This window comes from Tyto alba, unplaced genomic scaffold, assembly GCF_018691265.1.
Source record: "Tyto alba isolate M040663 unplaced genomic scaffold, T.alba_DEE_v4.0 Super-Scaffold_14, whole genome shotgun sequence".
In the NCBI taxonomy this organism is placed as follows: domain Eukaryota; kingdom Metazoa; phylum Chordata; class Aves; order Strigiformes; family Tytonidae; genus Tyto; species Tyto alba.
The window spans coordinates 24209962-24271446 of NW_024881276.1; the positions used below are offsets into that span (position 1 = coordinate 24209962).

General features: G+C 42.2%; 1 protein-coding gene across 1 annotated transcript; it reads left to right on the forward strand.

The window, feature by feature from the left end:
• The first annotated feature begins 33332 nt into the window (after window positions 1-33332).
• Window positions 33333-48373, forward strand: ICOSLG (inducible T cell costimulator ligand). The gene is made up of 7 exons (XM_032994473.2): window positions 33333-33532; window positions 36875-36915; window positions 38912-39274; window positions 39765-40049; window positions 41624-41800; window positions 42924-42959; window positions 45729-48373. Exons 1-7 carry the CDS (start codon window positions 33519-33521, stop codon window positions 45737-45739), a joined length of 927 nt encoding a protein of 308 aa, XP_032850364.2. The 5' UTR covers window positions 33333-33518; the 3' UTR covers window positions 45740-48373.
• Window positions 48374-61485: the final 13112 nt, after the last annotated feature.

The window sequence follows — 61485 nt, forward strand, 5'->3', positions numbered from 1 at the left end:
ATCCTGGCTACAGCATGCTCATGGGGAGACTCTTCTTCTCCCTTGCTCCCAGCCTGCAGACAAGCCTGTGCAGCTCCAGGCGGGAACACACTGAATGGTCTTGGCAACCCCTCCATCTCAAGTTGGCCACTTGGCACCAAGTGATCCAATACACCTCCCTGGTAATTTCACCAATCCTTTGTGAATGGGGCAGTTGGAAAACTGCTTTTTGTCTTAAATAGGAGACAGACTTTTGTGTCCATCTTATATCGATACGCAAAGTATAAGGGATGAATTACACTTGGAGATGAATATAGAGAAATTAAATGATAGTGAGCCAGCCTCACATCTACCTCTCAACCTGGCTTGGCTCCAAGGTAGTTTTTGTTTTAAATTCAACTAGTTCAAGTCAACCTAAGCCTCAGGACAATTAATCCAGCTCCCAAAGCTGGAAACCAATTTGTGTAGTAAGTCTCTTCTTTTGAAAGAGGTTTTCCAGAAAAGGTTCTTTAGTGTGGCATAAAGGATGTCCTTCAATCCTCCATTTTACTTTAAATGTATCTTTCCAATAACTCTCAAATCTGATACTTGATTTAAAAAGGAAAACACCTCAAAACGTTCCCTGGTGTAAAAACTCTGTTTGTGACAGTTTTGATCATTATTGTGTAAATATGTTTTCAAAATGCAAATTCACACATGGAAGATTTAGCAAAGCTTGCCACCACCTTGACGGTAAACAAACGTATTCACACAAAGAAAACATCTTTTCTGGAAGGAAAGCTAGGTAAGGAAGAGTTGCATTACTTGGGTAACATACATTGAAACCATAATCTCAAGACATATTATTTCCCAGCTAGCCTTTATACAAATGCATCAGTAAGAAGAAAGATGATGGGTCATTGTCAGCACTTGATAGAGATGAGTCACAATGTTCAAAACAAAGCTGGGGACAACAATGACTTTGCAGTAGGCGACTGTAAAATACAGATTACTAAAAAGAGGCCGAGGAGAGGGACTCATTGGTTAGAACTCATGTATATATTGCTATATACGAATTATAAACTAACTTTGCACATGATATCAAAAGTTGCAAAACCAAGGAAAGGGTATTTACCAGATAACAGGGTCTTTTTTACAGTTATCAGCTAACACACACTCTCAACAAGATCACATAAAGCATATTATAATAGTACACCTGTGTGCCTATCCTTATTGAAGCATATGGGACTGAACATTCTGATGAGAGTTCAGGACACAAAGCAAAGGTCTCAATAAATATCTTGTAGTTACAATCCAGACACTCTTGTCTATAAAGTTAGTCTGAAAAACTTTAATACGATTCTTACAGTTTCTCCTGTACATTCAATGGCTGATACGCTGAATCTTTTAAATATAGTTGCCACCAAGCTGTGCATTGATAACTGATTTCAGATGCAATTTTCCTTTGTTGATTACGGAGTAATTTTAAATGAGAACTCCTGCTTTGAGACTGTGTACTTTTCTGAACCTTAAATTTCATCATTTTTCATATAATTCTGAAAGCAGATAGAAAATAATGCACAAAATGGATGCCTCAGAACTAAACGTAAATTAAAGACAAGACTAACAGCAGTGCTATCCTAAGCCAATAGCCAATAAGTAGTTGGCAGGTGTTGTTTGAATTTGCCACCTACACACACAAAATTTGACAGCGAATGAAAGCCAAGTAATGTACTTGTATTTAACCTCAAGCCCTCCGAATTCACTGTTGGGACTGACATTTGGGAACAGATTTTCAAAAAAACACTTATTCTGGTGCCTAAATTGGAGCTCACTTCTTTTGCAAAACTGCAGTACAGTGAAGTATGCAAGAAGCTCAGCTGTACTTCACTCAGCTGAAGCGGCACATCAAACTTTCTGTACTAAGAGAAGAACATTATAGCAAAGGATTTAATGTGCAACTGGGATGTAGATGATGCCAATTCAATTTTCATCTACATCTTAGATATCCTACCTGATCATAAATAAGTACCTCTATCCTTGAAACAGAGAGATCCCATCCTTAAAATAATAACACCACCTCACAGCAACGTTGTGTGTAAATACACACAATCTAACATGCAGCTGCCGAAACTATGGAAACAGAGTCAATAAAAGTATTTTATATGGGTTCACAAGCTGACCTTCCATAGTCATCCTCCCAACAGATTCTCTGTTTCAGTCTACAAACTCCCTCTTCTTCTTTCTTGCTTTAGATGCTGCAGTTGATAAAGCTTCCTTGAGGTGCAAGTTCTCACATCCTGCTATCCAGGCTTAATGAATGAAGCATCTTAGGACACCTGGACTGCAAGAACAATCCAGTCCCACAGGATATCCCTGGAAGCCCAGACCAACCCGGCTCAGACGTCCGTATGAACATGCTGCAGTAAGTCCATACCCGCGGCTCAGTGCAATACAATGCAGTCACACAGCTGCCAGGTTGAGTTAGTGAAGGGGTGCCATGGGAAACAGGACCCCTCAGGTTTACCAGCCCCACGTGGGGCTGTTTGGGCAGGTAGTCAGAGGAACAAGCGTACCAGGGCATGGGGCTCCGATGTACCACTGGCTCGGAGACCCTGCTGGTTCAGACACCAGTAAGCAAAATTTTCTCCATCACCTTCTTTGGCAGAGAATTAACGTTTCTCCTACAATAACGGTTATTTCAGAAACCTAGTTCCACATAAGCCTACACTCTAATTGTACTTCATTTCCTTAATGCAGTGTTAAGCCTTCAGGCATATTTAATGGCTGGAAAGAACATTAACTGTTTTGTATATATTTTTAGGTGACATCTTGATGTCTTTGTATCTTAGATAGAGCTCAGTTAGACTTTTTTTTTCTAGAAACAACTAAGTTGCCAACAAGATTAAAATATGAGTACTAAATCCCTTAAAGCATTTAGATAAGTTTGTGGATAGGAATAGGAGAGTTGTTTGGTTTTTTGGAGACATAGGATATTCAAAACTTTGCTACAGTTTAAAAGCTAAAGATAACCTTTACTGAGAAAAGGTCACCAGACCTTCACACCCCATCTAGAGGTCCGAGGCTCTAATAAAATCATAAAAATATTCTTTGACACCCTCAACACAGTTCAGACCTAAAATTATCTGCTACATATACATTTAAAAATTTAATCAGTTATCACCGATTTCCCTCAAATGTGGCAAAATCATTCATGTTTGAGAAAGAAATTAATTGTATTTGAGCAGGGAAGAGATGCAATAAAACATTAAACAAAAGCCATAATTGAAAAGCTGAAAAGTTCAACACAAAACCTGTTTAACACATTTTGTTCAGATTTGGTAAAGCACAGTCTCTTTCTCTGCAGAGCCACAAAGCTATGGATGTGCTTACAAGAAACTTAAGGGACCAAGCCCACAAATCCTTAATCACGCATTAGTCCCCATAATGCAAACATCCCTGTTCTTTTTAATGGTTTTCATAATGTGAGTAAGAATTACTTCCAGAAAACAGACTCTGTCAGGATGTACAGATACTAAATAGAAGTTTAGCTAAAGAAACGCTATTACAGCTCCGTAACACAACCAAGGTGCAGTGAATACCATCAGATCTTTACACTTGTCTGAAAAAGGCAGAGGAGAACAGCTCTCCAGCAGCAGCCTACAGGACCCATGAAGTACCAGCAGATGGTGCTATGAAGGCAGCCAGGTTTAAAATAAAAATCAGCTTTTCTGAATCTAAATTTGACAAGCACCACCTAGAAAATATCTTCAGTAAAGATATTACAGTAATATAATAACATATTCCTTCCTTCCGAGAAGAATACAGCAAAATAAAAGGGCAATTTCCTTCCTGACTCATCTGCTTTCAGGTGATGCTGCTTTCATTATAATAGTATTTCTTTGTTTCAAGAGCACAGGTGCCAGTAATCATACAGCAATCTCCTCGTTATCCATCAATGCATCTTCAAGGCATCATTCCTTCCGGATATTTCACAGATTTGCCTTGAAGGCAAGAATAGTTCAAGTCATCCATCTATGAAACCAAAGACATTCTCAGTGTTGTCAGTAACTGTGAAAAGATTTGGATACATGATTCCAGTGGCTCCTCTTTTGCTTTGCAGCACAAAATAGTACTGACTGAATAAATCTTACGCTTGATTTTTTATGTTCTCTGAGAGTTTCCAGAACAGGTCTCCTCCTCACGGCAGGGTTTCAGCATGTACAGATGCAGTCACAGAGCTGCAGAAGCATAGAGCACAACCTAAAATGAGATTGCAGTGCTGGAAAGCAGGAGTGGGATCACTAGCAGAAGAAATTGGCAATCAACCAAATCAAGCTATTTAATTTCACTTACAGCAAGTAAGAGAATTAGTGGTATAATAATCTATAATAAATATAGCATGAGTTTTATGTGATCAGGTTTGCTATGAAAAATGACTGCGGATTAAAATGTGGGCCACAGGTCTAGACATTCCCCTCAGAATGAAAGCACTTCTACCTAATGTTAATAATAATTTATTTTAACTTCTGTCTTCACAAACTTCTACCTAAGAAACTTCATAAGTTCTTACATGAGCTTTTACCTTTCACTCTCACCTTGCACAGAAGAAATAATGAACATTTAACCATGCTATTCTCCTGGAGCAGAAGTGCTATTCCAGTAGCCTGAAAATCTGCTTTTTCTGTGTTTTGTCTAAACAAAAGCTTTTCTCTGGCTTTCTGGAACCAGGCAGAGAGGAACCAGGGCCACACACACTACCTCTGACCTGCCACCTACCAGCCCTGGGTCCTGAAGCCCCCAGCCAGGCAAGGTGATCTCTCTCCTCACTCAGAGTAGGAGAGGGATCCCCATCACGTGAGCTGCACCAGGATGCACAATAGGGACGTGGAAGGTCCAGAAGATGTGCTCTGGTCAGCCTGGGCAAGACTTACTGATCCAATGCAGGAAAAAAACCCAACACCTATAGCTAAAATATAGATATTTGGTATATGTTTCTACATTTACTTATTTACAGAAGTTTATTTCATAACAAGTTTGCTAAACCAGGAGCTGAATCTCCCTACAAGGTAAAATAAGGTATGCAGTATGTGCTTCTCTCTTTGAGTAACCATGTCAGCTTTATTAAATATTTAATCATTAGGAGGTGTCTCTCTGAGGACTCGGGAGACCTGAGTTTCCTGGCCCAGCTCAGGTTTCTGGTCCATGACGAGACATTCCAGCTGGCAGTGGGGAGATTTATCAGCAGCAGAGGGGAAGGAAGGAAGGAAGGGCAGCACAGAGCCCCACTGACCAGAGGCAGCATTGCTGGGCTGCAGCAGCTGGGACAGACGGGGCTGTGGTGAAAGAGAGGAGTGAGGAAGGTCTGAGCTGCAGGTACCCGAGGCAGAGCTGCTGAGAGGGTGCCTGAGAAGAGGGGTGGAGGAAGGGGAGAAGGATGGGAAAGAGAAGGGGCATACAGTGTCCTGGATGGGTGCAATCTGGGAACAACTGGAAACCGGTAACTCACGATACCACACCACTAACCCTAATTATAACACCCCTGGACATCAAAGACTTAATTAGCATGAAGTATGATCTTGTTTGGATAAGCTCAGACCATCACTATCTGTGCACAGGAGCTGGATTTCTCCTTGGCTGTCAACCCAGTAGATTTAATCAGCAGAAGATCTTTTTAAGCTAGTCTGAGTATATCTGTGAGGAAGTGGGCAATATTTTTCCCTCACTAATCGAAGAGCCCAACCTTTTCCTGTCCATTTTGCGACACGGGTTAGACCACCTTTCAGGACATACATTACAAAAATGTTCACCTGCATGTTCAGATTTCACCCTGCACATTTCAACATCAGCCGCTAGCCAGCTATTTTACATCAAGGTTTTTCTTAGGCAACTAGTTTCCCAAACAGAGAATCCAGGCCTAACTTCTCCTCTCGCCCCAGTGTTTAGCTCCAGGCAGAGAAAGAGCTGCGACGGCAGGTAGCAGCTGCAGAGCGGGCACCACTCGGCGGGGATGCAGACCTCGGGTGGCAGCAAGACTGACGCCCTCCGTGCCACGGACCCGGGTTAAGCCCACCACCTGCACCCCACACTGGGCCTCCGAGCAGGAAAGAGGCCACGGCAGATGGGTGGGATACAAGCAGGGAGGAGGATAGGGAGTGAAGACGTGGCTGGATGGGTGAGACAGCTGTGCAAGTGAAAGACCCGCTTATCATGAATTAGTAAGCGAGCCCATCCAACTTAGTGCGCAAATGCATTCCCCTGTTGCAATCGGATCTCCCGGCTGCAGAGCAAACGTGGTCTATTCATCATTCATTCGGTGGTGGGTCATATGCTGTCTCAACAACGCTTCTAAGTGGAGAATGGATCTCCACTTTCACTCCCAAAGATTTGGGGAAAGTTCTAATGTGGGCCTGAACTCTGCTGCTACCCTGACTGCATACGAGGTCAAACCAAAGCACTAGATGTATTTCAAGTTAGAATTAATTTCTTTTTTCTTTTTCATCTCTGGTTTTCACAGAAGAGTTTACTAGCACTGTTTCGGTTTCCTCTTACAATTTAGTTCCTATTCACATTAAACACGTGTAATTTCTCTCTTTATTGATTTATGATCAATATGAGAGCAACAGAGAACAACCATACAGTTCACTCACTCCAGTAGAACACACATTTGTTTGTTATATCAGTAAAACAGTTCGTTTGTTGGTTTATCACTCATTAGTTCCTATGATCTCTCCCTTGTCATTAAACTCTTCTCTGATGCCCTGCTTGATTTTAGTGGGAGTTTAAATCAAAAAAGGACTGTGAACTCAAAACCAGGTCTGTTTTCACTAAGATTTTTTTTGACTCTTCCCTGTAAAATATTTCTATCTAAGTGAAAGGTCCAAAATTATAATGAGGTTGTTTCTTCCTAGTGAAACACTAGTTCCGCAACAATTTCATTAAGATTTGCATGCAATCTGCAAGTTCACCTTGATAAATATCTCTGTCAATCTCAAACCTTTCATTATCTTGATGAAGAAAATACATGATACATCATTTGACACTGTTCCAGGATTAAAATTTCCATTATCTCCACTGCAGGTAATTATCTACATTTTTTTCTCTTGGAATAGTGGCTAGAGACAATAAGTCATCTTGTAACATTGTATATGTTAGATATTAACTGGAACTGATGCAATAAATTGACATTTACTTTCTGCCTGAGTTTCTTGGATGTGGGTGTTTGTTTGGATCACAGATCACCCTCAGGGTCTCAATATGCATATTTTCCCCCTAATGAATAATTTTTAATCTCCTCAGCTATATCAGGAAAGTATTCTCTCATTCCCCTAGAACATTCTACCTTTAGTCCTGTTTTCTTTTCAGTCCTCCACAACATCATTCCTAATGGTTTCTACCAGTATGACAGATCCCCCCCAGCACAAAAACTAACACTTTTCCTATGACATTATACAGAATATGATGGGTAATTCCTCTTCTTACCACACCAAAAAGAAAACCCCTGAAGTGCAAGCAGCAGGCAGCAGATTTAGAAAGTTTCCTCAATGAATTAGGGAAGCATTTTGCAGCTGCAGAGCACATTTCAGCTAAGGGTCTCAAAACATAAGATAAGTTTCACAAGAGCCTTGCTGAGATAGGATTATGTGAGGTTTATTTAATTAAGGTTTAGTTGATAAATGAGAGTAATATTTGGGGTTTGGAGAGGAAATCATGACAGTGACAAGCAACTGTGTTTCTCATTGGTTTTGTGAATTTTGTGATGTTTCTGAAGAAGAATTTCATAATCTGTGAAGACCAACATAGATAAACTTTTTAAAACCAGACAATGTCAAAAAACTTTCAATCATATTATATCAAACTATAAATGATTTAATATCAACTAGCGGTGTCACAAATTTGTATCAAGGGACTGAGAAGCAAAACACACCACAAAGGCAAAACAGAACAATTGTGTGGAAAATAAGTGACAGGATTGTTGAACCAACTTTATCTCATATCATATAGGAAGATGATTTGCCATTCAGGCAGAAAATATATGCCAAAAAATCCTTAAACTAGGAAAACAATTAATACACACAAGTTCACAGATGTTTTAATCAAATGCAGACTAAATGATTAAAACTGTAACTGTTTGCTGTCCTGAATAAAAGACATCAAAACAAAACTTGAGCATCAAATCCTGACATGAATATGGACCTTCTAATAAGGTCAAAAAATTGACAATAAAATTAGCATAGGCATTTCTTGATAACTCATTTAGCTCAAAGAAATATATGGTTTTCCATAGATCACCAACCATCTATCTCTTCTAGGAGCTAAAAACCCCTTCACATTTACTGCTAAAAACTTAAGCAGTGTATACAGCAGGCAATACACAAATTCCAATAGTTCTATTGCCATACATATTACCAGATGACTAATAAAATGCATGTTGCTTTTCATGTTTATGAGCATAAAAATAGATAAATGGATATCATCTTATTTTTTAAAAATATTTAGGGACATTTGAAAACATTTTTGACCATTTCATGTAATGACAAGGTGTGTAATCTTCATCTATACTTACACTACATGGTATGCCTGCTTGTACATCCTCTGTGTAAACTGGGAACATCTCCAATAGGGAAAACTTACCATGCAAATAAATAACAAACTTCTCTCCCCTCTCTAACATCTGTGTTGGTACTACCTGTGGAATGCCTGTGTCCACTAGGAACGAATCTACAAATCCACCTGGGAGCCCCTCTTTCCCTTCCAGCACATCTCCAGCATGGGGAGCTCGCACCCCTGCATCACAAGGCACTGTCTTGGTCCTGCAAACAGCATGGAGGAGCTGGAGGAGACAGAGCATCAACTCTCTAACTTGGGCCGGCAAAAGAAAATGGGGCTTTCCAAAGCCTTTTGGAAAGTGGGAAGTGGAAAGTCTTTGGGAGAGTGGAAACAGAAGGGAAGATTGGGTCCCACTATGTGGTGTAGGCAGAGTGGGTCTGCCTGAGGTCTTTCTTGGTAGCCTGAATAGTCCTGGGTGATTCATGTCACAACCCCTTAAAATGGAAGCATAGGTCCAGAGAGCGGCCCTGAAAATAGATTTAAACTGTTTGGATAAAGTTGCATGGTGGGGGAAATAAAGAGTTTCCTGTTTGAAGGACCCATGAATCTCAGTAGAATACAGTGGGGTTTAGAAACTGGGTTAATGAAGAAGGAAAAGTTAAATGTGTGTGTTTTGATCCTGCAGGGAGCACATAGAGCTGTGTTAGTGCTGTCGAGTCAGTCGAGGGCTCCCACTAGTGTTATTCTTTATTTCAGTTCCATCACCTGAAAAAGGAACTAAAAATAGGGGATTATTAAAAAGAAAAAAAAGTACAGTAAGAAAAAGCAGCTGTCATAACAGTTAGGCTCATGGATACTTTCACACTTGATTCATCAGTTTAAAACCTGTTCCATGCTGTCAGTTCCTCAAAGCTTATACAATCTGGAAATTTCCTGTTGAAAATAGCCAGATGCTATTGTCAGCACCTAATGAAGAAATGCAGTCCTTTATGAAAAACTATCAGCAATGTAGGTGTTAGCCAGCATCTTCAGAATAGGCACTCTGGTGAAGGACAGAGATTGAGGTGATCTGTCACCACTGTCTGTGGCATCCATGAGCATGTTACACCTGGTACTCAAAATACGTGGTGTTGGGATACAGAAAGGATCTGAAGCCAATGGGAAATCTGTCTGGCTAAAAACATTTAATGTGCAGGTGGGTGGTTATTTTATTTCAAATCAAGATGCAAGTTGAAGATCCTGCTCTTAAACTCAAATCATGCAGATTTGGATGTTGAACTGGCTAATAGCAAGGAACATTAGAAAATTAACGTCTTGCCAGCAGTGCTAAAGATGACGCATCTACAAGTAGATATTTTCATAACTGACTATTTAGACTGGTTTGTATTAGACAGTCAGCAATTTGTACTGCTTAATAATAACAAGTAATTTTTGCCAGACATTTTTGAGTAGCACTGAGCATTTCTAATGCTGGAGCCTTTCTAGTGTTCCAGCAAAGTCAACAGTTTTAGAAATATGACTTCTAGCACACTGAAGTACATCCCTGACTTGGATTCTCTTTTCTAGCAAACATGATGAGCATGCACTAATAAGAGCTACTAACTGGGGAACTATGAGCGTCAAAGGTTTTTGGTCTGTGTGTACAAAAATTGGTTATCTAAATAGGAAGTAACCACAGAAAGAAACAGAACTTTTTACATTTGGACTGGATATAGACATAAGGCACAATTAACTTCTTTGTATTTTCATTGAAATCTGCATCTAGTCTGGCAATTTCCAAGCTCACATCCTGCACCCCTTGTTGAATAAAGACTTTATATTTGTTCCCTGGGTATTATGAGTGGCTGGCACGGCTTGGGATAGCAACCAGACTGCTTTTTGCTACCAATCAGCAGACCACTGAGAAAATTGTAAAGCACCGACTGTTTTACATTTAAAAAAGCCTTGAAAAAAAACCCCGTGAAGTAACTCCACTAGAACATACAAGAGAGAGATTTCTGACTCTTCATATCTCTTGGCTTACCTAAGAAAAGCACAACCAAATGCACAGTTTGGAAAGAGAAAGCTACATAAGTCCAGATAAGAGACAAATATTTTGTGTGTAAACGTGCTGCAACAGCCTATCTAATACATGGTCAATTTTCTGGTTTTTATTATTAAACTTTTCATTCAGGCTCATGCACATTAGGTGTTAGGTAACACCACAGTTTGGTAAGAACTAGGGAAGAGGCCATGACTTTAAAATCCCAATTCTATTTCTCAGTAAAGGATGGAATTCTACAAAAAAGTGTCAGGCCAACATTTACAGCACTGACACTGTAGATGTTGCCTCATTCACTTTTATTTCAGGGACACTAATTTTCAGCTAGATATTAAAATAATGGAAATTATTTGAGGATGGTTAAAAGACAAGAAGAAAGAAGACTTCTGGGCCTCAGGAATTCCACCAGCTCTGCCTGGGGCAACCTCTGGACATGACAAAATCAGTGGCAAACCTGTTTCCTTACTAGTGGGGGGGCTGGCGCTGTGTACCATGCTGCCTTTTGTCAAGCACAGCAACACCCCAAGTTAAAAACCTTTCCTTATTACATGCTGTCCTTCTACAGGAGGGAAGATCCAACCCAGGGGAAGGTTGTGGGCATAAACATGAAGAACAACTTAAAGTCCCATGCATGTCCAGGGAAAACTGCTGAATGTTTTTTCCTTCTCCCCAGTAGGCAAACTGCCCAGTTTTGACGAACATTAATCCTCCTAGATACCCTACATGGGATGCAGACTTTACTGCCTTGGTGAAATTAGTTTCTTTTTTAAAAAAATGTTTCCTGCCTCCCGAACCCCAAAGAAATGGTGGGGTTTTTCTGTCAGAGCTCTTTTTCTTACTTTTCTGAAAGCTCTCTTAGGAAATAAGATGAACCTTCTAAGTAGATTTACAGACATACGTAGCATTGCTGCCACTAGTGAAAACACAAACTTCCTTGTGCCTCTAGGCCTACCATACACCAAGTTTTGCATAAACAAATAGTATTTTCTTTTTTAATCTTCCTGAATTAGTGTTAAAGTTACACACTTTATCAAAAGTGAGATATGTACCAGCACTTTCAGTAAAAAAAAAAAAAAAGTCTGAGAGAAAAAAGTCATTCTCTTGGGTTTTCTTTTAAAAGGAAGAGGAGTAAAAAATTGAGCTATTCATGGAAATGAGCCTGTACGACACTGAAACTATGCTTTTTCATATGCACAGGTGTTACTTCTTCAAGTGGTTGGATGCCCTTGACACTTCAGTGAGAGTTAAAGCTGTAAGTAACTGGCTATGTTTTATGTATCTGGGCTTGAGCACCCACAGGCTGCTAAAAAGAAATGTGAAATAGCATGCACTGCTGAAGTGCTCAGGTGTCTGTAAGAAAGCTCTGTTTTCTTTTGATAGAATAACTGAAAGGGGTGATGTTATTTCTGAACCAGATTAATCCTACACTGACTTTCTTTGTCTATTTCTTTATAATAAGACATGACCTTGTTTTAAAAACAGATATTTAACTCTTTCTTCTAAAAAGGGAATCAAGATCAATTAGCTTTGAACTTTTAAACACCTGTTTTGCAATCCTTTAAAGAGATTTTTCAAGTTAAAGAAGGAAAGGTTATTTTCTTGTGACACAGAACATAACTTCTGTATTAGGTGTACACAGGGCTTCTATTTGCAGCACCAGAACAACGAAGATTATCCCCAGTGATCACTTCAAAACATGAATTGTGTTTTTTGATGACTAGATCCTAATTATTTTTTTAACAGAGATAAAAACATCACCGTAGCAGATTTCATCCTACTGGAACAGGCTCGCTTTTCAAATCATCTTGTCCTTCAGAAACACCTTAGGAGCACAACGCCAGAAGTGTCCACAGTCAGCAGCTAAAAAACAGTTTCGAAACAGAGCAAAGGGAGGAGGAAAAGCCTCTGCCTGCTCCTGCCCATTCACCCTGTCCCCAGGAGGGGGAAGCCGAGTTCCACCAGTTGCAGAATTAAAGTTACAGTGAATTAATGTGAACTGTGGGTAGGATTTTTTTTCCTTAACATCAATTATTCTTATACTTGCTCTCATGCGCAGAGTTAAAATGCCCCCAGGGACCTGCACCGCCAGCAAGCATCTTACTAACCTCACTGATAACGCTGTAAGTTTTGGGTCAGAGAGGATTTTTTTTCCCCGTAGGCAATTTTCCTCTTGAGCAATATGAAGATCAAGCTGACATGAACCACACTGTCTTTCTCTCTCCTCTCTCACCCACACAAACGCACTGCTCAGAGCTTTAATGAGGAGTCCCGAGTCCAAGTGTCAGTTTAAATTAACATAAAATGCAACTGTTCCTGTTACGCAGAGCCAACAGCCTGTCTGGAGTTGTTCTTCTCCATACCGAGGATGATCTTGGGCTACTTTCAGATAAGGCAATTTTAAGTACTGGAAATGAGGAGAATGATTCAGTAGCCCCAACATTTTCATGCCACCGGAGACACCCCAGTTCCTAGGCAGGAGCAGATTTCCCGTGGGTCCACACAGTACCCCCCAACCTGTCCCAGATACCCAGGAGCATCTGCCCAAAGCACTGCTGCCCACTTTTGGGCAGCCAAATTCTCCACTTGGGCATGCTGCCCATCCACCCCACACGGCAGGGTTTGGTCCCCCCGCAGGCGTAAGGGGCACACTGGGTACAGGCTGAAGCGTGGGATTCAGCTTAGAAAGTGAAACCTTTCTGTGAAGTACAGTAACCGCAATGAAGTGGCGGCTCTGTGTTTACCTCCAGCACATAAACCCATTACTTCTGAAGTCGTTACCTAGCATTTCAGCTGCTCTGAGATACAAAGCTCTCCTAAGTGTTTTAGGAGCTTCTCAGGCCATGAGGACCTCTGAGTAAAAAAGGACAACACATGTTGGGTGGATCATTTAATTGAGGAGGAGCAGGCTGGCTGCGGGTCGGGAGCAATTCCCTCACACAGAGGACCCAGCCCCACTGCCAAGAAGCGACACAGCCCCCATGGCAAGTACCACCTGTCCTCCTGTGGAACCTGAATTAAAAGTTCATGCCAAGTAAATCTAATCAAGCGCATTTTATTATCCTCAGCAGACAACTTTAAGTGCTCAGGCAATTATGCAAAGCAGTTTTTTAATTCAGAGCAGAATCATCTTGAGAGATAGCTGCCTTCATCTGCCTGAGGGCAAAAACTAGTGTCCTTTCTGTTTTGATAATACTGCAAAAGGTAAGCATACCTGACAAGCCTTAGGGTCAGCAAACAAACATCATATGAAATCATGGATTGACTCAGCAAATTCTTCCTCACTGGTTGTAATGAAGAAACAGCTCATGCAGTAGAAGCACATCTTATTCCTGCTACACTATGTTATACACACAAAGCTGCCCCCTTTCTAATGCATGACAGCTATCCTAAAACACCCCACTAGAAATCAGAAAAGATTTTTTAATGAAGAACTATTTAGCCAAAGATATCAAGGTTCTTGCACAACATAGTATTTCTAATTTTCCCTGGTATATTAGCCCTGCATTTTTTTATTCATCATATTTTCAAGCCTTCCTCAAAATGACCAAAAGCTAGCAAGGCAAAAAATATAAAAAACTTTATTTATACAAAATAGCTGGAGAACATTTTTTGCATCTTACTTCTCTGCTGTGCCTTTCTGTGTATTTGTAAAATCCACAGCCTTTTGGTTCTTGTGGGAAATGCCACTACACAAGTAGTATATAGTATTGCTGGCCCAGAATTTTTGGAGATCCCTACTAGAAAAAAGTCTCTTTATTGAGTCTACATCATCAAGGACTAGAAAACTGATTCTGTGCATGCCAATTTTTGTATAAAATTAAATAAAATTTGGCATTGTGATTTACATTACCAATATAGAAGCAGTTTCTCGAATAATAGAGTTTCTAAGTGTATACATGATTTAATGATATACAAGACTCACTGCAACCGCCACCATTCCAGGAACTTATATTTCCCACCAGGAACTGCTGAATATTTTCTTCCACATTAGCACAATTCAATGCAACAAAAAATATTCTGTTAGACTATTTTTTAGTTATGCATGTTGGAAAAATCCTTACCTGTATGGAAAGTATGTTAACATTGTGCAACTCAGTATCTGACTACATTCACGCTCATTTCCCTGTCAATGCCAGTGCCAGTGCCAGCTCTGTGGTGTAAACTCTGTGTGTTCAGTTCTGTGGCATGGTAATGCAAAATCTGGGGCTTGAGGTAATGGAAGTTTTTATATGCCAGTCCTTCTACCACTCCATACCCTTCCTGGACATGTCAAAACAAAAAGGTGGAAAGACTAGTTTTGTGATACCAAATGCATTAACCCTTCGTACATGCATATTCCTCATCACTGAGGTTTTTAAGTGCTGCACACTACCCAGTCTGCTGACAACCTGGTTTGGGTTTGGCAAGTGTGGGAGCAGCACCAGAGCCACAGCACACAGTCCTCTCTCTCCCTCACTTTTCTTTATTTTGCACGGTCTCTCTGGAGTGAATTATGTACAGACTTGATTAGCTCTATGCAAATTTTAGCTCATACATTCTTTTGTACTTGCATTTTTAGTAATTCTTTTTGTGTGTGTGCCTGTAGAGACCACCAGGTTTCAAGAAACAGTGTGCCATCTGCCATACTGACTTATAACAGGGACCCTGCATTGCTTGCAAACACCAAGCACATCCCGAAATTCATCTCAGCCTGTCCCCTGATCTCATCCAGACCCAGGGCCAGAAAGAGACCTGGTGGAAGTGGCTGCTTCATGCAGTCAGTGTCCTTGAGCCAGCCTTGAATGCCCTCCCCGGCGTTCTCTCTCCGATACACAACATTAAGCCGAAACCACAAAAATCTATACCCGTTAGAAGCAGCGTATTTGCTCTGAAACAAGTTCCACTGCCTTATCTTTCTATACTCAAAAGAAAGGATTTGAGAGCCTCTTTCCACCAGCTCAAGCCAGCGAGCTCCCACGTGCCCCATGCCCTCCCGCCGGCCAGTGTGTGCCCACCAGTGCCACCAGCTCCTGGCAGCGCTGGCCGAGGCTGCTCTGCCGGGTGTTTGTGGATAATCTTGTTTTAATGGGCCAAACCAAGCAGTTTCTTGACTCTTTAAAGTACTCAGAAAATCCAATGCTTCCCTATATTACTCATGCTCAGAGTTTGGTGGGCAGGTCCTTCCCGACTGAAGCCCATTTTGTCCTTCAGGGGTGACGTTTCCTTTCAAAAAGCAGATGCAGTGCACTTCCCTGTACTTTAAGCCCTTTGGCTCCTGGCCTACGTGGGGACAGCAGCCTCTGCGGTGCCTCTCTCCAGACAAAACAGTGACCACTCATTAGATTAAAGATAAAGGGTGGATCCGGGCTTGTACCTACCCAAGGTTTGAAGCAGACGACCGACAAGGATGAGAGAGAGTAAATGAGAGGCTAGTGTTGGAAGCCTGGAACCCATCTCGCACAAACCAAACCCAGAATATGACACTAGGATCCAGATCTGAACTTCCTCATAGCTGTGGGAAGTCCTAGACAAAGTTCTTGGCCTAAGTCTGTTGAGGATTAATGCTAAGTGACTTTAAAATGGCACACATGCAACCAGAGAGTCTGTGCATGTCACAGGCATCTGACTGTTTCTAGTTTTGATGCACTAATCATTTCATTTGAACTAATAAAGTGAAAACATTCAGATTTTAGTATGCCTTGTGTTTAACACTTTACAGCATCTATTTCTTCAAGAATTTCAGTGCTTTTATGAGAAATAGGTGATCCTAATAACAGTTTTTCAAAACGAGAAAGGGACTATAAGCTACCCATGAAAGTAAAAGCATTATACATTTTTTGCTTTTATTACAGTATTATCTGTTTCAGAAGCCCATCCCCCAAGTTGAGATCCTGATTCTTAGAAAGCATGAGCACCATCCATTCATGTTGACTACGGCAGAAGTTGCTGACATTTGGTTCTTAGATCAAGAAGCAGATAAACACTATTACAGCTGTACTCTGGGACAGCATGGTCTCAAAATGACAGCAAGAGGGGTTATTAACTGGAAAAAATACATATCTGAAGGTTGATTTTAAAAAACTACATCAGACATTTAAGTTTTTTTAAATACTATAATACAATTTTTGAGTAATTACATATTTAAGCATGTGTTCTTGAAGAATCACAGTCACATTCCTTTAGTCTATCCCTGTCTCTGGAGTAAAAAGACCCTGTCTATTTAAGTTTGCTTTTTTCTCTAAAGTACTGGTAAAGATTTTCATATGAAAAGCCAGTGTTTCTTATCATGCTAGGATGTGCTTAGAGCGCCAGATTACAAAGTCTATTTCCTTACAAAAAATTAAGGGGAGAAGAAGGATAGAAGAGAAGCCAAATGACCCAATAAGGGAGCAGATACCCACTAGTGTTAGCAAAAAAATAAAAAGGGCAGGAGGGGACCAGAGTAATGGTGGTTAAAAAATAACTGCTTAAAAGATATTGGTCAACTCAGTAATGTCAGAAACACCATTTTCTTTGTCAGTCAGAGTATTCTTGGGCAAAAATGTCAAATTTTTACACATGATTTTGAGTTATAATTTTTGTTTCAAATTATAAATGTTCCAGAAATGCCAAACTGCAAAACACGTTGACTGGCCCTCATTTCCCAAACTGAGAGAAGAAGGTAGCCCTACTGATCTCACAAGAAGAAAACTATGTCTAATGGCATCACTGCTCCAACAAGGTATTAAATCCTGGCTGACATTATAGCCTAATAATTGGAGCCAATTGGGTATTTTTCTCTTTTAAAAGACAAAGGCCTTGACCATATGAAGAGGTCATGCAGATAGCATCCAGAACATGAAGCAACACATCATCTGTTCAGCCAGTGGGTTTTAGTATGTTTAAAAGTCCTCCAGTCACCTACACACCTGTAATTGTATCTATAGATGTCAAGTATTTGAATTTGTAAGGTAGGTATGTATATCATGTTTGTCATGTATGCTTGTCATGTATTTGAGATGTCATGTATTTAGAGTTTAGAACCTCTAAGGAGCAGTTTAGATGTGGATAAAATGGGTTGCCATGACTTCAGCAGCTTAGTTCAAAGCTTCTCCCATGAGATAGCACCTGAGCAGCTCTCAGCCATATGGGCTAAGGGTCTAGAGCCAGCAGTGGACTATGTCTCACTTCTGGTCCCAGATCTTCTGGTTAAACACCCAGCTATTCCTATCATCCTCTTAGTTATACTATTGAAGAACAATGCATACCCTTTAATCTGTGTGTACTTTAGCACCGTATTAAGATCTGATCCTCTGGTAGACCAGGTCCTTTAACTTCCTTGGTTTGGGGCTTTTAAAATTTTTCTCACCTGACCTGAAACTTCATAATATTGTTCTCAGGCTGAAAGAGCCAAAGATATCTCTGCCATCTCCATTCAATAGTAAGATACCAGCTACTTTTAAACATACATACTTGGCAATTACACGTAATGTTTCTAGGAGAAATGCAGCTACTAGATGGGATTGCCTCACATTTACTGCATTCACAAAATTTTTTTTTCTTGAAAATAAGTCTCTTCCCAGAACCATATCTCATAATGAATGAAATTAACGCATAAACTGGAAAAGAAGTTCATCATTACTGCCCTTATCTTGGTATGCAATGAAAATCCTGTTAAATCATTTTGAACTCCTCCCTTGACAAATAAAATATGCTTATTTTAATTCTTCAAAGCTAACAAAAGACAGTAAGGTCACATTTTTATTTAGCTAAATCACAAGCAGATAGCGCTTGTTTGTGCAAAATCATGACTAAGCTCCAGAACCTACTACCACAGTCACTATAAAAACATCCTTGCACCTTTTAAGAACATTATAAACTTTCCAATACAATAGGGTTGTATTTGATAACACTGTCTACTGGCATGCTTGAAATACAGACCTAACGAAGTCTTTCCTTGCTTGGGCTAATAATCCCCCAGCGCTAAGGGAACTGCTCAAGTAATATTCACAAGTTATATGGTAGATATGTGAGGACTGCAGCCACCACCAACTAAAAATGACTGTTTCTTAGATCAGAGGCTATCCAAAATTTATGAGATTTCTGAGACATTTCAGTATTAAATCTTGGTCCAGAACTCACTGAAGTAAATAAGATGTTCTTGTTGGCTCTTAATGGCCTTGACTCCAATCAAGACTGCATCTTTGCTAATTCACATTTCTTCTATGGTGATGTTAAAAAAAAAAAAAAAACAACAGCTTTTTTTCCTTCCACAACCATATTATTGTCTTTTTTTTTTTTTTTTAAATGAGGCTGAGATTGTTTTTATGCTATTTCATTAGCTACACAGAGAGAGTGTATATGCTACTTTTTGTGGTGATTTAGTAGACCACTGAGGTCTTGATTCTGTGAATGGGTATTGCAGTAGCCCAGTTACTGAACCATTTATGGACTCATTTATAAGACCTACTGGCTGGTGGATGGAAACCTCCAGCTGTACCCATCAGGTCTTTTACATAAATATTAGCATATAAAAATATTTTTCTTTTTAATATATTTGCTTACCCAAGCAATATTTATTTATAACTAAGAATAGCTAAATGTTTCTCATTTTGAAAAGACCATACAGGATTGTGAATCTGAGAAATGAGCAGGATTTCTCAGTCCACAAGTTTAAAGCTTTTTTTAGAGTCTTGGTGAATTAAGGGAAAAATCATACAGTAAACATACTTGAAAGTATTTTTTATTGTTTCTGTTGGTGTATTTGAAAGGTTTTTCACATCTGAATAGAAATGGGATAATAATAATCATAAAACATCATCTTCTGAGTGGTCACAGGAAAACAGAAAATAAAGCCAACATAGTCAGCACAATCCCATCTGTACATTATTCTTTTGTTCTGGGAAACCTCAATTCACATCCAGTCTGATAACAGATGAAAGGCAGACACGGGACCAAACCAGTCACATTAAGTTATAGCCATGCTATTATTTTACTGGATAATTGCTAGAGATAACTGCATTCAGCACTTGAGGAAAGGCCATACAGACAACTCTCAGAGCAAGTACTGCTGCCAGCTGGGAGGAGACTGGGCTCTGCTGGCATCTCCTAGGTGTTGGCCAGAGACTAATTCACCTTGTAGCCTTGGCACTGACTCAGAGTCCCTCACCTTCTTGGCAAAGCCTGTTGCTGAGGGATGAGTGCGGACAGCGGCCCCCTTATGAGACCTCATTCTTCTCATTGTGCTACAGACCCTCGGCAGAGCAATAACCCTGCCTGTCTCTGAATGCAGCTTCAAAGGCAGCTGAGCCATATAGCCACCCATGTATTTAATAGCCAGACCTCATCATACTGCACAAACCCAGTGAAACACCACCAATTTCTGTAACACCCTCGCTTTTTTTTTTAATTCTTTGACACCGGTCGGCAGAAAGATAATCTTTTCTACAAAATGTGACTCGGACAGAAAATGCTTACAGCCATGCTACAAGAGCAGTGGATGCCCTCCCCTGCAGGATTTACTTTCCTTTTAATGACTTTCCAAAGACTTTTTTCCCTCCAGTGAGAACAAGAATGCCAGATGGATATCTTCTGCTTGGGCAAGACCTTACTGGACTGGCTCCACACCAAACCACAGTCAGAGACATCAATGACAGATAAGATTCTCAGTGAAAATTAAAACACAGTTAGAGCATCATACAGGAACAAACACATCTAGGAGGCATGGGGATATAAACAGTCCAGACAACTTACTGAACTTCATAGTTGGCTGGGAAAAAAAAAAAGTTACAGGCACGGAGTCTTATTAGAAACAAAGAGAGTAACGCCTTGATTAATCCCAAGGAGGTAATAAAGTTACAAACACTTGTAATACATGGTAAATGTATATCTTATACTGTGGTCTGAATAGCAGAACTTTCAGGGACGGAAATATCCCAAATATTCTTCAACAATTTCCATTGATGATGAAGCTAGCAACGTTTCCATTGAAAACAGATGCCGTCCATCAGTCTTACAATGAATGATCTGGGCACTCAGACACTTTGGCTAATCCTTGCAACAAGCAGCTGTACTTATTTAGAAGCGCGCAATATTCTGTACATTTTCCATTGTGTCACAGAGTAGCTACTACACCATTTTCGTCTGAGTTTTCACAGCCTCTTCTGCTTTTGTGGTTGTGTGGGTGGACAGGCATGGGCAGTACATGTGAGTCACAGTGAGGAACCCGTACGCGTGTGAGCACGGGCAGAGGAAGTAGCTATGCATGCATGCTCGACTGAGACCCTTCCAACTGTGATTCCAGGAAAACCTTGCATGGCCCCAGGTGGAAAAACAGGTGTTCGGATGGTAAAAGTAGTGCAAATAGGGAAACTGGGCACTCTTACTGTGTATTCTCTCACACTTTTTATTCTGGCAAATTAAAATCTGACTGAAAATCTCTGTATGGCATGCAGAGAACAAAGTAAGAGATAAACGTCTACTGAGTTTTGAGTTGCATCAGACATGTGTTGCGTTGCCAATGCATTCCTGTGGTTTTCATTCCCATTGCTTTCTCTTCTAACCTCCTGTGCTCATGGATGGAAGTTCTCATAAAGGGAATGGTCAAGGGAAAGATACAGCATTTTAACAACGTCATCTTACCTTTCTTGTGGATCCATGCTGGCCTCATGCACGCATGCATACATACTTGCATTTCCCTTGCCATTGTCCTGGTATTCTGAAAGCAGAGCACAATGTGGATTGTATCTGCCCCATAGATATATGAGTAACATGCAGAACTGGGATTCTTTTCCTCCCCGAAAATATAATCAATGCACAACCTGGTCCATTTGAAAAGCAAAAATAAATAAAGCTTTTTAAAAACCTAACACTTTCTCTAGAGCAGTCTTATGACCTGTACAGGCAATTCTCCTTTTGACCAAGGATTATATATTATACCCTGAGAGGGGGTGAAAACTATTAGAGCAAGAAAAATAAACCTAGCCTTTCCCTTAGTTTATAGACAAGTTGCCTTGCAAACTTCTCCCAGGACCTCCTTGACCATCTGTTGTCTTCTCTCCCACAGCCAAAATATGCTAAATTTTAGCAACAGACCTTAAACAAACATGATGACTCTTCAGGGAGATATGCAACAGCACAAATCCCTAGATGTCCTACTTTTGGAAATTAAGAAAAACTGACAGGAATAAGGGAAACACACACTGTTGAGAGGACATGTGTCAGTCCCTAAAACTGGTCACTCAGAGAGGGTCTAAACATCGCTTAGAGGCTTTTTATTCCTAAAAAAAATCCCAAGGTTTTAGGAGGGACAATGGACAAGGGACACAGCTGCACACACATCAGCAGTCCTTTCCTTGCAGTCTCGCTGTGTGGCAGACTTATGCACATACAAACATGCACACATGGGGAAAGAGGAATGTACATTTCTGCACCCCAGCTGAGGTACAGCAGGAGCAATCCATATGTTAATCCTATTTGTTGTAGAATGGCAGGCTTAGACCCGACTAATATAAACATACTTAAAGAGGAGAATAAAAGGGATCACAACTCCTTATTCACACTAGGGAGAAAAAACTCTTAACAAGTTCTGTAGAAAACTAAGCCTGTAATCTCTTAAATATTTGGAATAAGCTCTTAAATCATCTTGTGCAAGTTGTGTCTCAGCAACCCCAGACCTCAAAGGCTGAATGACTGCACAGCACTTTCAATAATGAAATAAATATTTGTCTTTACAAAGGCAATATTTCCTTGTTTCCACTTAGAGCTAACATTAACTGTTATAAATTAGCACTTTTAAAAAAATACCTTCCTGTACAGCCAATAACATTTCAAATGTATGTACCTAAGACGCTTTTAAAAAATCATCTACTGGTCAAGGGAGCAAATTATTTGCATCTTTTTAATAATAAAATGAGGAACCATCACAAATTCAACTGTAGCAGGATTTTTTTTTTTCTGAGGCACAGTACAAATGTAAAGATGATGGAGGAAGGAATGAACTGTAGCCCATCTTTCTTTTCTTCTCACAGGATCAGTTCCTACAAAATTTAACTTGGAGCTTAATTTGGGTTTATTTATGCACGTCATCTGGTCTTAAAAATGGGTTTACCAGGGTTATGTATGTCTGCTTGTCTGCCTTTCCATTCTTCTTTTTACTTTTTTCACTTAACATTTTGGGAAGATCCAGTCTGTTAACATCAGTGCAACGAAGACAGCGTTTTCAGTGCCCTGCTAAGAAGAGACAGTAGTGTTCATAGGCTTAAAATTTGTCTGATATATAGCTTGCTTCTCTGATGGAGTAGAGGTAAAGGACCTGATTCTGCACCTTTAAAGCCCATCAGTCTTTTTATTAATTGTACTGACTCTGAATTTGGCTTCTATTCCACCATTAGTTGCAATGATGTACAGGTGAAGAAATCAAGTCATGTCAATAATTCATCAAACGGCGGAAGAGCAAGAAACATAATGAAAAGTCAATGTTCACAAGCAACAGAAATGTACTTCAGAGCAATGACGTGGCACAAAGGCTATCAAATGGCTGGCTAAGGGAGAGTGGAGAGGAGGTAGCCAGTCAAAGAAGGCTCTTCACTCCAGAACAGAAATGAAAAGGGAAGACAAAGACTGGACAGCAAATCCAGTCCACTGCCAAGGGAGAGCAAGGAAGAAGTTGTTAAGAGAAAGAACCATGAGCTCTGGGAATGAACCACCCACTAACATAAAATGCCATGGGGATCTGCTCATGTTGAGAGTTGTAGGTTAAACCTAGAGATCTTTCTGGAGGCAATGCTCTAGCCAAGCTTTTGCTGTAGAGCTCAGGGCCCTTTGACTCTGGTGGCTTACATGAGTCAAAACAGCAGACTTAACGGTCCTTTCAGCCTTCGCAAAGTCAACATGTCAAATACAGATCCCTAACAGGACAGGGGATGAGTGGGGTACCCGTGGGGGAAAATATGCCAGAGTCCCACAGCTGCTGTTGCCTCTGCTACTGCCATTGGGATGAGAGTGACAGTGTCTGAAGGGAGCCTGGGTGGAGCTGGCAGGGAAGTATGTCAGCCTTGGGGGACAGCCAGCTTTCTTATCATTCTGGTGCAGCGTATTCAGAAAGCAAATTCAGGGGGTTTTCTTTGTTCTTTGTAGCAAGGGGAGTCTTGTAGCTGAAACCAACTGCCCTGGGAGCTGCGGTTACATGAGGTCCCAGAAGCGCTGATGCCTGGGGAAGCTGAAGGACAAGAGCCAGATGGCAGGGCAGGAGGGAATGTAGACAGAACTTTCATGAAGAGGGTCCCTTCAATTGTCACATAGTCAGGGATCAGTGTTTGCTTTGCAGTGCTGGCTGTGGAGCATGACCACCCAAGTGTTAGTATGTCAGCCCTTTGCCTCTTACTACTGGCAAGCTTGTACCACATGCTCCTGCATTGCCCAAAACAGCGGATTGCCAGCCTCCTCTGGAATCAGGCTCTAGTACAGATCACGACCAGATCTGGACAGAGTCCCTAGGCCAGAGCTGCTCATACCTGGAGATGGCCATGGTGGTCCCTTGAGAGCTCATGTTGGTGCCGTGAGCTTTTGGAGAGTACAGCCCCCTGCAGAAGTCCGTGCCCTTGCTCCCTTGCCTGTCCCTGCTCAGTGCGTGGCCCTGGGTTACAGAGCAGCTGCCCTGCTACAGTTTGGCCAAATGAGAAAGTTACTCTAAGGAAAGCTGACACACGAACTTGTGGTGCACTGGCTGCTTGGCAAGAATCTCCTGGGAGTGTGTTGTCATGTGGCAAAGCTCATCTCGTTTTCATTGCTTTCCGGAAGATTTCAGGGAAGTAGCATGAGAACAGCCAGTGTCCACAGAGCAGCTGACACACTGCCAGTTCACATCCTGTTTTACCCCAGGAAAAATTAATTCTGTGTCATTAAAGACAAAAACTCATCTTAAATGTCATCAAATTATGGCAGATCATTACTCCTTTTAATAGAAAAGAGCAGAGTCTTCAAAATTTCTCCTTCAGAAATGAATGTCAGGATTAATTATCTCTCAGATTTGTCCAGACAAAGATCAAGTTATTGCCTTCTCCCATCACAAGAGCACTTACCAGCTCTCTGTGATGTAGATCTTCTTTTCCAAATCTCTCTTTTTTATTCTTTCTTTCTCTCTCATTTTTTCCTACTAAACCTCCACAGCTAAGAAATACATCAGATGACCTCAAAGGGAAAAATAAAGTTGGAATCGTTAAGCTGAAATACAAAACTGGGAAATGAAAAGTCACTTCTCTCAATCTGAGCTGGTATAAACAGTGTACATTACTCCACCAAAGTTTGACTACATGACATCATACCAACATCAGTGATGGGAGAAGGACAAAGAGACCATCTTGCAACACTAGCTAGAGACAAATGCAAGAAAAAAGGAAGTAAAGCGGTCAGGAGAGCTAGAATTAAAATGTTACAAATTATTGCATCTATGCAAACAACGATGCAAGGAAGTTCAGCAGTGGGGGCCGAAGGAAGACATTGGAGAGCTGATCATCAGTCGGTGAGACATGAGGTACTGCTTCTTGTTCACTTTCTGGAGCAAGCCCTTCCCCGGTGTGAACAGAAGAAAGAGGGCTACACAACAACAGCTGCATTACATGGCGTGACAGCCCACACAAAACCAGACAGTATTCGCAGGTAGATTCCCACCTGTACTCTCATTAGAAGAGTGACAGCTAATGACATGCTTCTAATTATAATGCTGCTCAGTGTATCATACCAATTATGGAATCAGTCTTAATATTCTGACTGCTACATCTCCTGAAATACCGGGCTTTTAGGGGAATTCAGCCAAACCGCTCATCTGTCCTACAATCACATTTTCAAAAGCCCACATGCCACACCACGCCGTATCTACACTTCGTATTGCAAGTGGTAGTGGAGGGAATTTTCTGAGTTGTTTAAGGGCCAGAACAGCTTTTTACTATAAAATGGAACTATGGTTCTCATAAAATCTTCTCCTAGTAGTAGTAATTTTTTTGATCAAATAATTCAATAAACAACATAAGACATGCAGATTTCAGTTCCTGTTCCTCACTACTTGGCACTCATATCACATCCTGTTGTGTTACGTGGTTTCCTATTTGACTGTGCTATGAGGAGAAATAAATCTTTTTCTCAATCTTCTAATTTCTAATTTTAAAGACAACATTAAAACATTATTTTAGGTATGTATTGGGCATTGTTCTTGTCTGGACACAATATATCCAGGAATACAGTTGTGTTTTTCTTCAAGGAAGAATATTTTCATATCAAAGGTGATTTTCCAAAATTTGTTAGATTCTTGACTTCATGGTAATGGCTTATAGCAAGACAGATGCATGTTTGCTTTCTACTGCAGTATTAAGCATATTGTTTGCTATACCTGTTGTTCTTAAAATAGCTTTCTATATGGTCCATTTAGACTATGAGTTTGGAATACTATATCAATTTCCAAACCAATGTTTAATATGTTTCATTATCTCAAATCAGAACACATTTACTTTAACAATGTAATATTGACATAATCAAAACGTAAGCAAGTTACAATTAGATCTATAAAACAACTGACAATATTTTTCTTTTAATTGGCTTCTTGAAATTCTTGATGTCCAATGGGGTATAGAACTAAAATCTTCAATTTCTACAACAAATACCTGTATTGCATCTTATACTTATGTCCTTAGAGTAAATTTTAGTCTTGAGCTTTTACATAAGTATACCTGCATTTGAAAATATCTACCTGTACAGGCCTTGACAAGATGGCTCTTAAGCATTTTCTCTGAATATTTCATTAGCTCTCTTCCCAGAAGATTGCAATGATTACAAACAGATTTTAGTTGTATAACATTGTATGAATCTAATATTAATACAGTTTGGGAAAGCTGAGGTTTGAAATGAATTTTGGTAGGTCCTATAAACCTTAATGTTTTAGTTCTAACAGGAGATCACTCACTCACTTTATGCATCACAAACTCCCGCCTCATGCTCTACTGTAGTTTGTCAGTCATTGGGGTCCAGGCTTAGCTGTGATTTTTTTAATTGCTCAGAGGATTTTCAATGTGGGATAAGAAATGGCATGCTGAAGTTGTCCTGGAGACCAATGTCATTCTTTTGGAGAAGAAAAACTTCAGCTGGATGGTCTCAGAAAAACCTGCTCCTTATTTTCCTTAGCTAAAGGCATTTGCATCTGACTTTATTCTAAATTTGTTCTTCAGCTGTGCCTGCTCTCTTGTCATTCTTATGGTTAGTGTATTAAAACTGAGCAAAAGAAAACAACCCTTCTGGAGAAGGCATTTCACACTCCAAAACCTGTGAACTCAATTTCCACAACAGTTTCTTTGAAGCATTATCTGGTGTCATTAGAAAGTGAACTTTTGCCACTTGTGATCAGAGCAAAGCATATCTGGCAGAAATGAAGATGAGCAAATGAGCAGAGGGCAATTCAGACAACAAGAGCACTCTTTTGCTTGGCATCACTCACAACACAGGAGATCCACGCAGAACAGTGTGCACTAAGTAGGACAGGCTCAAGAGACATTTTCAGCAGTTACATACTGTTCTTCGGTGCTTCTTTTTCCCCCCACACACACTGTGAGCACGTAAAAGTCTTGCCAAGTTAATCCCTTGCTTTTCTTAAACCAACAAGAAAACAACTACCTCATTATGCATGACTAATGAAGACTGTGAATGCTAGTCCTCCTTTCTAACAAAATGTGAGACAGAGCATAAAGAGCAAACAGACAGACAATTGTGTTCTCTTAGTTCATTCACTTCTGTCAAGTGTATTTCTTGGAAGTTCTTTTCCACAGCATCAGGCCAAGCTCACCATCTCAAAGGGTCTTCTCAGAATCATGAAACATTTTATTTGGAATCACATCTTTTCCTTCATTTCATCATCAGTCTGTTCTCAGCAGTCAACTTTGCTGTTTTACTCTTGATATCCCCACTAGTCAAGGAAACTACTTGCTTTTGTGCAAACTGTCCTCCCCTCATCCTCTGTTTTTAAGATGCAGTGTCTCTCCGCTTGCTACTTCTTCTAGCTTCTCTGTAGACATAGAAAGTGTGTTGAAAAACTGTTGTAAAATCATTCACACCTCGTACCTTCTTCTGCTATTTACCTATACATAAAATTGTACAAGTGGTCAAGCACTAGTGCAATTTTTCTCTTGACTCTTTTCACGGTTGCAAGTCATACTTTACTACCTTTAGTGTCATGCACTGAAATCTCCATAGTGCAAAAGCCAGAGATTTGTGGAGACCATTCCACAAGGATTTGGTGTACTTCAAATGTCACATCACAGTCACACATTTACTGATGGAAGAACAAGAGAGCCACACTATCCCTATTCCGTTGGAGTATGATTTTTCTCGTCTGGCATCAGTATGTTCAATATGGACTGCTCTTCTACAGCAGCAGTGATCTGCTGCTTGAAGCGTTACTTTTTAATGTTTTCCAATAAGAAAGGAGGATTATGATCCTTAGGGCAGTGTTCAGTCTGTTTTGTAAGGCTATTTTTGATTGCTCTACCACTTTACATTATTTGGATTATGCCTTTTGCCTCCTTCTTCTAATATCAGATTAGCTTACTTACTCTGTGACCCCTTTTAGTCTTTCTATTAATTTCTGCTCCTTTTTCTGCTATACCTTCTGTGCGGGTAACATACAAAAAGACAAACAAATTGATTTGTGGTTGTTTAGTTAGGTGGCAGTTTGAGTGTTTTGTGCACAAACCAAACATGACAGAGAACATACAAGCACTGTAACCCACACTGGCTAGGCTGTAGTACTTTCACTTGATTGCTTTACGTTGAAGATTGATGATAAGCATTTGCTTTTTTTTCCTCCCCTGCAATCTCATTTGCAGATATTTTCCATCATTTTAATTACACTCTGATATGTGTTGCACCAAAGTGCTTCTCTGCCTGTGACCCTTTTCCTGACAATCATCTCATGTACTAGTAGCACTGCAGTCATGGAGAGTTTGATTAGATTTTTGGTAGAGAACCTGTGTACTAAAAACTTTATTAGGAAATACATGTTAGCTAATTTTTCAATAGTCTTGCACCATTTAAATTTTTGTCATGATGATTTTAAAGTTTTCTATCCTGGAACTTATTGCCAAAAAACATATATTCCATGGTCCTGTAGACTCTGACATTTCCATTGCACCTGAATTTAGCACTGATTTCTCTCCCTCTAGTGAATGAATACTGTCCAACTAATGCCAATGAGGCTGTCACTGTTAATAGCAGGGTACTACCTATTGTTTCTGACTTAACGTGAAGATCAATTAGGCTTGAGGTCAGCTGTTTGTTTTCCAAATACTTCTTCTGATCCTGTGAAAATATCTGCAGATTTTTCTGTATTGTGGGGTAAGCCCCCCAGACCTAGTGTAGGTAATATAATTCCAAGGTTTTTCTAGTTAAAGTTACTCTCTAGTTGCATGCGGTGCACAAGCTGGCTCATTTTGCTCCTCTAGACAATGTACCTGTTTAAAATGTGTTACATGAAAGTTTGAGTAGTCCCTACTCTAAGTACCCCTTTTTAATGTGTTTTTTTAACTGTGGCTCCTGTCTGCTGCAAACTTGTTATGACTTCATCACATATTTCTCTCTTAAGTTTAAATGTTATCTTATTGCCTCCTATTTTGTCTTGGCATGTTTGTGCATGATGGGGAGAGGTTCAGTGCAGGCAACCGAGTGGTGATCACACCTCTCTTTTGGTTTTGTCACTGTGTCATTGTGCTTACTGATAATGATACAGGAATCTGATTTTCAAAAGGTGACATGCTCTAGCCACCCAAAAAACTGTTCAGCATTCAATCATCTTCTGCTACTGATTTTATGTGCACTTCTTTCACGGCTGTTCTATTCCAAAAATGGTTCAGGTCCTCCACACCACATACACTCACGTCACCCATTTTTCAGCTGTCCCCAAAGGTGCTCAGTATGTCTGAGATTTTCTTTTCTTCTATACATGTAGAGAGAGGTATGTCTCTGGTGCACGAAGTCTAGTCAGTCTCTCTGGATTCTCACTAATCGCATTAATAAACTTGTCACTGAAGGTATGTGTTTTGCAGATACACCTGTTCTCTTTGCGTGATACCCATTTGAAAACAAACAGCTCTCTAGCTCGCTGGTATGTAGATCAATTCTCTGTCTCATAGCCTGGAAAAATTAGAACACTGTTTTCCTCCTTTTTTTTTTTTTTTTTTCAATTCTTCCCAATCTTTCTAGTTTCAAAGCCCATAGGCAACATATTTGCCAGACACAAGCCACAGGAATTAGTTTCTTCTTCTGACATCCTTAAATGACTTAATTTAATTGCATCAAGTAGTGCAGACACAGGTAAGAGAGAACAACTTGACTGTCAACTAGAAGGTTTTTTACACTTTAGGAGGTCAGCTGCCTCTGCCTTCTCACACTGAGACACACACACATATGCACACAGGAGGAGGGTCCAAACGGATCATCTCTGAGCCTCAAACAGAGGCTGCCAGCAGCTACCTAAGATTGCACCTATGTACTACTGCTGTTAGCGGTCGCAATCGCAAATAGAACTTAGCTACACAAAGCAGATAAGCAGGCACTTCTTTATCCCAGCGCTGGGGAACACGAGGGATAGCTCCGCCAAAGACGTGTTCGCCGACAGGTACAAAGCACAACATATTTATACACTTTTTCAGCAGTCATGGTTACATAAGATCAACAAAATTCATAAAGTTTAGTTTGACCTTAATAATGACTGGTTTTCAGTTACCTCACCTTACCTATATTCCTATTCTACAGAAATCATTGGTCATCTTTACTGATTGATTTGAATAGAATGAGGGGAGGGTAATGATTAGCATATTCATGTTATTTCCTGAAAATCATTATCATATGCAAATGTATCTAACGCATGCACGGTTATGTTGGACGAGGGTCCTCTGGTGGTCATCAATAGTCTTCCTCACTATGTCCGCTGATTGAACTCCATCCTTGCGCATGCTCGTTTCATCTTTGGCCAATGCTCATTTCTTCTTTGGCTGATCTTCCAAACCAAACCAAACCCCGTATCTTCTGGTACCTATTGTTTTGACTCAAGATCCATAACCAGTACCCACTGTTTTAATTCAGAGTCCATAACGATTCGTACAATGTTCAAGGCACACACCATACTAGCTACCTATTCCTAAGGGCCTTAATGTGCTTTATATTCTCATAGCTGCTGTAACTCCATTTTAAAACCAAAATCATATTTTAAACTAAAATCAAAATAACATTCTAGGATTCAAGCTATTTTATTAAGGTAACTGCAACAATACTGGAATGGGTTCTGCAGTTTAACAAACTCAAACATTTCAATTTTCTGAAGCTAAGATCCATCTTCCCTGTTATAAGCATTGTAATTTTAAAAGCCCAATCAGACAGCTTTGCATGTGATTTGCCTCATAACTATCCTATAGTGTAGGTTTTTTAACAAAAGATAAATAAATATATATTTTTGCATTACTAAAACTAGACCTTGGAAAATTAAGACAACTGCTTATAAAAATTCAGTGTTCTGTGATAAAAAGGAAGTCTTAGCATAACTTTCAGAGCCGATGCGGAAGCAGCACTAGTAACTTTGAACCACATCTCTGTAGTAGCTTTGATATACAACTTTGAAGTTGGCCCTTCTTTGAGGTGGAGATTGCACTAGATAACCTTCAGAGGTGCTTTCCTGCCTGAATTTTTCCATAGGCACATGGTAGTAGGGAGGAGGAGCCACATCTTTGATGAAAACTTTTCACATAGGCTTTTCAAATATCCTTGCCTGTTATCATTCATCTTTGATGTGATACTTGTAGGGGAAAGATCACATAACTGAGATCTGTATTCTGACTCTAAGCCAAACACCCTGATTTATTGCTAGGAAGTGATATATTAACAAATCAATATCTAAAAGAAGAAAAATATATTGCTATTTCGTGTAAATAGAAGGAACCACATCAGCTGCAATGATCCTCCATTGCAGCTGCTTTTCCTTTTTTTGGCAGTGTGGAAAGAAATAAGGGAGCACTCCCAAAGGAACATCTTATAACAGGCAGTGATTTGGCAGTGAGAGCCTGCTTTTATTAACTACAGGGTTGTTCTGTGTTGTGCCGTAGGAATGGAGTCACTGGCAGAAGAATATCCTTAGGTTTCAAGCCCTCTGGGGAATTCTGCAGGTAGGGACAACTTAAGACCTGCCTAAGACTGGGCCTTAATGAAACACTATCTGGAAGGGAAACAAAAGACAAAGTTGCCTTATAGATTAAAAACTCATTAGGGATTTCACACAATGTGGATTCAAAAGCCTGGTGCGGGCAGAAAAGAGGTTTGCACCCAACCTTTCCAAATCCCAGAGAAGTCTACTGGCTGTGGAGACACATTTGCCTTTCATGCTTATTCTGAGATTCCCTTCCACCAAAACTGGTACACTTGTGTAGTAATAGGCTGTTCTCATTCATCATGTATGAATAGATCATTGATAAAAACTATTGCAAAGAACATCGGAAGAGTGTACTCAAACTATGCATTTTAGAAAGAACAAATTTATATCCAGAACTCTAAAAATTCACCTATAAATCCACAAGAATTTAAAGTAAGGAAGCTTTTAGCTATGAAGAAGTGATTCCATGTGCATCCCTGTTCACCAAATGTCTGTTATTAAAACAGCACCAAAAATATCAAGAGAGTAGTTCCCAAATTAGGATATTCCATCAGGAAATCTTTCAGTGAGAGATGTGAACTGGTCGCTGCCAATATGTTCTGGTCCAACCATAACTCCACAGGATTGTTTACCTTCCTTTAAATTTAATGTAAGTTTAAGCCTATCCTCCCAAACTGATCACTGGTTTGCAGCAATACACGGAGAGGCTGAAGTAATGTTAGCTTTAAGTCTCCAAACGGAGAGCCCCCCTTCCTGCTGCCGGCTGGCAGTGGGAACAGCACTGGGACCCCGCAGGTCTTGCACAACCCTGGAGTTTCTTGTTCATCAGTGGCAAATCAATTGGTATTGCCAGGGTGACTCAAAACCAAGACCAAGTGAAAACATCAATGTGGCAACCTGTTTCTAACGGCTGTCACCGCGGCGTTTGCCTGCAGCGTGGCAGTGGCAGCTTTGGGGTGGGTGTTGCAAACCTTCACGGTGGCGAAGGAGCCCCAGCCGGGCGGAGGTGCCTGATGGGGAGCCAGACAGATACAGCCACGGGTGCTGGGCCAGGAACGGAGCTGCTGGCGAACGCCAACCACCGCTTTCAAATAGCCGACTGCAGCTCCAACGTCCCCTCAGCGACGCGATTCTGGCAGAACTCTGATCTTCTGCATCTCCAGGTGCGGCCACGCACCGTATCGAACCGCACTTCGGGATATTTGCCATTTTAGGCAACTGTAAGCCTCACGTCTTTTGAAGCGTGCTTTGTAACACGACCCGGCAGCCGAGCCCCGGTTCCCCGGGTGGGCTTTGCAAAGCCCCATGTGCCCAGCCGGCTGGCAGTACTCTGCCCCTCCCCGCCTCCCCACGCACATGCCGAGCGGGGCTGTGGGACCAGGTCTCCGCCGCCTTGGCAGGGCCAACAAGATGCTGTTGTCTCCGCGCTATCGCCGAAGCCGGTGCCCGGCCCTGACTCCCCAGGTCCACCCCAGCAGCTCCCAGAGCCGGCGGTGAGGGGCGTCAGGCAGCCCTCCCCGCGTGGCGGAGGGGGGGGGGGGGGGGGGACACGACACACCCCTGCGAGGCTTTGGAAAAGGCTCCGTGGGGATGGGCGAGTGCCCGAGACCATCCCCACCGCCGGGGCCGGCCGAGGGGCGGGCTTGGCCGGCGGAGCGGTGCCACGGCACGGCGCGGTGCCACGGCCGCGGGGCCGGCCCCGCGCGGAAGGCGGAAATCCCCGGCGGGGGGAGGCGTGGGAGGGAAAGGGGAATGGCCTAAACCGGGTGGCCGTGGGCTCGGCACGGCACGGCACGGCACGGCACGGCTCGGGCGGCCTCCCGCGCCGCTGCGATGGAGCCCCGAGGGTGAGTGGCGGCCCAGGGCTGCGGGGAAGTGTCGCTGGGAGCACGGGTGGGCACCAGCCGGCTGTCTGCCGCGCAAACCCTTAGAGAAACCTGAGTTTCATTGCAACGCAGCGGGGCAGGTAAAAATTCGGGCGGGCGGGCGAGTGGGCTTCTTCAATAGCGGCGGGGGCGAGTCGGTGCCCTCGGGCCCGGGACAGCGGGTTGCGGTGTTAAACGTGCCCGGCGGCTGCTGCCTGCCCGGGGAGGGGGGGGGCGCACCTCGCCCGGGCTCCCGTAGCGGCGGGGGAGGCGGGTTTTGCAGGGCCCCCTCCGCGGCCGGGGTGCCCACGGCATAGCGGGTCAGCCCAAGGCAGAGCGCCCCCCCCCCCCCCCGCCCGTAATTTCTGACCCAGCCCATCGAAGACCGCCGGCACTGAAGTGGCGGTTTAAGGAGCCTTTCGGCCCGAATTGGGGGCGGTGGGGGAAGGCGAGCAGCCCCACCGGTGTGGCTGCCTGAGGGAGGCGGCACAGAGAACCCGCTTGGGGCACCTGCTGGTGCGGGAAGAGCCGCGTCGCTGCAGGGTTAGGGGATAAAGCAAATCTTAGCAGTGGAGCAAAAGCCCCGAAGTTATTATTATCGCGAGCATCGGGACATCTTCTGTCTGGCTAGAGTGTGCCAGAGCAGCAACTTCCCATGACTCTAAAATAAATAGTCTGTGAAAAAGTTGAGACGCTGGAAGACTTATCTCACCAAACAAGAACGTATGAAAGAGGAAGTGTAACTTTCTCCTGTTTCACATAACGTTGGTTTGTTTGTTTTTTGTTTTTTTTTTTTTGTTTGTTTTTTAAAACAAAAAAAAAAAAGTATAGACGGGGAAGGTGTAGGAAAGAATTGGAAAAGAAAAAGCTAATTTTAAAAAATTTACAATATGTTTTAAAAGAATAAATAAATGAGATATTGAACCTAAGAAACTAATGCAGCTACACTTGCGCTTAGTGGAGCTCACTGCCAGTGATGGACACAGGAGCTGAGTGTACATATGGGGCAAAAGGGAGGTTTTTCTCTGCAGGCAAGAGCATTTCTCCCTTTTTCCAAAAGGAGCTTGACATTAGAGCTATTCCAGGAGAACACGGTGGGTTGACACTGCCCCCACACTACCACAGCTGCAACCTCCTTCCAAATAAGAGGATGAGCATCTCTAGATCTGTCCAGTCTTGACTGTGACATCATTTATTACAATAAGAAATCAAGACCTGCTTTGTATACATACATTAGAGAATCAGTTCAGGCTGACTATCTGAATGTTTATTGGCATCGGCAAATGCCTACCAAGGGGAATTCCCTAAAGAGTCCCAAACGAATCAGTCAATTTTTGTTCTCCATTTAATTCAAATGACTTGATATAGCCATAGTTTCTAATGTGGGCAGGGAACAATAAAACAAACACAGCCATAGGATTAAGAATGATTAAGAGCTACATTAAGGTGAGATTGTCATGACAGACACAAAAGCCTGGCACAAAAGTGATGGCTCCTGCAAAATATAAAAATGCAACAGAAATACAAGACCACGTGCAAAACCCACCAAAAGTGACTACCAAAGACAGAACAGAGCAGAGCTGCCTCCCTGAAATGTTTAGGCATGCTTTCTTGGAAGACTTACTTTAGGGCTGATTTCAGAGTTATTAAAATAAGTATTAATGTTCCACACAGGGCTTAAATTTTTTTTTCCTTTTTTCTTTTCCAAAATCATCCATGAAACTGTTTCAAAGGACACAAAAAAAAAAAAAAAAAAGCATTTTCTTCATATAAAAGTAATACAATTCAGACTGACTCTTCCCTAAATGTTCCCCGTCTCATTCTCTAGAGATGGGACTTCTGGTGGAGGTAGATTTTGTGTCTGGATCAGAAGGATGCTTTCTACATGGAAGGATCATAATTTTCTTGGGGGCAGGTGGGAATTAGAGACCCTGTTCCACCGCAGAGGAGACTGAAGTTGTGCCCAGGCAGCTGATAGGAGATGACCTGGGCAGAAGTGATGCTGTGCCTGGGAGGTGGTAGAAGACAAATCCTGATGCTCAGCTGGACAAAGGGGCAGGAGCTGTGGGGAAGGGGCAGGAAGCCTGGAAGAGGGAGGGGATGTTGTAAAGCACAGACGACAGGGAAAAGTGAGGTGAGAAATGGCTGCTGGGGGGGTGACTTAGGTTAGGGCTTGGAGGGAGGAGGGTCAGGCAGGGCAGGGTTGGTTTGGAGGAAAGGTGGCAAGCAGTCTGGGTGGGAGACCCTGGAGCTCGCTCCTGGGTGGATGTGGGCTGCTGGCGGCAGCTCTGCCCATTGCCCCAGCCCTTGGCTCAGTCTTGGACCTGGCTGAGGGTTGAGAACAACTGGGGAAGGGAATTAGCTGCAGCCAGGTAGTGTGGCCTCACAGTCCTGCTTCCTTGCAACAGTGAGCTGGGGAAAATGGGAATGAGCAGGTACTTGTGTCCCTCTGCCCACTGGCTCAGCTTTGCAACCATATTGCAATGTCAGGGTGGGCACTGCAGCCACTCAGCTCCCATTCCAAAACCTTTCCAGTGTCTCCTTTCCTTCACCACAGCAGTCTGGAGGAAGGAGAGGTCAATGTATAGCTAGGCATGGTGGTGAAAGGTTATTTTAAAGTAACTCTTAGTGCTGCACATTTATCTTTCTTGGGATGAGAGTTAAATCATCTGGGCTTTATAGATAGGTCAAACTGGGTTTTCCTATAGCATCCTGCAGGTGTAACTCCCTTGGGAAACTCCCGCATAGATATGCCCCTCCAGAGTAATCAAACACACCAAATTCTTTCCAGCAAAACCTTTGCACAGCTCCTCGTTATCAGCACATTTCCTGTTTACACATTTTTACTGAGTGCACAAATTGGGGGGCAGCGTGGTCAGCTGCTTGTTGTCCTTTGACCAGATAAAACTGTAATTCATTGAGTTTCAGCAAAGCAGTAGGATGCAGGGCTCTGACCTGGATTTAGGCCTGTGCATCCATACTCCTTCCCAACGATCCAGATAGCCCTTCAGGGCCTATTCATCCAGTAAGTCTATATGGTTTGTTGTTCACGATAAAGACAGGCACTATACACCAGCTTCATGCCTTCTGCTCTGACTCCAGTATTAGTGTGGTTGACTGCTATTCGTGGCCTTGACCACCCACCCACAGAGGTTTTGCAGCTGTAAAAAATGCAAATACTTCATGGGACATTACATAGTAGCAGTACCTAATTTACCCACTTCTCCTACTATATTAAACAATCAATATTAGGTTTATTGCTTATTTAAACAACAGAGATGCTGAAGTCAATCATGTAACACTCTTGTTTTCTTTTTATTTTAGTTACGGGTTTCTGTTACTGCTCCTTCATATCCTGAGAGCTGGTAAGTTCAGAATATGTCAGTTAAAAATGAAGCTGCCCACTCTTTAATAAGTTTGGCCAAATACACTAAGTAGTTGTAGTATGTACAATATAGACATCTTCATGTTTTCAGCAAGACATTTAAGATTTCCCCAGTGTGAAATTTTTCTCTGACATGCATCAGGGAAAGAAGAAAATATCATTTTCTATCAGTTTCGGTATGGAGAGTAGCAAAGGACCTTCTGGATGCTCTTGCTTCGATTGCTCTGCTTGCTTCACAGACATCCCTGCATATTCATCTCTGCCAACAAAAGGCCTTAGAAGTGGGGTAATAAGGGCTGTTGATAAGCAGATCTAACATGCCTGGATAAAGTCCAAACTCATATTATGACTAGAATTATACATGACTCTATCAAGTACCCAGTATTAGTCTTTTACTACAGTTCCAAAAACACCTTTCAAAACAAAGGTAAGGTTAAAGGAGATCACTTGGTGATACTTAAATGTTTTCAGAATTGTCTCTCCTCTGTTCTTGCTTAATCACCAAGGAGGACGTCAACAAAGTGATCAAGGAAAGTCCACAGCTGCAAAATTGGGACAAACTACCAAATTCAGTTTCAGTAGATCCCAGCTGGCCTGCTCTTAAATAACGCCAGTGATGAGACTGTCCCCATATCCTCAGTCAGTGCTTTTTCTGCTACTACAAGGGGTTTCCCAAAGTCTGAGCTGCAGCACCCTTGTTGCAGTTCAAGCCCGTTACTTCTCGCCTCACCCAGCAGAGGATAAGGGCCTGGAGAACACACTGTATTCTTCCCTGAAAGTACTGTGTTTGCTTCGGTGGTATTTTTAAGCCAAGGGTGCCCAACTCAGACATGTAAATAAGCTATTTCTGAATCCACTGCACCAACACAAAGGGATGTCCACCTTTAATATTGCTGCCTCCCTCTCACCTCACCATGCACCGTTTCCACATTTCCAAACCTCACTCCTGTCATCTTTCTTTCCCTAATTCACCCAGCCACATAATCCCTTCCCCCAACTGTAACCTCTCCCATCCAACCCCATGCCTGACCCCCCTGGCCTTACCCCCCCCAGTCTGACATTTACAACATGCACACTGCTTTGGTCTCAGCAACCAGTGGCATCAGAGAGGTTTCGGCTGCTGGGGTGGAAGAGAGATGACACGTCCCTCTCAGCAGGGAGGCTGTGGTCAGAGCCACCCTGGTCCTTTTGGAGAAGCTGACCTGCACCTTCTGTATCACTCGCCAGCCAGCTCACGCCTTCTCACTGCTCACCAGGAGGAGAGGCTGCCTTTCTCAAGTCTGGAGTCCAGGAAAAGTGCCCTGAAAGCCAGATACTGTGCTGGCCTACCTCAGGTGGCTGTGAGAGGTTGTAAATGTCTAATGAATGTGTCACTGGAGGTATCTGGACATTCTGGTTTGCCAGCTGGTTATGTTTGTTGAGAGGGTGACACCAGTGGTAGCAATAAAATGTTATTGCCATGACATGCCCAATTTGGGAAACACTGCACTCCATGTTTAGATTTTTTGGCGTCTCAACATAATGGTAGCACTCTTTTTCTTATCAGTGTTTCTACTTCTTGTGGTTTACCTGGTGTTATGTGGCATTTCTGTTAATTAAAAAAAAAAAAAAAAAAAAAAGATAATTAAAGCATTAGGACTTGAATATGTGTCTGCAGTCAGTCCCAGTCAGTGGGCACAGTGAAACATACAGGCATTCTTGGGGCTGGGAACACTTCAACTGGTTGGTCCTCAGAGAAAGAAATAAGTAGAAGGCTTTATATTGTAAAAGGTCAGTTTGGAAAACATGCAGTCAAGCAGACACACAGAGAATTAGACATTAGCAAGTCAGGAGGTAGGAATGACTATGAAGTGAGCACACTCACCTGCCTGTTATAAATACTAATACTGCAGTCCATATGCAGTAGAATATATTTGAAAAGAATGACATTTTTTCTCAACCTCCCTGTTTTTTCTCACTCTACTTTTATCTTATAGTTATCGCACTGGAGGAGAAGGTCATTGTCAGTAAGCTTGGAGACAACGCTACACTGAGTTGCATTTATCGAGGAACAGAATTGCACTTAAAAAACCTACGGGTATATTGGCAAATAGCTGATGATCAAGAAAAGTGTTCAGTGGTACATGCACTGATCGCCGGTCAAGATAATGAAAGTGAACAGTGTATTAATTTTAAAAACAGGACTCAGTTATTCTGGGATAGATTGGAAAATGGCGATTTTTCACTGCTACTGCTAAATGTCAGCCAGAGTGATGAACGTACGTACAAATGTGTAGTACTGCAGAAAAGTGAATATACAAGAATGGTTCACCAGGCAGAAGTGGTTCTCAGTTTAGCAGGTAAGAACTTGTATCACTTGCACATATTTGCCAAAATTCTCATTCCAGCTTTTCAAATTCATGCTGTTTTAATATTATATTTAAGCACGCCCTTAACTTTGAAACAGTTCAGCACTTTGCTGAAATTAGGTCTGCTTAATTTAAATGTTACAGATAGGACATCTAAAACTGGGAGAATACCCATAGCAGCTGTTTATCTAGTGTGGGTTTTTCACAACTTGATTTTCGTTAATACAAGGGCTCTTGCACATGCCTGGGTGATAACAGCTTAAGAAGTTGCTTTCTCTCTTTGGATTTGGCTTCAGCATTCTGCCCTTCCAGTAATTCTCTTGGCTCTCTGGCTTACATACCAGACCTGCTGGTGTTTCCCTTTCAAGTCATGAGGGTCATGTGAAACCCAGAACTTCTGCTTCAGAACCCACATCAAAATTTTGTCTTTTCAATGCCTTTCGACATATTGATAACTATTTCTTTTTCTCTTGCTCTCCAGCTAGTTATAGCCAACCAATACTCAGTGGACCAATAAGAAACAGTGACAGCACTGGAGAGGAGGTGACTTTCAGCTGCAGGTCTGGCAATGGATACCCAGAGCCCAATGTTTATTGGATAAATAAAACGGATAACAGCCACCTGCCTCCATCAGAGCTAACAATCACCCCCCACGCCGATGGCACTTACAGTGTTTTTAGCACGCTGAAGGTTAAAGCCACTTCTAACATGCAAATAGAGTGCTCCGTAGAAAATAAAATACTGCGGGAAAATCTATCAGCCAACTGTAAGTCCCTTCATGCTACTTCATGTTTCCCAGATAACAGGAATATCAACCAGCGTGCCTCTGTCTGTAGATACGCAGTAACAAGGGGTACACGTAAATTCAGTAGTTCTAAAAAGTACCAAGAAGAGCTCAAGTTTTGTTTCAAGCTAGTTATGCATGGACTTGATGTTTACTTCTGCCATATTGAAGTCAACACCCCATCAAGCATGTTATGACAATGGCACTGAGAAGCTCTTGCATCCAAGGCAGTCACTGAGTTTTACGCTTTGGTTTATCGGGAACATGATGACGTGGGGAGTCAGGTTATTTTTCAGGGGGGCACCATACAGCAGGTCCACAATTCCTGAACCCCTACTTGACTGCTTTGCATCACTCACATTTGCTTTTTACTCTGCCTAGTTTCGAAGTTCTGTTTTCAGTCTCCAAAACTCAGTTTAATACAGTGCACTATTTAAAGCAGGCCTGTAGCAAACAGGTAATACTAGCCCAATAGAACAATACACCTAATCACACAAGTGTAATATGCTATTTATTGCTGATATGAGTGATCAATAGTAAAAACAAGCATTTAGCCACTCAGCTCTTCACAAAAACAGAAGTCTATTTAAAAAAAAAAAAATTTAAAAAGTTATAGCTTTTCATAGTGGATTTCATGATTTCCAAACAGCTGTGCAGAGAAGCTATCTGGAGTAGGAGAGCTTATCTGGAGGTGGCTGTTCAGTCTCACTGCTGTTCCTGGTCCTGCCTCCCTCCACACCTTTCTCTCACAGGTTTCTGCATCCTGGTGCAAAGAGGTTTGATTGTTTGCATAGCTGTAGCTGGATGCCCACAGTGAGTTTACCTGAACATGCTAAGGAGTCACATACTCTGGACTTAACGACACTGATCCCACAAACATAACCAAAAGATATAAGCTATTTCCAGGAACAGAAATTGTGTACATGAGCAGAATTTGCACAGTAGAGTGTTTATATGACAGCATACCCTTGCTGTCATTCCAAATTAAAGGAAAACTAAGTAACCTTGTCATTAGTTTCCTAGTGGCATTCTGTCATATTGTATTTTGGGGGAAAAGACCTTTATCTTACTATTTTTTGATGGTTTCTAAAAGCACTACCACACTTGAAATAGTAAGAAATGTGATTTGAAACCTTTCATTTACGGCAATCAGTGGAAATTCATCACTAACTTCAGGGAAACAGGTTTTCACCCACTTTTCTGAATACCATCAGATTTACATTATAGAGTCTGTAGATTCATTTTCAACTGAGTCTAGAATCAAGTTCAAACATACAGTCTCCCAGGGCTGTCAGGAAATAAGAACAAAAGGGAATACAGACAGATGCATGCAGTATGATGACAGGGAAGAATAAACTGGCATTGCATTATTTGACAGTGTAAGCTGGAGATGTGCCTTGCTCAGAAGGAATACCACCAGAATCACAGTGATATGAATAGCACAAGTACTTAGTCCTTCATGATTTTCTTGTGCATGTAAAATGTGGTCAGATATTTGCCTGGTATGAAATGTGAAAATTTATACTTTACTACATCCTTTTTCTATTTTATTCTAGACACACAGCAGAAGCAAAGCAATGGTTCTAGCACAGAAAGTCACAAAAACCTGGAAAAAAATGTACGAGGTGCTCAAGCAGCTGGCATCGTTTCCATTGTTATTCTGATAGGTCTTCTAGCTGTTTTAACCTGCTGGCTGTGGAGACGGAGGTCCTCCAAACTAGTGTCCTACACAGGTAATGAGGCCCTTAATTTGCATGACCAAATCTGAAGAACTCTTTTTCATTTGCCAAAATATTTAATGTCATCCACTGTGTTACTAGAACGTATGAGTGAGCTGTCTGCACACAACAGCAGGAAATCATGCTGTTATCAAAAACCTGGGGTGTGCTGGGGAGGACATGTAGTGCTCCAGGACATGTTATTCTTTATGGTTTTCTGCTACTGAGCCTGATTCTCACAGGAGTTAATTGCTGGATGTGAGAGTAACTCAGATTTTGTGCTTGTTCAGACCTATTTCCCAGCTGCAATCCCTGCAGGCTGTTTCTGGACAGATGGAGGGTATGTTCCTCCATGGAACAGGACTGGGGTCAGTAGCTCACTCTGCTTAGCACAGTCCAAAGCAGAAATTGGAGGATAAATCAATTCCAAGAGCTTTAGAGTCACTGGCTGGACAATTAAGGGTTCAAGATCCCACTGGGATCAAGCAGCCTTCTACAAGTTAAAAATAAAGCATGTCTCACTATCACTCCACATTATACATGCATACCCTTGTATTGCTGCATTTGCCCATGTGTGGGACTTTTCAATGCTTGGCATGACAGAACTCAAGGTAGCTCTAAAAGACACGTTGTGAACCAGACTAAGTCTGCTGATGTACCTGACTACTTGCAAGCCACTTAGCTCTTGTGGACCTGCAAAGAAAAGAGAGCAGGGGCAACCACACTTTTCATGGACAAGGACAAACCACATGTTCAATCCACGCCCTCTTCCTTATGGCTAGCAAGCCCAGGTGCTTCAGAAAAGAGCAGAAGAGAGCAGGATAGTGATCTTGCCCAGCATCTGCAGCAGCTGTCTGGGAGCCATGTCCTTCCTTCAGAAACAAACAACCCAAGAGTAGTGCAGGACCCTGTCCCAAAACCTGGAGCAGGGCTGTTGCTTCAAGCCCAAAATCTGTCCTTGCTGAAATGGTGACCTAGGTTGTAAAGAAATAGAGCACGGACTGCATTTTGCTGTCCAAAGAGCATTTAGCACATTGAACCTTCAGCTTTGGTGGATGTTGCTTAATATTAATCCCGTTTGGCTAAAGACTAAAGTTATCTATCCTACATGCTTAAAACAGTGCATTTGTTTCAACAGATGTCCAGTCAAATGAAGAGAAAGGAGAACTCAACTGTAAGTATTAAAAATATATTACTGTATTTGTCTCAAGAGTGACTTAACTTCATAGCTTCAGTACTCAAGATCAGCACAAAGCCTTTGTATTAGTCTTGCTGGACGTTACAAATTCAAGCATGTATAGTGGTAGCCCTACTTCTTCTCTCAGCCCTTTCCTTGGGTTCTGTAAGTGTTGCCAAAGGCAGCCTGAGAGTTTCAGTTCTCAGAAGTTCCTTCAACAGTTCAGGCCAAAGAACATGACAAATCAACAGGGAACACAGAGCATACAGGCTGAAGCCACCCTCCCCTCCTGTTCTACAGCTACACAGAAGCTCCTGTTGGCATCAAGACAGAGCCAAACTTGGAAAATCTGTTTTAAATGCTGATTTTCAAGTCTGGACAACACTGACCACTTAGCACTTCATATCATGTCAGTACCTATCATCAAATGGTTGCTCCCTGCCTTTTTAGTCACTACATCCTAGAAGGTCTTTAGCTGGGATTCAGGAACATAATTTGCTTCATTCATGTCTATGAACCTGAATGTATATACACCCAATTTAAAAAAAAAAAAAAAACAAAAAAAAAACCACCTCTCCTTGCCTAAGAAAAAAATACGTAGTTCAGACCTTCAACATGTTAATATTTTTTTATAAACAAGAGTGCAATAATTCAGGTCAGCTGGTTTACAGATTCATTTATCATTTATAGTGAGGGAAAAATAAAAACAGGGCAAAAAAATCCAAGACAGACTTGGAAAAACAAACTCAGCACAGGGGACTTGCAAGAGTACAAAGAGGTGAAATATCTACCTATGTTTTATCTCATTTGGTAGTATCTACTGAAGCAAATGACTGGTGCCTGAGTGTCTTTGCAAAACAAGCAGAAAATACTGTGGTTTCACCAAAACTGTAATAGTTAAAACATAATTTGCCATAACAGATGCTGTTAATACCCAAATCATAATATCAAGCAGAAGCAAAATAAGCCTTAAATTAAAAAACTTGGTCTGGAGTTTCTTTGTTGGTCATGCAAACTGGGTTAATGGTCAGTTATTTTCCAGACCCATTGCACAACCCCAGTCTGATCCACAACATTTGTGTTTGCTAAACATCAACGTGCATTACGCTGTTTCCTGTAGAGTATAACATAGAGTGGAGGATGGATTTTCTCCTTAAGATAAAGAGACGTTTTCTCCTTCCGTTCCTGTGAGCTGCATTAACGTAACACAAGCAGCTCATTTAAGGTCAACTTTTTCTTCTCTGGACTTACTTATACCAGCTCCTATTTGATTAGATCCCTGGATTTAACTCATAAGTAGAAAAACCTCAGTGACATAAATAGGAGTAAACATTTATCTTATATTGAAGTCTGCTGTAGCACGATTTGTTCATTAATAACAAAACAAAGACACTTGCCTTCCAGACACTACCATTTCCTTGGCATGCTTCCACACCATTTGTGGGAGAAGAGGTGGGACAGCAGCTTGGGTGGTTTGCTGCTGTCAGAAACTGTCCCACCTTTGAGGGCTCTCTTCTGCCAGCAGAGCCATGAAAGGCACAGGAGGCGGTATCTTTTAGTCATCCCAATTTGAGGACAGCTTGGACCAATACCAGAGAAATGAGAATAATCTAGGGAACGCGATCTCTGATGACAAATTGGTTATGTTTGTTTAGGCTGGAGAAAGCAAGTTTGATAATGGACACAATAACAGTCCTCTTCAGAGGGTTCTTAAAGAAGATGGGATAAGTTATTTATTGTCCTAAGTCAGCATACACAGCACTTAAGGCACAACAGGCTTAAACAGAGGAGATTTAAGCTAGATGTTAGGAAAAAATGCTTTTCTAAGGGTAATGGTAGTTGAGCACTGAGACAGAGTTTGTGCAGGCTGTCAAGTCTTCATCAGTCCAGGTTTGTTGCTGTTCTGTTTTTTCTTAACAAAAGAGGAAACTGGTATCAGTCAGAAATAGCTGGTACCTTGGGGCAGAAGATGGGCTCTAGCCTAATTCAATCATCATTTGATATTTTCAAGCAAGTTGTGTGTGGTAGATGGGGAGTAAGGCACTGCGGAGGTGCACCCATGGGAACACTGCCACGGCATTTTGCTTCTCAATACTGATGTAAATACATTTCTGCTTTTAGCAGTTTCACTTTATGAAGAAGGCCAGACTGTTTCACGGCTGGGGGGGTGGGGGTGGGAATCCAAAAAGAGCCTACTGAGAATAGCTTTGCTGTTACAAAGAAAAGATTTTGAACACTGCGGGGAAGATAGGTTGCAAAGAAGAGTAACTTCATCCTGGTGGGGTTAATCTCTCCAGACACCCATTACAGTCGGTGGGGCAGGATGAGGAGATATTCAGAGCTGGAGCAAATCTGATTGCTCTCTGGAGGGACCTCCTCACTGCCTACAGAGGAGTCTCAGGAAGCTGGTTTCTTTTGACCATAGACAGGCTTTGTGCATCTCGTTCTCTGAAGCAGCTTAAAATGAACCAAAGGTGACACTGACATCCCTTCACAAGGGAGGGGGATGTTAGCAGGAGAGCACTTTTTGCATTTGCACAGAGAGGCACTTTTGGTCTGTGGCACAAGGGCAGAGGGCCTCCAGCATCTCATGTATCCAGGCAGAGGCATGGGCTTCACCCCGGCCAATTCTCTTTCAGCAGCATGAATACATCTTTTCAGTAGTTTTGAAGCTTGTCCCACTGGTTACGCAGGAAAAATAACTCTAGGATATGATTATTTCTGGGGGATTTTTTTTTCTAAAAATGAGTTGTTTTGTTTTCACAGCACCTGTCTAAATGGAAAGTCTGACAACGATTTGGGCAGCTGGAGATGTGTCAAGAGAAGCATCACCCCCCATCTCAGTGGCAGCATTGCTTGCAATACAAGTGACAGATTTCTGCAGAGCATGCCAAGAGAGATGGCAAAAAAAATTTCTCCAACACAAGAGACAGCAAAATCCACTGGATTTCTGTTCCACCAGAGGCTGTGTCCACACAACAGTTGTGTCACCAGACCAGCTATCCACTTTGGACAGTCCTCCGGGATAGTCTGTCAATGTTTTGAGCTCTTGCACAGGGGAAGACAATAGGCCTGGGACTTAGCTACTCTGTGCCAGACCACAGAGAGCTGGTGAGTGCCCAGTCTCTCGTCGTCACCTTTGAGGACTTAGTAGCAGAAGCAGCTGCGTTTCAGGAGTGTGGAAAGTTCTTGCTGTGTCTCCTTACACCAATGATGACTACTGAATGTGAAGAAAGGCAGCTTAAAAAAAAAGAAAGAAAACTGAAGGACTCTCTGCAAAGTGAGATTTCTGGCCTTTTCCACCTTTCTCTACAGTACGTCCTTGCGTTGTCTGGTTTCACCAGCTGTATGGTATTGTGTATAGAACTAGGTAGAACATTTTGACCCAGTCCTCCAAAAATGGGAATTGCTCTGATGGGGTTAAGCACTGAATGTGTTAACATAAGGGAACGTGTGTTCTTTAAATGCACTTGATATCAACATTTTGTTTTTTACCAAATATTCCACTGAAAAGGGGACTTCCACTTTTGACAGAAGCCAGTGCATACTTATGTAGAAAAATAGGCTGTAGAAATCTGACTAAAAATAGTGCTCCCTGCTAAGTTAGCGTTGGGTTACCTGAACTTACCCATTTCGAGATAGAACAAAAACTGTGGTCAAGCTCTGCTTGATTCAGCTGGTATTTATTTAAGCATTACCCCGTGGCTTCCAGGGAGGATTTTAAACTGAAATTTTTAAACTGAACCTCTCCCTGTGTCCCATCCCTCCACCCAAAAGAAAAAAAAAAAAAAAAAAAGCACGCAGACTATAGCACTGTGTTGTCCATGAATGTCCAGAAAGCCAAGAACTGCATTTTCCTTGTGCCAGTGCACGTGCCTTGCTGTTTCAGCCCCAAGTCAGCCAGGAGAAAGTGGTTGAAAATGGAAAAGCAGTAAACTTTTCTGATGGTATGAGGTTTTTGAAGGAGGAAGAGGAATCTATACTAGCTCTTTTGCCTAGGTGGGGCAGGTTCCCCATCTTGTCACAGTGAGGTAGAGATGACGGTTTTAAACTGAGCTCTGGAGACACTTGGCTTCTCCTGCACTAGTTGCTAGACTAAAATTCTACCATCTTTGTGAATAAGTCACAGCCTTGTTTGACCTAGCTCTGTGGGGGGGAGGCACTCCAGTGTCAGCTGTGAGATAGGACATTGACTTGTCATAGCAAGATCAGCTTTGAAATGCCAGCCAAGTGAAAATAATTTTTGTCATCCTGTTCTCCCATCACGGGGAATCCAGAACCACTTGGCAATAGTATAGTTAGCTTTTGTTGAGGCAGTACCCACCCAAGAAGACTCCGAGTTGGGTAGCTGTGCACCACTGCTGCGCCAGTACCTTGTGGGAGGGCTGCACAGGCTCAGCCTCATGGCATTCAAGAGAAGGGGCAGTTTAGCTCTCACTTGATGCAATCTAGACTTACTCACCAATTTGAACAGGATAGAGAAACCTTTTTTTTAAAAAAAAAGCTAAGGTGAAACGAAATAATTAAGCTCCTGTTTAGGTTATAAGTAACGGTGTACAACTGTGTTTTTTAAAAGATTGTTTATCTATTAATGTCAAAAAAAGTATATTGCGTATTTGATAATCTTCAATGTCTGTGAAAAATATTGTTTTATTTATTAATTTTACCTTTATTATCTGTTGCCTTCCAATCTACAACTGTAATGTACCCTATCAGGTAGGGCATTTAGCTCACAGTGTTCATCAGATAAGATTACTGAGGTGCTGTAAGTTACTTTAAATGCCAGCCTTTCCTTGTCTTCTCTCATGTCCATTAATCTAGGTGTTAGATATTTTCTGAGCCCATGTCTAGTCTTCAATGAACCCGAGGGAATTTGCTTGAAGAAAGCATGCAAGCTTGCAGACACCTTAAAAATGTGAGTAACAGCTGTGCGGATGTGAAGGGTAACCATTTCCTAGTGGTTCACTAAGAAATGCTGCAGACATTTCCTCGCTATCTCATGGCGTTGTTTTGCACAGCCTCTCTGGTGCTGCTGTAACTGACAGAAGCCTTTTCTAAAAACAGTTTTCCATCTTCATATCCTGCCACTGCAAGAAGCTGTAACGGTTTAGAGATGCAAGAAGTGACCTAGAAGTCTCTTCGCAATATTTTGTTAAGCTAATTTAGACCATTTGGATTTTCTTACTTCTGGGCTACTTCATGGTACGTAGTGAATACATCTAAATGCAACAGCCTGCTCTTGCAAAATCCATATTTTTGATAGGTATAGGTTTCCAGCTATTTTTAGAAGCAAGTAAATCCTAAATGACAGTTGTTTGTTACCATTCAAAGGACATGAAAATTTTGTGGTAACAGAGTTTGTCATCATATACCATGTTTGTATTTTAAATAAAATTCATTCATTCTTCTGGATGTTTGACTAAATCTATCAGCACATAAAGACAAGTCTCTGCAAACCATTGCCCCCAACCAAAGTGGCAGTTTTTCTTTCAGCCACAACCCTCAGGGCATATGAGCACACCTCACCAAAGCCCTCAGATGAGGAGAGACTGATTCAAGCAACAGACTTGGCAATCTTTGCTCTATTTTGGCTCTCGCAACAAAAGACCTTGAACTAACTCAATGAAAACCATGCAGTAGCCTGAAGACAGCACTCAGCCTAGGCTGATACATCCTTTTCTCACCCAACTTGACAACCCCTAGCTGAGCAAAGGTACAACACCCCCTCCCGCTTCCAGAACTGAAATGGGCTCATTGCACTGTCCCGGGTCGATGTTGCACTTGGGCATCAGCATCCCTCTGCTTCCTTTCATTAAAGATAGCAGCTCGTGTTAAGTACATGTCTCAGGCAATGTAAACACATACACAGGAAAGCACCGCTTGATGCAGCTTTGTGGGAAGACTAAGAAACAGACTCGCTTTCACAGAAAAACGAAAGGCTTTCATTGTGGCATGGCTGGTAAACCACAGATGGAAAGTCCTGAGAGGGAACATGTATTGCTACTTAGTGGTCTGAGTCCATCCATCCTGTAGTCAAATTCATTATTTAAATCTTTTCACCTGTGAGAACTGAAATAATCTCTCTTGCTCAAAAATATATTCCCTTTTCCACTTCAACAACCCTGACTCCAAACACTTTTGTCAATATCCCCTTGTGCTATGCCAAATTTTAGCTGCTTTTCCAAATTGCAAAGTGAATCCTTTTCATATTTGTAACAAATATGCACAAAAGTTCACATTACCCCATGAAGGTAATTTCTCTAACCTTTCTCTTTTCTAGGGCAAAGGAAATTGCTCTAAAGAATAGTGTACAGCTGAACTCCACAGGGAGGGGAACCCCCATCCCCTACAAAAGTTAGCTAGGCTCTTGGGACTTTTCCTCTCAATGTGTGATGGCACATTAGGACCTTCGCCACATTCATTGGGTGATATGTGGTGAAATCATTGTAAACTGGTCCCCATCTGAGGATTATAAAAGGCACCCCACATGTTCCTTGAGGTGATCTTCTCTGCATCTGGCAGCCCAGGGAATTACAGGCCACAGACCAGTAGCCTCCATCTCATTAATCTTTCAAGACACATTTATGCGACATCTCAATTTGTACAATTACCTTCCAACACTCTATGCACTATCAGCACCGCTAATAAGTGTAAGTAGTGTATCTGAACCACTGCTCCACGCTGCAGAATGCAAGTCCTTGGGAACTACTCATGACCTTACCATTAATCACAAACTCAAGTACTTTGTTAGGAAAGAGCCTGTCTCCTCTTTTAGTCTCCACAGAAATTTTCTGTGTAGAGAGAGAAGCTTATATCAACAGAGATTTAGGCTGACTTTCCAGCTTGCCCAAAATAAGTCCTAACAATATAGTAATAAAACACTAATTTGTTTTCCTGTGATTCCAAGAAGTGCTGATTAGGGCTATTTTATAATTGGAAAACTTGGACACATTCTAATAAGCGTAAGTAGTGTATCACACAAGGCTGTAGCTAACCTGGTGTTTGACCTCACGTCTTCAGCATGTAGAGACCATCTCTCCTTTCAGTTGCTGGACTGGAAAGTCTACTTCTTTGCAGCACTCACCCCAATAGAAGTCATAAGTCAACAGAAGCCAGTTGCTATTTTTGAATAGGATTGCATATAAACTGCCAGACTACACTTTCATATCTGTTGCACAAAAAAAAAGTCTGCCCTTAAAAAAGTTAGAAAGAGGAAAAAGCTGACAAAATGTCTTTCAGTTGAGACTGGAAAACTTCTATGAATGTGTCAGTAAGAAGCAACACTAATGCAGCCATAACGCAGACAGAGGGTGATTGCTAACACTTCCTTCTTAATTTTTTCTGCCAGGAGATCTATGCTGTCATATGCCATACCTCTTATGAGGCTGAGTTTGTAGTTTTGAAACAAAATCAGGTTTTCTTGCAAAAACTTCTTTTCCACATCATCATGCTGGACTAGTGGTAATTCTATTTGTGTTGATTCGTTTCTTTACCAGTCAGACTTACCATTATAATTTTACCTAACTTCTAAAATACATCACTACTGCAGCCGCAGTAACTAAAAAGAGGTCAAGGGATAAAGGTGTAAAATGTCTGAATTATTGCCAAAGCACTGTTTTGCTTTCATAACACAAGGCACACACAAAGTTTCTTTAACACCTTATTGGAAATCTTATTAGCCAGCTCAGATCAGTTTGATAAATGGCCAGTGACATTAAACTCTGTGTTAGCAAAGTACCAGAAGTCCTATCACAAAACTTGGTCTTTTAAAGCCCGCCCTTCATTTTTTTCATATGTATGATCGTATTTCCATATCTAACTGTCACTATTTGCAGCACAGAGGGTTGCTCTATTATTTGAGAAATATTATCAAATTCTTTTATCAGAATCACGAGAAATATCCAGCCCTGTGATGGTTTCTGATCTACTGAACCAGGCAACAGGGCTGGCCAGGTAATGACCATCCTTCACAGGGAAATTTATTGACTGTTTCTACACAGAGCGAGGCAGAGAGCCAGTACCCCAGGAAGGTCTCCTGAACTCCTGGCACCACCTCACGCGAGAAGCGTGCCCCGAAACTGAAGGACTGGAGAAGCAGAGGAAGTGGCTGTGGAGGCAGTTGAGTCTCCAGGGAGCCCCAGCCAGGGTGAGTTGCCATGCCAGGTCTCTGCTCAGCAGGCGGGCACCACGTCAGGAGTCCTGGCATGCCAGGGCACAGCTTGGCTCTGAGCATTAAGTGCCTTCAAGCAGGAAAATGCAAAAGAATACGTAAAGAAATGCCAAACTCTACACATCTGTTTAACTTCAGATTATTTTATTTATTTAAAGTTGAGTTTTTCATGCCTACCATGAGGCAGACAGCTGTCTGTCAAGGTATTTCTCATGGAACAGTTTTATCCAGCTGAGAGTAGGAAGAAGAAAAGGAAAAAAATAAAAAAAAAAAATCTTTTAATCTGCTCCAGCCCAGTGACACTTCACCAATCCTCTGGAGGTGAAGCTCTGGGGGGGAAAATTATAATAATTGATTATTTCTTTCTTTTTTTTTTTTTTTTTAACAAAGAAGTCCTTAAGAAGAGCTGCTATTAACAAGCATATGCGTTGGTTGGCTAGAATTATCAACCACAAAACCCACCAGGCATGCACACAGTGAGCCAGTGTGCCTTTCCTTAGCATTTTTGGCAATGCATCAACTACTGACAGGCTTCATGCAATTTGTCTTAGCTTCACTTTTGAGCAATTCCTCCTGCATCACAACATATCTGGATGGAAAATTATTTCTAAACAAACATACAAAGTCAAACAAATTGTTCCTCAGAAACAGAAAAATTGGCAAAAGAAATAGACCAAGTTCTGTGGCTGCATTTACTGCATCAGTAGGCCTTCAAGTCTTGGGAAACAGTAGTAAGTATTCCACATGGCAAATACCTGTGCTGGTAAGAACCAGTTTTTGCATTAAAACTGATTTTAATGTCCCCAGGTCACAGGTGCTCAGGCTTGAGCACCCCTCAGCCATGACGGACCCCAGGCATGGAGCTGTGACCCCATCTGCATACTTTTCAGAAGTGTTCGGGGTGGGGTTGGAGGGCAGGGGTAGAAAAGAGTTTTGTTTTAGTCTCTAGGCAATGCTGCTCCAGACAGCTAGGAGGAAACCACTGAAATTATGCACCTGGGAAGAAGCCAGGTAAGAAGTTGGCTCTGAAGCTGGAAAGGGACCCTAACCCCCTCCTGTGAAGGTTTGGTTATACAGCCCAGTGCTCTTATACACACTAGCTACACATTTTACAAAGCAAGCTATAATCTTAATCATTGCATACCTGGATGCTGGGATGGGATAGAGCACTCAGCCTGTAGATAAAAAATTGTACAACATTATCTCTGCTGGTTGGGAACTTGGTGCAAACAGTCATTGTGATTTCACAGAGGTGAGCACAATGGAGCAGTATACCAAAGTGTATTTGAATAGAGGTAAAGTTCAACAGGCACGCCAAATGCAGGTCAGATTTTGCAAGGAGATGAGTGAGAAAGCATGTGGCTCCCACAGTGAACGCCCATTCTTGTCTGAGTGGCAGGACTTCCACAGTCTAAATGCAAACATAATCCCAACATCACTGCTTTCATTCAGACTATTTACTTTTCAAGGAGGAAAGATTGGTATCTTATCTCCCCCCCCACACCCTCAACATGTCAAAGCTAGTGCCACTCTTTACTGCCAAGACAACACATACTTGTTCTGCCCTCTTGAGATGCTGCACCCCGCGAGTGGGCAAACACCAGCAGCTTAATTACACAGGCAGTTATCAAAGCCTGGCTGAACTTTCACACTAGGAAAAAGTGTGCTTCCTCTCATTAAACTTAGCAAAAAAATCAATACTTTGTTTCTAGGTGAAAGTCAGCAAGAGACCTGGAAAGTTACTGCTAGATGTATCCCTGCTTACTATGTGGGTCATGGCCAGAGAGGGTATTGGGCTATAAGGGCCTTGGGACACTCACAGCACAGCAGCTGTTGCCAAACTAAACAATTTTCCCACTACAAAACCAATTTCTGATAGGTTAGGGGTAAAGGACTGCAGATAGCATCTGCAAAATTAGTACTTTAATTGCTGATAGTATTTACGGAGTATAACCTTCCATAAACAAAAAGCCGTCTGAAAAAAAACAAAAAACAAAACAGCAAGAGTGGCTGGAGCTGCAGTACTACCAGGAAAGCTCAAATTTCATCAAGATCAGAAACAGGAGTTCCTTTGCCCCCAGAACTGGAGCATCCTGCAGACGAGGGAATCAATTCCACCGTGGCCACCACAGCCTCTGGGAGAGCAGGAGCTGCACTGGGTAAGGAGCTAAAACAGTGTGGTTTTGTCTTAAAGCATGCTAATAGCTCAGTGAACCCTGGAAGGCATCTCTCCTTTAGAGAAGGTGTGAACACATGAATCAAAGGAAGAAAATATTCGCATGCCTTAAGAAAGGCATTATGGTTCATTTAGGCCTGCCTTGCACAAGGGAAGCAAGGCTGGGCGACACTCAGCAGCTGTGGCTATGGAAGTTTGTGTAAGACACAGATGGCAGACAGGTCTTAAGGTTGGCATGCAGACTTAGACCATTGCAAAGGGCAGAAAACACATTTAGAAGAAAGCATAGCTGACAGTCTTCCTGGAAAGCAGCATGAAACAGGAGCCATAGGAATGCCCCAGGCAGCTCCTCTTCCCTAGTAGAGAGTGGTAAACCAAACACATGCATGACAGCAATGCAAAAATGAGGTCTAGAGGAAGAGTGTCACTCATGGAGGGCTGCATTCTTGGGTGGAACAATTTCATTGCTTGTGTTTAGAAACTTATGTGTTAGGTTTGGCAAAACTCGCACGAGATAGCACACAGCATACTTAGTGTTGCATAAACCAAGTTGTAGGAGTTTTTCGATCTTAGATTTCATGGTTTCCCTGCCATGCCTAAATGAAAGAACCACTCCTATAATTAGCAATAGTCTGACCAGTTGCCTCTCTGAGGGGTTGCAGATGTCATTACTGTGACTATGATGAATCTCCAACGTACATACCTCTAACAGAGAGCACGGGGTGGTCATTCAGTTCTTGGCTTATACAGTTAGCAGGGCCAGAGAAAAACCCAGTTACCTCCCCAAATATTTGATTACAGTTGAAAATAAGCTGTTTGGAATGTGAAACACCTGTCAGAAGGTGGGTGTGCTCCCCATGCATTCCTAGACAGAGCAGAGCCCTCCCCCTACCATTACTGAGCCAGCCCCATGCACAAGACCAGACTACCCCTCATCAGCTCAATTTTCCATTCTGAACAATCTTGTGAGGCCTGTTTTGGTCAACACAGGGTAGGACAATATGGCAGTGGCTGTAAAGGAGGAAAGAACAAAAAGAGTGGCTGAGACACAAATATCAGAGACTTTCACCCTTTGAGAGTCCAGCACAGAGAGGTGAAATGCAACAAAATGCTTTTTCACTGAATCGCTCGGAAGGCTAGAGAGATGGGGCAGCATAAGGAAAACTGGGAAGATCAGTATACAGCTGGGGGATGAGTCAAGCCCGTGATGACAGTTTGCTCAACACAAGGATCTGTCAAGCACTAGCCAGGCTCCCCTTGCTGCAGCAAGGGCAGGTGTCCTTATCCAGCCTACTCAGCCCCTGCCCTGCTCAGTCATTTTGTCCAGTTTGAAGAAAAGGAGGCTGAGGGGAAACCTCGTTACTCCCTACAGCTTCCTGAGGGTGGGAAGTTGGAGGGGCAGGGGCTGAACTCTTCTCCCTGGGATCCTGTGACAAGACACATGGGAATGGTTCAAAACTGCGCCAGGGAACAGGCTCCCCAGGGAACTGGTCACGGCACCATGCCTGGAAGAGTTCGAGGAGCATCTGGGCAATGGTCTTCATCATATAGTTTAGTTTTAGATAGTCCTGAAAGGAGCAGGGAGTTGGACTCAGTGATCCTTATGGGTGCCTTCCAACTCAAGATATTCCATGATTCTAGGGGAGGTCCAGACTTGACACTCGGTTCTTTACCGAGAGGGTTATCAAACACTGGAACAGGCTTCCTAGGGAGGTGGTCGATACCCTGTGCCTGTCAGTGTTTAAGAGACATTTGGACAATGTCCTTAACAACATGCTTTGACTTTTGGTCAGCCTTGAAGAAGTCAGGTAGTTGGACTAGGTGATTGTTGCAGGTCCCTTCCAACTGAACCAGTCTATTCTATGTCTCACTTATGCTGGGAGAAAGGTGGAGATACATGAAGCAACTTATGCTTTCAACACTGCCCAGCATGTGTTTCTATTTCCTATGAAAGCCCAGAAGCCTTGTGGCAAATACAATCATCAACACCTTTGCAGAAAAATCACGAATCCTCCCTCCTGAGTGTCTGAGATCCTGAGCACTCAGGCAGCCACCCACTTCAGTGCATTCTGAAAAAAGGGGAAAAGTGACTTCAGAGAAGAACAAGAAGCTAATCAATCAGCCTGGAAACTTTGTCACTTAAAGGATCAGACTGACAAAAGTAGCAAAAGATCAGCTTCACTCTCACTCCTTTCTCACAGTCAAGCTGAATTTTTCTTCCCATTTCTGCTTGCACATTCAGGTCATTGGGCCTCAGCCATATATGCATATTTCTTGCCAAGTATCTCTTATTGCCAGAACTTAAAAGAACATTTCTCATCTTGGACGGCAACACTGCTGACTGTTGCCTCTTCATTTGCAAATGAACATGTTTCTTCAATTTTTGCTACTCTAGTTGCACCATGAAATGATCTCAGCAGTTGCTTAAATGGTTTGAAAGGTAGCATGAGCATTCATTATTTCTTTGTATCTTTGTGCCTGCCCTCATTCTGGGGTAAGAGTCCTAGCCACATAATATGAACTGACCGTGTTACCTCAAATGAGTGGAAACAAGTGAAACCAGTCACAACCAGGAATGCTTCTCACAGGCTGGAAAGCCTCAGTCTACAGCCAAATCCAAAATGGCAATTCAAGTACATAGATGACAAGTGCTCACCAGCCTGGTGTAAATAGTCTCTGTTTCCACCTGGACTGAAGAAGGAATAAGGTTTAGCAAAATGAAATAGAGAAGATGAGCATGGCAAGCTACAGCTACTGCTGATCTATACTGCCTTACCCCCCAAAAAAACCATTCTGCTCAGAATAACAAATAAAGTGGAGTTTACACTTTCCTTCTGAATTGAGCCTCATTAAGACTGTTTGTATTATTTGTTTCATCTGATAACAAAAGGGGAATGGGGGGAAAAGAAAAATTCAAGTTTATTGATAACACCAGGTAACGTCACCAGTATTAACGATTAGTGATGCATAACAGTCAAAAATGTGTGATTGACTTTTGGAGTAGCTGTCAGCAGGGCTAGAAACCATTCTCACCATAAACACAAGCAGAAGGAAAAATACAACTAAAAGAGGAACATCACAAGGTTAAAACACGCTAACATAGCAGCAAAGGAAATTACACAGGGCCCTTGTCCAGCCTACAGCAGTACTTATTTGATTCCAAGTTTATATTCCAGGTACTGGAGATTAAACTATATAAACCTTCCCCCTTCTTCCATGCATTCACCTATATGTGGTGAAAACAGTCTGGCTTTGACTTTGGAAAGCATTCAATTCACAGTGTTTGAATTATCAGATGTGTAGGCAACTGTGTTTTGTAACAAAACTAGGAAGTTGTCTAAAGTGGATTACTGTATTTTGTGGAAAAGGAGACTGTATTTTGCTTCTGTTGGAAGCATTTTAGCAAATACGCAGGATACAGCAAATTGGGGGGGGGGGGGGAGAGAAGAAAAAAGAAAGCACAGTTATACAACCTAAAAGCAGCATGAAAAAGCTATTGATCATTTGAACATCTCTAAATACTGAAGTGAGCAGCCCCAGGGACTGAAAACCAACAAGGCATTAGGCAATGGTCTTTAGTACATGAATCAGCCTAAAGATTTGATGTCAGCTTGGTAGCTTGTCTCAACATATTTTTGTTCTCTGTTCAGTCCATCCCAACGAGTAGAAAGTAAGAACAAAAATGCCAAGAGGCCCACATGGATGAACAAGGAGCTCCTGACAAAACCCAGACAGAAAAAGGAAGCCTACAGAGAGGGGAAGAAAGGGTGGGTAACCTGGAAAGTATAGACACCGCTCAAGCATGCAGAAACATGGTTAAAGCCAAAATCCACCTGGAATTGGATCCAGTCAGGAATGTCTGTATGTACATGGGACACAAAAGAAAGGGAAATCTAGGGAATATGTGGGCCCCACTGCTGAAGGAGACAGGGGACCTGGATACAAAGGATGTGGAAAGGGTTGAGATACTGAACAACTTTTTTGCCTCAGTCTTTACTAGAAAGACCAGCCTTCAAGAATTCCAGGTCCCGGAGGCCCAGGGAAAGTCTGGAGCAAGGAAGACATACCCTTAGTGGGAGAGGATGAGGTCAGGGAGTACTTAAGCAAACTGAACATACATAAGTCTATGGGCCTTGATGGGATGCACCCATGAGTGCCGAGGGAGCTAGCAGATGTCACTGTGAGGCCACTCTCGATAATCTTTGATTGATCATGGCAACTATTAGTTCTGCCAGAGAAACAGAGGAGAACAAATGTCACTCTTCTCTTCAAGGAGGACCCAGGGAACTACAGGCCAGTAAGCCTGTGCTGGTTTTGTGTGTGGTGGGGTTTTCTGGTAGCTGGGGAAGGGGCTACAGTGGTGGCCCCTGTGAGAAGCTTCTCGAAGATCCCCCAGCTCCAAATCAGAAACACCTCTGTCCAGGGCTTATCCAATTAATGACAGTGGCTGCACCTCTGCAATAACATATTTTAGAAGGGGAATCGGGGAGGAAGAGTTGGAGTTGGGTGGAAGAGTTGCAAGTAGGACACCTATGCAAACACTGAGGTCAGTGGAAGAAAGGAAGAGGAAGGAGAGGCATGCTTGTGCAGAGACACCATCCCCTGCAGCCCATGGTGAGATCCCCTCCACCCATGGAGGTCTGTAGTGGAACAGAGGCCAACCTGCAGCCCATGGAGGACCCCAGACCAGAGCAAGTGTCTGTGCCTGAAGTAGGCTGGAACTCAGGGAAGAAGCAGCCCCCACTCTTACAGTTTGGCATTGGGAGGGTTACAACACATGAGAGACACCCATGGTGGAGCAGGTCAAGAAGTGCTGCTTCCCATGGGAAGTATTCGAGTCAGAGAAAGTTCATGGAGGTCTGTCTCCTGCTAGAGGGACACCATGTAGAACAGGGGAAGAATGCAAAGAATCCTCCCCCTTAGGAGGAAGAAGCAGCAGGACTGACCACACCCTGCCATTACCTGCCCCCTGCACCACTGGGGGGAGGAGGTGGAGACATCAGGAGAGAAGCTGAACCCAGGGAGGAAGGAAGGAGTGGTGAGAAGGTGTTTTTAAGATGTGGTAATGCTTCTCACTGTCCTACTCTGTTAAGTGTTGGCAGTGCTAGTGTTTGAATTAAATTGATGTTCTGTTTCTTCCCCTACTGAGTCTGTCTTTTGCCTTTTTTAACCATAATGGGTGAGTCGTCCCCCCCGTCCTTATTTTGATTTCCAAGCCTTTTGATTTATTTTCTCTTTTCCATTCCTGAGGGGGAAGGTGTGAGCGAGCAACTGGGTGGTGTTCAGTTGCCTTCTGGGCTCAAGCCATGACAGATACCTTGATCTCTGGGAAAGCAATAGAGCAGACAATCTTGGAAATCATTTCCAGGTGCATGGAGGACAAGAAAGTCAGCAGAAGTAGTCAGCATGGCTTCACCAAAGGTAAATAAAGCTTGACCAACTTGATACATTTCTCCCAATGAAGTGACCATCTTGGTAGGCAAGGGGAGAGCAGTGGACATTGTCTGCTCTGACTTTTGACACCATCTCCCATAAGGGTCCTCGTAGACAAGCTGATGAAGTACGGGCTGGACGAGCAGACAGTGAGGTGGATTGAAATCTGGCTGAACAGCCTGGCCCAGAGGGCAACGATCAGTAATGCAGCCTAGTTGGAGGCTTGTAACTAGCAGTGTATCCTAGGGGTCAGTACTGGGTCCAGTCATGTCCAAGACCTTCAATAATGATATGGATGACTGGTCAGAGCCCATCTTCAGCAGGTTTGCTGATGGCATAAAACTGGGAGGCATGGCTGATACACCAGAGGGTCATGCTGTCATCAAGAGGGGCTTCAACAGGATGGGAAAATGGGCTGACAGGAACCTCATGAAGTTCAACAAGGAGAGGTGCAAAGCTCTGCACCTGAGGAGGAACAACCCCATGCAGGAGTACATGCTGGGGGTCACCTGGCTTGAAAACAGCTTTGCAGAAAGGACCCTAGGGGAGTGCTGGTGAGCAACAAGTTGAACATGAGCCAGCAGCATGCATTTGTGGCAAGGGCAGCTAATGGTATCCTGGGCTGCATTAGGCGAAGTATTAGCCAGCAGGTCAAGGGAGGTGATCCTTCCCCTCTACTCAGCACTGGTGGTGGCACACCTGGAGTGATGGCTCAAGTTCTGGGCTCCCCTATACAAGAGAGAGAAATCTGCTGGAGAGAGTACAACGAAGAGCCACAAAGATAATGAAGATACTGGAGTTTATCTTTGATAAGGAAAGGCTGAGAGAGCTGAGACTGTTCAGCCTGGAGAAGAGAAGGCTTGGGGGGGATCTCATCAATGTATATAAATACCTCAAGGGAGGCTGAAAAGGGAATGGAGCCAGGCTGTCTTCAGTAGTGGCCCAGTGACAGGACCAGAGGCAATGGGCACAAACACACACAGGAGCCTCTGTCTGAAGATCAAGCAGCTGTCCCTGCTTGAGCAGGTGGGTTGGATCGTATCACCTCCAGAGGTTCCTTCCAACCTCAACCATTTTGTGATTCTGGGAAGGTTATGGCTAGATTTTGAGAGAACATGAACAAATTGCATAGCCGTAACAGCAGCAATTTCCTTCAAGTCACTCAACCCATGCTAAGTTTAACAGGACTAAGTTGGAAAAACAGGAAAGATAAAAAGAAAAAAAATCATTCAGACTTTTATCTGTCAAAATAAACAATTATAAGTCAGTATTGCACTGCTGCCAGGTCCTTATTTTATTTCATATTTAACTACTCTCAGTGTAGTGCAGTACAACGCTAAGCAGTCACAGTACCTCACTTCTGTCACATGAGCAATTTGTAAGCTTGGGGGAAAAAAAAAAAAATAAAAAAACCACTACACACCCTGTACATATTGGTGTGGTTTATCCTGGTGAGCCATCATCACAAATCAGCATGATTTATTTGTCTTTATCACTGAAAATCAAATTGAGTAGTAGCTGTGTGGCCATGACCTCCAGATACACCACCTTCACTTCAGACAATTAGAAGACACATGTTTGTGACTCCTGTATTTTTGTACACTGAGCAGTTTTGGAATAAGGGATTGGTAATCCAGATCCTCTACCTCCTTCTGCAAGATGGGAGGACCAGCAATAAGGTGAGAATAAAGATGGAAAGGAAGACAGAGGATACCTAGACACAAAGCTGGAGTACAACAGCCTTTCTACTCTCATTTTTTTGCTAGATGGTACTTAAATCACCATGCCAGTGCACTTTGAAGACCAAATGCAAGAAAAACATGGAGTATTTAGTGACACAGAACTTTAAAGGTATGTACTGAAAAAAGCTATTCAAATCTCTGGACACACTGAGAAATTACCTCAGCTGATGATTTAAATTTAGGCTGCGCTACATAATATCTTAGAGACCTGTTCCAAGCATGTGAAGAAGGAATTAGCATATGAAGCATTAAGGCTACACCTTCAAATTCTTGAACGAGGTTATGAAGCAATTTTCTCTTGCTTGGAGTTGGACATAGCACCTGTGAGTCAGATTCGAACAGTTGTGTTAACTTGGACAATACTTCTGCTTTGATGCAAGAGGAGCTCTCAGAGTAGTATGCTATTAAAAAATGAGCTTTCAGAAGAGCATGGGGAAAAAAACCCAATACAACTTTCTCATAACATTAGTGCAGCCATAGATGGTTTTGGTACTTCATCGGGAATTTTGGTCTGGGAAGCCTTCAACTTCTGTGCTTCAGTGCCAGACTGAGAACACATTCTGTGAACTCAGAAATATTTTCCTCTGCACCGTCTTACCACTCATCTAATGTGAGTTGCATCAGGCATTCAAAGCTTTCCAAAAGTGAACTGCCTCAAAAAATACTCAGGATCACCACTGTCACAGGAGTGAATGAACAATTCCATTACAGCATCATTTGAGTGAAAAACTGCATATTGCTGAAATACTAGCATGAAGCTGACTAATTTCACAAGTGTTACTTCTCAAAACATTAAGTAGAGTGTGTGGGGGGTTGTTTGTTTTCTAGCACAACGAAACATTATTTCCTAGAGTTTATTCAATTATTTAACTTCTGGCTTAATACTAAAAAATTCAGGCTTACTCTAAAGTTTAAGCAACTTTTTTCTATATGCAGAAAGACATAGAAATATGTCTTGTACATAGACATATTTAAATTAATTCAGCATCATTAAATAGCTAG

Excerpts from the sequence above, each read along its gene's own strand:
- ICOSLG (XM_032994473.2), top strand. Across the intron at positions 36,916-38,911 it reads CCTTCATATCCTGAGAGCTG|TTATCGCACTGGAGGAGAAG; the intron begins GTAAGTTCAGAA and ends TTTATCTTATAG. Across the intron at positions 41,801-42,923 it reads CAAACTAGTGTCCTACACAG|ATGTCCAGTCAAATGAAGAG; the intron begins GTAATGAGGCCC and ends TTGTTTCAACAG.